The sequence below is a fragment of the Pinus tabuliformis genome, chromosome 8 (assembly GCF_031772625.1).
Source record: "Pinus tabuliformis cultivar Carrire ecotype Pingquan chromosome 8, CPIR1, whole genome shotgun sequence".
In the NCBI taxonomy this organism is placed as follows: domain Eukaryota; kingdom Viridiplantae; phylum Streptophyta; class Pinopsida; order Pinales; family Pinaceae; genus Pinus; species Pinus tabuliformis.
In genome coordinates this window covers 216,481,330-216,553,418 of record NC_142294.1, presented here as the reverse complement: position 1 = coordinate 216,553,418, position 72,089 = coordinate 216,481,330, and positions in this window count along the sequence as shown.

Sequence of the window (72,089 nt, the reverse complement as noted above, 5' to 3'; positions counted from 1 at the left end):
GGAAGTTCGATTATTACAAAACATCAATAAACATTTTAATCCAATTCTGCCATGTTTCTTCGTTATAGTTCTCTAGAGCCAGGGTTGTTGGATCACATGCCCATTCTCATGTATGCTGCCACATGCACCACGTCTAATGATCTGGTCGAACACAACAAAGTCTAGGGAAGCACACGACTCTTTCATCGCCAACAAGATTCGTCCCTAACATAGTCATCGCTTCTCTCGAATTCCCATAAAACCATGACCTCCCTTCACTTGAATGAGTAACTGTGGCTCACTATCGGTCTGTCGTAATATGCATTATCACAATGATCACAATATTCCATTACGTCCCTATATATGACACTCTAGACAAAATTCACAATCAATCAATTCCACTCGGCACTTCACCATAAGAGGACTATGCTTCACGAACACTCTAATACCAACTAGAAAGATCAGAAGACCAAAAATGAATGAAATCAGCAGTCCTCATTTGAGGAGTTGCTAATGCTTCCCACAATGTTGGCTTCCTTCATTGAATTAACAACAATCAATTACAACTTTACAAAGATGTATAAGACTAGGATAGTTAGAACTAATTCCTAATTATAGCAAACAACCAAACAACTATGCGTTTCTCAATTATTTTCAAGTTTAAATGCACTAAAATCTACAAATTTCTATAGCTCTATGCGAAATTTATAAATTTAAAACTTCTATCGTTGTGAGAATATATGTATTCAATTTTAAGTTCCACATTACCATTGCTTCTAGCCAAGGATTCCACAATATTCTCAAAAATAGAAAAGCATTTTTGCTCATCTCCCCATCCATATTTTGTAACTAGATGTAGTGTATTGTTGTTTTTTCTACAAGACTAAAAGCCATTGAAGTTGATGATATCAAACATAAGGGTGATTATGGATATTATAAAAATGGTTGTAATAACAATAACCTTACTGTGAAAAGTTACTGAAGCCTGATCTAGACTACAATTAGTCAAATCCTTAATGGGGGATCATTCAACTGTGGTAGTCTAGTATACACCATCCATGCTTATAATACCAACAAATAAACACTTTTCATAGTAGCCATTACTGCATCTTAATAACAATCACTCAATCCATTTTAACTAAACAAAATCCATAGCTCCACAAATACATCAATCTCATTTTCACTTCACAATTGTAGATTCACAAAGATTCAAAGAAAACATCAATATGTGAAGCATTACAGGTGAGTTCTGCCATTTTTTCCTTCCATAGTGCAAACATGGAAACAAGGCGTTTGGAAGTATCAAATAACAAGCGGCCAAGAAATTTGTCTGGGGAAATTGCATCCTGCGTTTCTCAAAAAAGTAGTGTAATTCCATATGGATTTGAAACCTGGCAGAGGTGATAACATTCCAGTGAGCCAACCACCTCCTCATCCCACAAGGAGATTGCGATTAAATATTTTTCACTTTTTCTCTGAGAGTGAGACAAAACTTAAGGGTTGAGTTGTTTTTTTCATTTATAGGCAAGCACGTCATGGGTTAACTTAGTTAAGCCTAGGGTTTTTTATCTTCTTTGTGTCAAAAGACCAATTCTATAGTGAGGGGATGTGTAATTATTTCCCTTGTCAACTTCAAGGTGATTTTTAAAATAAAAATAAAATATTATTTAAATAAAAATGCTAAATTGCCTATCATAAAAAAATAATAAATATACATGTTTTGTTAGTTTTAATTATCTCACTATCATTGGCCATTCAATTTACATTACAACCTAATATAAAGGAGATGTAAAAATCTTTCATTCTCACTCTTAGCCATAATTAAAATATTCTGATATCCATATAAAATAACATACTTTACAACCTAATATAAAAGACGATGTAAAAATATTTCATTCTCACTCTTAGCCATAATTAAAATATCTTGATATCCATATAAAATAACATACTTTTTTAACAAATTGAGAGAGATAAAGCAATTAAAAATAAAAATAAAAGTGTTGTTTTCCTCTTTTGAGTTCTAAAGATATATATTTTCTATATTTTGAAAAGGTTTTAATGTATAAATTAAGTAAATTATTTGCATATGAATGCACAATAATTTATTTTAATTGAAAGAGAAGAAAAACTACTTCCGAATAAGAATATGTTGCATTTAAAATAATAAAAATTAAAAATTAATGTACATCATAAATAAATAAATAAATCAATATGCAAGGTTAGATAATATTAACTTGTATTTAAAAATATATTATTAACAGAAAAACATTTCATTGTGTACAATGTAGTTTATAAATAAAATATTTCACTATCCATATTAAGTAAAGATATATATATATATATATATATATATATATATATATATATATATATAAACTCTTATTTTTAAAACATTTCAAATAATTTCATTATTTTAGATTTTATTTTTTTGTCACACATATTTTTCTCATTAATTTTGTCTAAATTATAGAAAAGATGAGTTGGAATTGCATCATTAAGTTGTGTAGAATTACACAATCCAAGCATCTGAGGTGATTTTGAAACTATTAACATATTTCATCTTCTCAGTGAGTTCTACATCTATAATTATGGGAAGTGAGGCTAGGGAAATATTACAGTTGTTGGAAATAATATTGAGAGGGGGCCCGGGGGTGAATCAATATTAGCAAGTCAACAATTTTTCATTTCCATAGTCAGATTCATATACGCTACGTCAGTTAATGGAACATGCATGTATACGCAACTGTGTTTAAGGCAACTAGCGTATAACCTGCAAACTTATGATTCAGTTAATTCATCATATGTTGATCTTTAATCAGTGCATCAAAACCATATAAACAGTAACTAGGTGCAGTAAAAACATAATAGACAATCACACACATGAAAACAAGATATAAGGTGGAAACCCAATGTGGGTGAGAACCACCTACTGCAATCATCTCTATCTTCTTTTTAAATTAGAAACTTCTTTTTACAATTTTTGTACTGATGCAGTCTTATACTAGTACGCAGGCTTCTACCTACAAAAGGCTACAACCTTCTCTTTTCTTCCAGGGACCACGTTTCATAAATTTTCAGACTGGATCCATCAGTAACATCATTCAATCATCAAATATATTTGCATCAACCAATATTTCTTTGCACCAACCACAAGTGAATCAATCAATCACTTTTCAGAATGTTATAACCAGAAAACAGTAACCAAAACCCAAGCCAGAACCTAGAACACTGCAATAGCAAACAGAAGCAGCTAAAACATATTTTATGAGATATACGCTACTTCCATGTGTTGAACCTGCATGCATACACTCTTTTCTCAAGGCGAACCTGTGTATAGATCTGCAAATCAAACTTAAGATGTATACATTGTTTTGATATGCAGAACCAGTGTGTATATGCCTCTTTTATAAAGTGAACCTGCGTACAGATCTGTAAATGATGATTTAAACATTACAACAATTCTAGACTTCAGTTATATCTATATCATCATATTTAGAGACTAAAACATGCGCGAGTTATTCAGATAAATGACCAAACCACATAAAGATACTTCACTTCAAGCCTTAAGATCTTGATCCATTCATTAGATCTTATCCTTCATCAAGCACTAAGGTTCACCCTTGGTTCAGATCCAGCTATGCACCATAACCCAATAACCTGTATGTTAGATCTTGCTCTTCATCATATATTCAATACTTGAGTGCCTTTGCCTAATGATATTCTCCTCCTTTTATAGTCTTAGGCCTTACTCAATACCATGGACCAAAACCTCTTAGGACCAATACCTTGGACCAAATACCTCAGAGAATATATCTTGGATCAATACCATGGATCAAAATACCATGGACCAAAATACCATGGACCAAATACCTTGGACCAAAACTTAGTTTTCCAAGATATACGCGCCTTTCATTTTGTGAAATTGCGTGTGTACGTATATGCTCCTTTTGGTCTATTAACCTGCGTGTATATGCTACTTTGTCATGGTGAACCTGCGTATACCACTCTTTTCTCGTCCTGTGAAGTTTGGTCTGAACTCTGTGCTGTTAACCTACTGAACTATCATCTGTCATCTGAGTGAGTTGACATCAAGGACAACACCTGTGTCATAGTGCCAAATAATGCCAACAATCTTCCCCTTTGGACTTGATGTCAACCCCAAGTCACTCTCCCGCTTTGCCATCAAGAGCAAAGGGTTATGCTCCCCCTAAGTACATGCTGAATTCTCTGATACGGTGAAGTGTGTTGATTGAGCTCCATGATCAAGTCCATTCTCCCCCTGAGTATAAGCAAGTTCTGCAAAAAGATGTTCCAAAAGAAGAACATGACTCTATACATACATCATAAATGAACTTCCTATCACCAATGACTCATACATACATCCTTCTCCCAAACAAGTGGGGATATATCAAGTTTGACTCATCCATCCAACCAAGTGTGGATATACCAATTGTTTATACATGTCAAAACAAGAACATTACATCATCCATCACATGCATAGTGAGCTAACAAAATAGGTCATTTCATCACCTTTGCATTAAAATATAGACATGACATATATAACAGAGACCAAATATCTGAAGCAAGACCATGATAGTCATCCGCAACTATCAACAACATCTATTAGTCAACATCCAGATCAAGAACCATGTTCTCCACCTGAACTTGTTCCACCTGAATAAAAAACAACTCTGTGAATATGTACCAAGATCTTCTAAGATAATGCCAACAATGCCTTAGTAGAAGCATATGCTCCCCATGAACCTATGCCAGATGATCACTGTTAGATCTGATCATTTCATATAATATAAGAGTTATCAAGGCATCATCATCAATCAGATATACATCAAGTTATCAACAATTTATTAGAGACAACATATTTCCACATGTCGTCCACAGACTGTAACCATCATCTAGTAGAGCAGATGATTCACTGAACCATATCAGACCCCTTTCTTCCTGTGATTGGCCCACTATTTTCCTCAAACCACATATACGCGACTATATCCACGGATACTAGCAATGTACACGACGATGATTCATGAAACTCGCGTATAACCACCTTTTTCTGAAACATGGAAGTTTTAACAGCAGGATAATGCATCAACTACTCCCAGCTTCTGTCTGCGATATTCAAATGTCTCTCTGGGTAGTGGTTTGGTGAAGATATCAGTAACCTGTTCTTTGGAGGGAACATACTCCAATTTGACCTTTTGTTCAAGCACTTTTTCACATAGAAAATGATATTTGATGGGTATGTGGTTGGTCTTGGAATGCATGACTGGATTTTTTGAAATACTGATGGCACTTGTATTATCACATAGAATGGAGATGGGTGGAGTCAATGTGATATGAATGTCTTGCAATGTTTGCATCATCCAAAGGAGTTGTGTGCAGCAAGTTGCATCAGCAACATATTCTGCTTCAGTTTTAGATAATGTAATTGAACTTTGTTTCTTGTTGAACCAAGAAACTAATTTGGAACCCATATAGAATGCACCACCACTAGTGTTTTTTTTGTCATCAACGATTCTTGCCCAATCTGCATATCTATATGCATGTAGTGTAAGATCTGTATCTCTAGGATACCATAAGCCAAAATTCTTTGTTCCTTGAAGATATTTGAAAATCATTTTGACTGCCTGAAGGTGTGATTCCTTTGGATTTTCTTGGAATCTTCCAACTATTCCTATTGCATGCATGATGTCTGGTAGGGTAACTATTAGATAAAGCAAACGGCCAATCATGGATCTGTAAGTTGGTTGATGTACTGTTGTTGATTCATAATTTGAGTTGAGACTGCATCCTGTGACCATTGGGGTACATACTAGTTTAGAATCTTCCATGCCGTATTTTTTCAAGATCTGTTTGAGATATTTGGTTTGTGACAGAAAAATACCATATTTATTTTGTTGAACTTATAGACTAAGAAAATATGTAAGCTCACCAAGTAGGGACATTTCAAATTCTTGCTACATTACTGAAGCAAAATTCCAACTCATGGCCTCTTCATTTCTACCAAAAATGATATCATCAACATACACAACAAGTATTGGCAATTTATTATTATCAATCTTTGTATATAGATTGTTATTAGCTGACCCTTTTGAAAACCCTTGTTGATGGAGATATTTGTGAAGATAGTAATACTAGGCCCTTGGAGCTTGTTTTAGTCGATAGAGAGCCTTTCTGAGTCTTCATATAAGTTTTGCATCATTTCCAAGAATGAAATCGTCTGGTTGCTCAATATAGACATCTTTTTCTAAGTCTCCATTAAGAAAGGAATATTTTACATCCATTTAGTATACTTTGAATCTCTGAAAACTAGAAAGAGAAAGGAACATTCTTATAGCTTCAAGTCTAGCAACAGGTGCAAAAATTTCTTCAAAATCTATACCTTCTTGTTGAGCATATCCTTTACAAACAATTATGGCCTTGTTTCTAATAACTTCTCCATTTTCATTCAGCTTGTTTTTGAATATCCATTTAGTTCCTATGATATTCTTATCATGAAGCCTAGGAACTAATTCCCAAGTATTATTCTTTTCAATTTTCTCAAGTTCTTCATTCATGGCTTTGACCCAACATTCATCTTTGCATGCTTCATTTACATTTTGAGGTTCGGTGGAGGAAAGCAATGTTGGATAGCTTGAAGCTTCTGTAATAGATCTTCTTGTCTGCACACTTGCCTCTTTCTGTCCCAAAATTTGAGTCTCTAAATGATTTTTCTAAACATACCTATACAGAGTCTTTTCTTCTATCGTCATTTCTTGTTTTGGTGCTTCATTGGTTTCTTCTTCAGAATTCATCTGATTTTATGTGGAGGGATAATCCTCATCTTCTTCAAAATCTTCGGTTTTTATTTTTTTTCGATTTTTGCATGCTTCATGAACCCCAACATCAATACTTTCAATAATTTTCCCAAATCGTTTATTATAACATTTATATCCCTTACTTTGGGAAGAGTAACCAAGGAGAATACCTTCATCTGATCTCGGTTCAAACTTACCAAGTTTTTCATTAGTCCTTTTGATGTAACATTTTCTTCCAAAAACTTTGAATTATTTTACAATAGGAGTCTTACCATACCAAAGTTCATGTGGAGTTTGTGTGTTGTTTACCCGAACACTTGTTTTGTTGAGAATAGTGACGGCAGCGAATGCAGCTTCACCCCAGAAGGTTGCAGGAGTTCCAGACTCATCTAGCATAGCACAAGCCATTTGTTGAACAGTTCTGTTCATCCTTTCTACCACTCCATTTTGCTGAGGAGTCATTGCTGTGGAGAATTTCCTTTTTATTCCATGTTCTTCACAAAAGTCAAATAATTCATCCGAGGTAAATTCCCCTCCTCAATTAAATATGAGGCATTTGATTTTGCGATCTGATTCATTCTCAACCAAATCTTTGAAGGATTTTAATTTTTCAAATGCTTCATCTTTATGTTTTTGAAGTCCTATCCAACACATTCTAGAAAAAACATCAATGAAAAATGTAAAGTATACTTCTCCATGAGGTGAATTTTTCCTTGATGGTCCACATAAATCAGTATCAACAAGTTCAAGAGGCTTACTAGCTGATCCTTCCTTTTCAGGGAAGTGCGACCTAGTTTGCTTACCAAATTGACATGATTTCCATATTGTATTTTCTAGAATGCTGATATCAGGAAGATCACAAATAGCCTGGAATCTGCATGCTTTCCTTATTTGAGAGAAGCTTAGATGCCCCAATCTTCTGTGCCATAGCTAGTGTTCATCATTTTTGCTTAGATAGCACTGTTGTTGTCCTCCCTTGAGTATGTATAAGTTATTTGGAGTTCTTATACCTTTGATCATGGTTTCACCTATGTCAAGCTCATGAAAAACACATCCATTTGATCGAAATACTACTTCATTTCCTTTGTCGCACATTTGACTGACACTCAACAGGTTATGCTTTAGACCATCAACATACATAACATTCCTAGCTTTGACTTTTTCTTTTAATAGAACAGAGCCTTTACCTTTTATGACAGCAGGAGTGTCATTTCCAAATGAGACTTTCTTTTCCTTTTCTGAGGCATTATATGACTGAAGTTTTTCTTTGTCACCTGTCATGTGTTTTGAGCATCCACTGTCGATGTACCACTAATTTTATTATCCTTCTACATACAAGGCTATACCACATCTTTTTGTTTGCAGTTCTTTCTTTCCCCATATTTTGGGACTTAATGAAGTTTTCTCCTTCTGAGATGATTGCCAAAATTTACTCCTGCATTCAGATTCTTCATGACCAAAGTTGTTGCAAATAGAGCATTCTATTTCATTTTTAAGAAGAGAAAAGTTATTGTGGGTCTGTTTCATGATCCCTGTCTCATTCCTTTGATTTTGTGCTTCTCTAGTCATGATGTTCTTGTAAGCAACATATTGAGCAGCTTTGTGTCCAAAGTTATGACATGAAAAACATTGGTCATCAAAGAAGTTCCTGCGATTATCGAATCTACTCACCTGGTGATTGTAGTTTTTATTGATATTCATTCTCGAAGAAGATTGAGTATGATTTACCTGAGGTTTGTTGTAGCTTCTGTTCATCCTTGAAGTAAATTGAGCGTAATTTACCTGGTGATCTGCTTTATGCCTTTGCTGACAATTGTCAAACTGTTCACTGCTCTTTGCTGCATCAAGATAGCTTTTAGTGGAGGTTGACGACTTCTGTGCTTGAGATGCTTCTTCAGTATATCCAAGACCTATCTTTATCAGAGGAGAACACTACACTTTGATAATTTCATTTAATGTTTATGATCCTTTAGCAAATCTAAGATTGAGAGCTTTTGTTTTCTCAACCTTTCTTAGACCCACAATTTCACATTCTAGTTTTTCATTGTGTTTTTCTCTTTCAGCAAATTGGAATGTCAAAGTATCTATAATCATATTCTTTTCTTCTAAATAGATTTTTAGTTTAGATATTTCTTCATAAAGATCATCTTCATCTAAAACATCCAAGAAATCATCATCTTCAAAAGCCATCAGAAGTCTATAGTCATTACTATTTTCATCTTCATCACTAATTGATAAGCCATCACTATCTTCATGAGTATAGTAGCCCTTCTTACTTACACTTTGTTTTCTATTCCATTTTGTCGATTCCTTACCTCTATCAGTTTTATCTTTATGAGGACATTTGGCATCATAATGACCGACTCTTCCACAAGAAAAAAATTTGAAAGGCAGTTTACCTCTGAATCTTCCGGAACCCCGTTGAAGGTTCTTCACAAAGTTTGCTTCTTCCCCTCCTTCTAAAATATGTCCTGATTCATTGACTTCTTATCTTCCTAAAGCTTTAAATGTGACTTCTCTCATATCTGATGGACCTCCCTTTCTCATATCGAAAGCAGTTAAGATTTCGTGCAGCTGTGTCATAGTAATAGTCTGAAGATCTTGCTTTTTTCTATGGCAGATACTTTTGATTCATACTTAGCAGACAAGGATCTTAAAACCTTTTCAACTAAAGTAACTTCCTTTATCTCTTCACCCAAATTATTCATACAATTAACAATCTCATCTATACATAAGAAGTAACTAGCTATACTTTCATCATTGTGCATTTTGAGAGTTTCATATTGAATTCTGAGAGTTTACAATTTTGCATGTTTTACCTGAGAGTCTCCTTCATAGCTTAGAACGATTTTGTCCCATATTTCTTTGGCGGATTTTAGCTACATAACTTTGACAAATTTTGATTGTGACAGACTTCCCAATAATGTAGTGACAACCTTGGAATTTGTTTCATATTGCTTTTTGCTTGCTATATCTATAGGAATTGCTGAAGGAAATGTATATCCTCCTTTCATGATTTCCGAGACATTTGTTCCAAGAGATTTAAGATAGGTTGTGGTTCTTACCTTCCAATAAATGAATTTGCTTCCATCAATGATTGGAGGTCTGATGGATCCCTCTCTTTCTTGATTACTCATGATGATGGATATTCCTTCTAGCGATCAATCTTCTTCTGAAGGACTTGCTCTGATACCAATTGTTGGAAATAATATTGAGAGGGGAGGGGTGAATCAGTATTAGAAAGTCAACAATTTTTCATTCCCATAGTCGGATTCATAAACGCTATGTCAGTTAATGGAACATGCGTGTATACGCAACTATGTTTAAGGCAACTAGCGTATAACCTGCAAACTTATGATTCAATTAATTCATCATATGTTGATCTTTAATTAGTGCATCAGAACCATATAAATAGTAACCAGGTTTAGTAAAAACTGAACAGACAATCACACACATGAACACAAGATATAAGGTGGAAACCCAATGTGGGTGAAAACCACATGTTGCAATCATCTCTATCTTCTTTTTAAATTAGAAACTTCTTCTTACAATTTTTGTACTGGTGTAGTCTTATAGAGTACGCAGGCTTCTACCTGCAGAAGGCTACAACCTTCTCTCATTCTCCAGCTTCTCCTAGAAGGGAGCTACAACCCCCTAGCTCTTGTACTAGCTGATATGTTTACTAGTACGTAGGTGCCAGCCTACAGAAGGCTACAACATTCTCTTTTCTTCTAGGGACCACGTTTCATAAATTTTCAAACTTGATCCATGAATAACATCATTCAATCATCAAATATATCTGCATCAACCAATCTTCCTTTGCACCAACCACAACTGAATCAATCAATAAATTTTCAGAATGCTGTAACCAGAATACAATAACTAGAACCCAAGCCAAAACACAGAACACTGCAATAACAGAAGCAGCTAAAACATATTTTATGAGATATACACTACTTCAATGTGTTGAACCTACGTGCATACGATATTTTCTCAAGGCAAACCTACGTATAGATCTGCAAATCAAATTTAAGATGTGTACCCTATTTTGATATGCAGAACCAGTGTGTGTACATGTCTTTTCTGAAGTGAACCTGCATACAGGTCTGTAAATGATGATTTAAACATTACAACAATTCCAAACTTCAATTATACCCAGATCATCATATTTATAGACTACAACATGCGCGAGTTATTCAGATAAATGATCAAACCACATAAAGATACTTCACTTCAAGCCTTAAGATCTTGATCCATTCATTAGATCTTATCCTTCATTGAGCACTAAGGTTCACCCTTGGTTCAGATCCAACTATGCACCATAACCCAATAACCTGTATGTTAGATCTTTCTCTTCATCAGATATTCAATACTTGAGTGCCTTTGCATAATGATCTTCTCCTCCTTTTATAGTCTTACGCCTTACCGTATCCATCTGCTACTGCTGCTGTGTGGAGGAACCCTTCATGTGGGTCATGGATGTGGCAATGATCTTCCCCTTACTTTGGTAGTGAACCAGAAAGAAAATTAATTTCCTAGTCTTGGAGATGAGCTTGCTGCATTTCTTAGCAGTGATCAAAGAGATGGTGGTAGGTGGGGCTACCTCCGGTACCCTTTATAATAAATTACACAAAGAAATAATGATAGCACGAGGCGTTGAATCATACAAAACAAGTCGCCTCCACAAGTACGTTGGTCTAATAATACATCACAAACATCCAGAGGTGCAACATCACACAATATCTTGTCTGTGAAGGGTTTGATGTTGTAGGGAAGGTGGCACTGCTAGCGAACTCGGAGATCTTGTCCTTGGTGAAGCCACCTGATACTGTACAACTGTGGGTGTGGTGTAGTTGGTACGGCCAACCACTACACGACCCCTGCTGAAATGATGTTCTTTTGGCTCCCAATGTCAACAATGAATTGCAATGATGAACCTTTCACCACATTTGTGAGTGGAAAAGTCACTCCCCCTCCTCTGGATCTTTGGGCTCATTCTTCTAGATCTTGGTGGTGGAAACTGGTGAGCACCAGTATTGCAACAATAATGCTACAACTCCTAGGGCTTCCTACTTTACTTTTATCAATCCAGTAGTTCGTAACAAACTTGGAAGCGATGGTGTTGTATGCACAAGTACTAGTTCATAATGCAGGTTGTCACTTGGTCAGCTGGCACAAGATCACTAGGAGCTTAACCCAACTTCTATGAATTCTTAGAAGAAGATTTTAACTATGATGAAAGAAATCTAACTCTACAGAGGCTATTCTATTTGCAGAAAGAGAAAAAAGGCTGAAATGTAAAAGCAAACCCTAATTTACCCACTAACCCTACTTTTGCAGGAAATGAGATGAAAACTGATGAAATGAGTGCCATTGACTACTGAAAAGGTAAATTGCATCTATTTAAGCTACTTCTGAAAATAAATGAGAAGAAAACATCTTTTTGTGCTTTTGAGTGTTTTTATGTGAGATTATTATGCTTGTGATTTATCTAGTTGTGAATGTGCAGAGGTTTGGTGGTGAAGGAAGATGGAGTTGGCTTTTGTAGAGGTGGTGGAAGGTGTGGAGAGGTCTTAAGAAGCCCCTAGTACCCTCTTGAAGACTTCCATTGCAATCGGATTTCGAAAAACCACTTATAGCGAGTTCTATAGGAGGTTGCAAGCGATCTATAGGAAGATCTACAGGAGGAGGCCGAGAGCTATTTTTGGAGGTTTGAAGGTGGAAAAATGATGGGAGAGGGTAACTAAAGACCAGATGAAGGTGTTGAGGTGTCTGGAACTGGTCAAGGAAGATTAAGAAAGAACAGGATGGTTGGATTTTTTCAAATGGCAATAAAGAAGCTTATGGAGAAAAACGCAGAAATTAGGGTAGATTGGCAAAATGTTGCGAATGACTTGGGAAATCTATGAGAAGTGAGCTAGTGCTAGCCGTTTCATGGATGTATGGTGAGCTGAGGTTTCCTGCAAGAGATCTGCACATCTACTTACAAAAACTGATCAAAGAAAGAACTAACTATGCCATGAAACTAGAGATTTCTCTAGCTTGACCTAATTTCTGACCTACAAACAGAAAATGTTGAACAGTAACCTTTGAACAAAAAAGCATGTGGAGAATCTATGGTAAAATAATAGGAAATGATCTAGGCAACTAAATTTGAAGCAATATCAATCTTTCCAAATGAAAGTATCACACTAGCAGTTGCATGGAAGAGAAAAAACTGTGTTTTTGGTGGCAGCAGTAGTGCCTTGACCTTAAATCATAGTCCTAGGAAAGGAGAAAGGAGATCAGAGCCTACTGTTAGCCTTTTTGAATCTTATTATGTCACTACAGTAACCTACTTGAGCAACTGAAACAAAAACAGCTATGAAAACCATCAAAATCAACCTAATCTAACAAAGTAAAATCAATCTATGTAACAGAAATTAAGTCATGAACTAAAGCAAAAACATATAAGTACAAGGCAAGAGGTGTTGGGTAGCTTGGGTTAGGCCCTAACCAAAGAGCTTCATCCCCCTGAAAGAGATCAGTGCTGGCTCAAAAATTGTTTCAGCTCCATTATCAAAAATAGAAGTCACATTACATAAACTGTCCTCAAAAAGGAACTCGAAAATAAGCTGGGCAAGTGTTGCACAAAAGTGCGAAAATTCTACTAATGACTAGCTAAAATCAAACTAAAAAAACTGAACACCTAAGCCTTGCTATTTATACAACTTGTGCCTCCAACAGCTCTCCTAAAATCAAGGAGCTCAACTTCCCAAAACTACAGATAAACAACAATCCTTCTTTACTTGCTCTGGTCTTTTTCTTCTTTGTTTTAGGTTCTTCCTTCTCATATTCTGTTTTGATTTCCACCTCTGTTTCATGTTCTTCTTTCTCTATTTTGGTTGTTTCCTCTTTTTCTGTTTCCTCCTCATCTTCCCCTGCCATATTTCTAAAAATCTCCCAGGCTATGGGTATTGTGAAGGTGTGGAGGGCCTCTTCCACGAGCAGTTTAATCAGCCCATGGTGAGCCAATTGGTCTGGAACTCCTGCCTTCAATTTACTGCTGGAATCTATTAGGGATTGGAGGAGAAAATAAGGAATACTGAGTTTTTGGGGTGCAAGAAGATCCATGCCATATCTTAACTAATGCAAAAGTCTGAAATGGTACCCATAAACTATGTTATACCTTCCTTCACAAGAGATGTGCTTGATAATCTGATAGCTAACCTCATCGCAGGAGCAAGGTATGCTTGTTCTCTTGATGCCATTTTTTTTCTCTACATGATGCTCATCTGGCTGGAAGAAGGTTTTCTTAGCAACTTGACCCAGTGGTTTTTCTTCCTTGCTCTAGGGTAGTCCAAGTGGGAGACTAGTAACTCTGCTGATGAATTCTGGGGTGATTTCTATAGTGAGACCCATGAGACTGATAGTGGCGTGAGTTTTTGAATGAGGTGTCAAAGACAAGGTAAATTTCTCTCTTACTTCTTCATCATACCCATGAAGCTTTTCAAAGAAGGGCATCCAATTTTCTCTAATAAAGAGGGTTACCACCTCCGGGTGTTCATGTAGCCTGGTTGAGTTCAGAGGTTCCTTCCTCATACATCCCCTGGTCATGATGTTTAGAGTCTTTTAGAATATCTCAGGTGAAGAGGGAGACAAAAATGTTCAAAAACCAGGAAATAGAGAAAAAATTGTGTTTTTCTTTAAGAAATAGGTAGATTTTTTTTATTTTTTTTTATGCAATTACTCTTCTTTTCCGGCTTAATCCTTCTATAAAATTGCATCACTCCTTGTATATGTGAAAACCAGGGTGAAGAAGAGACAATACTTCAGAAAAATAGAATAGATGAAAACTGTGTTTTTCTTAAGAAGCAAGTAAAATTCTTTGAATGCAATTCCTCTCCCTTTTCAGGTTCCATTCTATCTTACAACCACATCACCCCTTGTATATATGGAAATGCAATGTGGGTTTGCACCGAGCCTACCTCTTTGAGCCCAAATTTGGATGAGAATCCCGCTTTTCCTTCTGTAAGACTGCACACTGGTCCTCCTGTAGAACTATTAGAGCTTCCTGTAGAATGTTGATAGCAGAAAAATGGCTAAAAATGATAGCGGATGATGATTTCGAGGTTATGGTGGTGGTATAGAGCTTACTACAGCTAAGTGGACGAGGATGAAATGGAAGAAAAGGTGGTGAAGGAGTTTCGAGGAGGCATACTTATGTTTTCTTTGAGATATTTCCGCTGATGGTGAGCTGGCAAAAATGTGCGTGGGCATTATTTGGACTGTTGGTCCCTACTGTAGTGTCATCATGAAACCTTATGCTTTCTGTCCACAATCACCTCCCATCATTTGCGTTGGAGTTTAAACAACCACCACTACCTGTTTTCATATTCTCAGGAGTTTACTGGACACACATGTAGTGTGAACTCCGGCTAAGCGTTGTTTTAACTAGACGAGGGTGGCCAGTTAGCTAGCCACCCATCTAGTTTAATCACAACCATCTCATTTGTCCATGCAGTTTTTAAACTATACCCATGCAACAGAGGAACGAGTTTAGTCACTTACCTGTTAGTCGAGAATTGCGTGTTGCCGTGCTATTGCATGCTTAGGCTTTGGTGTTCTATCCATGGATTTCTGCTGCTGGCACCTATGGCTTTTGGATTGGTCTCTCAACTTCCTTGTAAAGGTGATCTTCAATCAGGATCTTTCTCCTTGCGTGTTCTACACATCTGTGGCTGCACCGATTCTGCTTCTGGAGCTTGATTTTTAAGCGTATCAGCTGCTATGCTTGGTTGTTGTCTGATGTGTGGCTGTTTTTCTTGTGTAGGCATCCTATGGCTGGATCTAAGCTACATGAGTCTGCTTCAACATTTAGATTTGCATGCTCATGCTGCTGACGCTAGAATCCATATCTCCCAAACGATACACTGGATTGACCTGAAATTTTCTGAGCATGTTTCCATCATCATTATGCACCTCCCATAGAAAAATTGTGATCAATCGATGCATGGATTTCGAGAAACATTGAAAATGGCTGAAGGTGATGGAGGCCAATTTCTTGGAAACCGTGCACTGGAATTGGCTGAAATTGCATGGGCATGTTACTATCACCCATATGCATCTTCCCATGAAATAGGTTTTTAAATCAATGCACGGATATGGAGAAAATGCAAAAATGGCTGAAGGTGATGGAGGTTGATTTCTTAGAAACCGTGCACTGGAATTGGCTGAAATTGCTTGGGCATGTTTCCATCATCCCTATACAACTCTCCATGAAACAATTTTTTAAATGGATGCACTGTTTTCAAGTTAGGGAAAAAAAAATCCCTGCCCTATGTATTTTTGTATCAGAGCATCCTGCAGTTTTTGGACAGTAAGAAAAATGAGCTTGGGGTGTGATGCAAGCTTGGAAATGATGGTAGAGAGTTTTGAATACTGCAGGAGGATTTATAAACCCTTTATGAAGCTTCCCTATTCCCTAAACTGCTTTTAAAATCCATTTCTAGCTCTCTGTAATTTCTACAGGAGCCTCTTGTAGAAAACACAATTTTCAGAAAAGAAGCACAGTGAGGTGGAAAGAATGTCAAGAATGATGGAGAAGGGTGAGGGAAGGTAGAATAGGTGTTTTTATTGGTTTAAGAGCTTTCTTGGAACTTGCTGCTGCTTCCTAAATTTCTCTTGCAGACCTGCAATACAACTAGAAATTCATTTTTTTTTCTTTTCTTTTTTCGAAAACAACTAGGGAGCCTCAAGGAGGTTTTCACCCTAATTGCCTACCCTGGGCACCTCCAAGGAAGGTTTTCACCAAGGGATATTATTCTCTTTTTCTTTCTCTTCTTTCCAACCCATTGACCACCTCATGGAGGTTTTGACCTTAGATTTTTAATTTTTTTCCTCCTATTTTTCATTTTTCTTTTTTTTCTTTTTTCTCTACCCTTCCCTACTTGAAAAAAAAAATCATTTTCAAGTATAAGAATACTTCCAATGGAGCCATGTGCACATTGAGATGATAGAGAAAATGATGTGGAGGCTTGAAATGCATGCTTTGACAGGTATCTGGATTTCAGAGACCAAATGATTTGACTTTTAAGGGATCAAGCATAGTTGAGGAAGAGAGTATTGATGCAACTTAATGACTATCTGGAACCAGATTTGAATATAGTTGTGATGTCCCTGGTCCTTTTGCTGATATGGATCATTCTTCATGTCACCTTCTACCATGACCTTCACATCTTCCTCCTTTTGCTGATTTTTCTCTTAGATACATGGAGGATTTGATGGTAACCATGAGGGAGCTCTCTCGATCTCTGATTTTGATGTCCTCTCTTCATAAAGTGTAGCCAATGGTTCTTTGATCTTCTCTTTTGCATCTTCTTCTGTTGGATGTGGTCCTTCAATGATATCAATATAATCTCTTTTTTGCAATACTCTTCCTAAGCTATGGTGAATATCATTGATCTCAAGACCAGTTGTTTGGAAGTGTTGCACCTCAGAATTGTAATTAGGCTGAGCTACTCCAATGTGTGGGTTTGGAAATGATGGTTCCCAACTATATACTTGTTGGGCCTGTTTGTTGTTTATGTACGGTTGAGCAAGCATTTGGGTTTGCCTTAGTGGAGCAGGAGGTGATGGTTGCGGTTGAGTAGGTGGTGGACGCAAAACAGCAGAAGGAGTGTTGTACTGGGGCCTCCACCCCTGATAAGGTGTATTCCACTGAGGCCATGGCTAAGCATAGGAGTGAAATGAATGAGTAGCTGGTTGAACATGATATTGAGGAGGATATGACCAAAGAGGGGGTGTGAACCAGGAAGGATGAGCAGGGGGACCCCAAGAAGGTATGAATGTGACTTGGCTAGGGTTGTAGTATGCCTGAGATGTCCCTTGCATCCCCTACTAGTATGGTCTAGGTCCATGCAACCTATTTTGGTTTATGTAATAGATCTGTTTAGTGCCTCCTTCGGCCCCTTGGTATACAGCTTTAAGTCCAAGCAAGGAGGAGCACTTGTCTGTAGAATGATTTTCTTCATAGATTGAACAAACCTCTATAGAGTTCAATGGGCATTCATTCCTAGGATGCCTCCTGGTGCATCTAGGGCAAAAAATGGCCAAAGACCTCTCTACTTCCTCTTGTTTTCTTTTGATTTGAATGGCAATAATCTGCCGCATCTCACTCTTGAAGTCTTCCCACATGTTCCCAATTTCACCTTTAATGGATGAGTTGGAAGAAAAGGTACTGCTCCCAACATTTTTGTTTTCAGCCATTGGCTCCAGAGGGATGTTTTCTTCTTCTTCTTCCCCTATAGGTTCTTCAAATATGTCTGACCGTTACCTAAGGGTGTTTCTTGATTGCAGCCACCGCAGAAGAGAGAAGGTTGGCTATGTGAAGCAGTGGGGGTGTTGGGCAAACATTTTTTTTGAATTATCTCTACTCCTACAAGACATGAAATGAAATCTTTTTGGGTGGTTTTTGTTTTTTTCTACATGTACCTGCAAAACTTAAATTGATTGACCAACCAAATTGCAACTAACTGAAATGAACTTGCTGAAATGAAATCGCAGAATTGAAATGAAAGAAAGGAAATGACTAATCTATTTTTGCTGAAATGCAAATTGTAGAATTGAAATGAAAGTAGGAAATGAATAATCTATGTTTTCTGAAATGGAAATTGCAGAATTGAAATGAAAGCAGGAAATACCTAATCTACGTTTGCTGAATGGAAATTTCAGAATTGAAATGAAACAACTACTCTACTTTTGCTGAAATAAAGTACTTAGCAAAATGTTGCAGTAGAAAATAGAAGAAAAGCAGTAATCACAAAATACTTTGACGCTTCCCTGCCAACAACGCTAAAAAGATGGTGAGCAATAGTATTGCAGCAATAATGCTGCAACTCCTGGGGCTTCCTACTTTACTTTTATCAACCCAGTAGTTCATAACAAACTTGGAAGCGACGATGTTGTATGCACAAGTACTAGTTCTTACTGCAGGCTATCACTTGGACAGCTGGCGCAAGATCACTAGGAGCTTAAGCCAACTTCTATGAATTCCAAAAAGAAGCTTTTAACTCTGATGAAAGAAAACTAACTCTACAGAGGCTATTCTATTTGCAGAAAGAGAAAGAAGACTGGAATGTAAAAGAAAACCCTAATTTACCCATTGACCCTATTTTGTAGGAAAAGAGATGAAAACTGATGAAATCAATGCCATTGACTACTAAAAAGGTAAATTGCATCTATTCAAGCTACTTCTAAAGAGAAATGAGAAGAAAACATCTTTTTGTGCTTTTGAGTGTTTTTATGTGAGATTATTATGCTTGTGATTTATCTGGTTGTGGTTGTGCAGAGGTTTGGTGGCGAAGGAAGATGGAGTTGGCTTTTGCAGAGGTGGAGGAAGGTGTGGAGAGGTCCTACGAAGCCCCTAGTACCCTTATAAAGACATCCATTACAATCATATTTCGAAAAAATGCTTACAGGGAGTTCTATAGGAGGCTGCAGGGGATCTACAAGAGGATCTACAGGAGGAGGCCGAGAGCTATTTTTGGAGGTTTGAAGGTGGAAAAATGATGGGAAAGGGTAACTGAAGGCTAGATGAAGGTGTTGAGGTGTCTGGAGCTGGTCAAGGAAGATCAATAAAGAACAAGATGGTTGGATTTGTTCAAATGGCAAGAAATAAGCTTATGGAGAAAAACGCAGAAATTGGGGAAGATTGGTGAAATGTTGCGAATGACTTGGGAAATCTATGAGAAGTGAGCTGGTGCTAGCTATTTTATGAATGTATGGTTGTCGAGCAGTAAAAAGGGTCTTTTTCACCTCTATTTACCCTACATTAATTGTCAATCCAAGTACGATTTGTTATCTCAAAGAATGTACTCAGTCTGAGGCGGTCATTTGTCAGAGCAATGCTAGTAGTATAGTGCTTTAAATACAAGAGTAAATGGATGCTTGAAATAAAAATCTATTTTCAAAAAGAAACTTTAGCACTCTGATATCTAAATCATTCACTTAGAAAACTAGAGCAAATTATTAGTCAAGGTTGCAATAATAATAACTCATCCCTTTGTAAACTGATGTAATTGAGAAGCAATTTAAGGAAAATATCATTAACCTAGGAACTAGACAACAACTGTCAATGTTCACTATAGTTTTAGATCATTATATGCATATCAAAGCAATGATAATTCAAATGACAAGAAATGGAGTAGTGACTGATCTGTTTAACTCAATCAAACAACAAAGCTTTAACCTATGAAAATGAAGCAGTAATTGCAATCTTCACTTAGAAATGATTTGAACATCAAACGGAAATGGGACAACAAACTAAAGGAAGCTATGAAATATTGGAAAACAACTTAAACCAAATATAAATGCACAACAAACCAAATAAAATGTTACATGCAACACTTTTTTGTTAAAGGAACAATAATTTGGGTTTCAGCATAACAATAGTTAATCCCAGTTGTGAAGAAACAACAATTGCGATCACAGTGGAAGAACAGTCCCAATGAACAACAATCACACTTGGAAGTAAATCGTAGATAAATAGACAGTAATATCGATTATAAATACACAGCACTGTTACTATGTAATCGAACAGTAATGGTAATCTATTAAGGAATAGCAATGTTATACAATAATATCAGTTTGTCAAAGGAACAACAATAAAATATAACTTCAGAACGAGTAGCATAACATTCCTGTGTAGAGAATAACCTTACTGTTCAAATGAGAGTCAAAATATAACAGAGCTAATACATGAAATAAGGAACAATAGATTACTGAACAAAGTTAATAAGAGAAATCAAACCACACACGACTTGAAATCGAGAATTTATGGTACAGGAAGCAAGTGATCGACCAGGGCCGGGCCCGGGATGCACTGCTTATAGTTACTCCAGAATCAAAGATGGAACAACAACAGAATTTATATATTAAGCATCAAAATAGAGTTACAGGAATCACTCTTTTAAAGAGAGTCGATGATCAAAGTTTCAAGTACAATAGTGAATTTGATAAAAACAATAGTAGGTCGTCCCTTGGGCTAGCAATGCTGCCCCTTCTTATAGCAGCCGAGCAGAGATATCAATGATACAGAGAATCATTAAGGTGGATTCACCATACTGTTAGCTCTTAGTTATCTTCTCATTCTCTTGTGCTGATTTGGTATCTCCTCTTCCTTTTCTTGGTTTATATTCTCAAATTTGGATCGCCTTATTTGGATGCGGTTACCTGTCAAAGGGACAACAGTTGACTGCATCTTGTCATTTCCTTTAGAATGGTGATTTTCCATTTTCCTCTTATTCTGCATAGAAAAGGGTAATTATTAGTCATCTTACGTTTCACACAAATCTTTTAGATTTTATCATAATCTCTCATCATATACCTATTTCATAATGTAAAGAAGTTATGAATTTAAAGAAATGATGACAAAATAAGTGGTGATTACATACCTTCTCTAGTGCTCAACACACCCCCCTTCTTACCCTTTTTCATGCCCTCATGAAAACATTGTAATTGACGTGAAAGCCAGTGAGGGAATAGGCTAGAGAAGGGATCTCGTGAGGTGGTCTACAACCATGATGCCTAGCTACGTGTTCAAAAAGATGTCCACCAACACTGGAACGCTTAGTGCAGTTCCCGAAACTCTTCCAAAAATGGTAAGAAGCTGAAGTCTTCTACTAGAGGAAGTGCTCCTATTGTTTTGAAGAGGGAAACCTTCAACCAATAAATGCAGGTCTCACCCTGCATAAAAGGGAGAAATTCAACCTGAAAAGGGAAGTCTCAACCTGTGATGGTTTAAGGATGACCAACAACTCTGGAATGCTTAATGCAATTCCTAGAACTCTTCCAAAACTAGCAAGAAGTTGAAGTCTTCTACTAGAGGAAGTGTCCTCAATTTTTTTCCTGGAATTCTTCTGAAACTGACAAGAAGATGAAGTCTTTTGCTAGACGAAGTGTCCCAGATTACCAACTGAAGGCATGTTCATGGGCATCTTTGTTTCTGGCTAGAACTATGAAACTGGTGTGGTAGGTTGTGGCTCAGGCTCACTTGATGTGACTTTGAAGCTTGTAGATGACCATGATTTCCCCCCCTGTCAGATACAAGGTGAGATGATGGAGAAAACTCAACTGCAAGACTATTCAATACTCTGGAACAAGTTCTGACATGTGTTTGGAATATCTTCTTGGCTATTAATACCCATTGCCAAGAAGCGATCCATCCAAGATGAATCTGTGTTTTTGCAGGACGTTTGTTTCTGAAGCATCTGTGTGAAGAATGGCTAGTTTTATGACAATACTTACATGGATGAAGATCAAAACAGTGATCTTTCAAATGGCCAACTCGGTCACAGTGTTGGCATTTCACAATCTATTGTTGTTGTTGTTGTTGTGGAAGAGGAGCAGAATCTGGAACAGCTGGAGGTGAACTGTCATAAGGAGCAGTTGAACTGTCATGAATGAATCCAGCACTCTGAAACTCAATGGGTTTTGAATAGTCTGGAATATGAAAGGACAACTCTTGTCATATCCAAGACTGGTTCTCTGCTTGTTATGGACAAGCTATTCCCAAGGTCTAATGATGGGCTTGGGAAGTGCAGACTGAGTTTCTACATCTACATGTACAACTGTTTCTTTATTGGGTACTAAATCTGAATGAACTGTAACATTATTGACTCGTTGTTTATGGGACTCTGTTTCAATCTTCTGAGCAGAAACAGGTTTAGAATGATGACTCCACTGCTGTAATTATTCCTACTGTAGCTTTGTCTCAAGCTACAAAAACTCAATATTCTCATGTGCATTTTGGAGACAAATTTTAATATTGGAAAGAGAGTTTTTGTTGATCTTAACCATCTCATCAACAGTGGAAAGTATTAAATTATTCAGTAGTTGCAATACATCATCTATTCTATCCATTTCAAACCAATATAATCAGAGAAGTGATGTTATCTTCAGCTACAAATTGGTCTATAAAATGATAAATAATTGCAACTATTAGATGAGTAGCAGGATACCAATATCACCAAGTCACTGTAGCAGACAGCATAGTACCAATTTCAATGTAGCAAATGACTTGCTTCTTTAATGTACTTCTCAAATTATTCAAACTACTCACACTGTGAAAAAGAGAGTCAATATTTGACTTTCTTTGCAAATGAAATTTGTTAACAGTCTTAGTAGAGCCTGGTTTGTGTCATTAAGATACTAAATACAATCAATTGCAAGGAATCTATATCGAACCTTGCAAATTGATTTCTCATCGCTGAACTAAAGCCTCAAAAGAATCAAGTATCTTCACCCAGTGTTAGAATCGGGAAAATTCTGAAATGATCAACAATGTATCTTTAACAAAGTGATTCGTCAAGCCCCTTTCTGGAAGGTCAAAACTCAATAATTCTTCAAATTTAACATTTGTTCGCAAAGTAATGGAATCATTGGTTTCAAATCCTCAACTAGCAATGGCCCCTGGATTTGTCCCCTTCACAAATGCAACACAAGGAATACAATTTAGATGCAAATCACCTATGGATATAATGAGTATTTCAGTGTCCAATTTGACTTCTTAATAAATTTGGCCCAGGCAATATATTTGGAACACAAACTCGCCCTTGACACCTTGAGATTTCAGAGCATAACTAAATCTGAAAACACAACTCAAACCTCAGGTAATTTGACAAATAATACATCCCTTATTGTTTGATCATAAACCCTGTGATATGTAATTCAAACTTCAGATCTGGAAAATTAGATGAAGAACTGTTTTTAGCCATAACATACTTGTTCCTTCATTTAATATTACTCTGAAATTACAAAATATAGCAGAGCTTTAACATTTTGATGAGGGAAACCTGGTGTAATTTCTCCACAAAGATCTTAGCCTTTGACAGTTAGATGGAGCCAAGAATAAACAATTTTATGTTTGCTATGTTCAGCCCTTTTTCGTTGGTGTAAACACTAGCAAGAAACCCAACCTCTTCACTGTTGTAGCAGCTCCCACACACTGATGCTCTGTGTGACTCGGCCTTCCTAATGGAAGAAATATATATCTGAAAAAATATGCAGAGCACTTGAGAAAGCAGAATTGACTTCCACACTCATTGAAGTTTCTGTTCAATTCTTTAAACACTGTGTATATAATGCAAACTGTTCCACCACTTCAAATGAGCCATACGTATCACAACACAAGTCACGAACTTTCGATTCATTTCAGCTCCCAGAGCAATGTATCACAACACAGGTCACGACTTTTTGAGCACCGTATCATATATATATATATATATAAAAGGAGAGCACCAAGAGTACTGCATTATGGAGAACACCAAATTATACAAGCACATGTTCAAGGAAGTTGAGGCATATCAATGTAATCTTCAACATCGCACAACGCACAACAAGAACATAGTTTTAAAAAAAGGGTTAACGCAGGTCCAAACACAACCTATCACGCTTAGTCTCCACACCAGTCTTCAAATACGCCAACGCAACAAATCACACAGCGTATTCCGCAAAATTAATATTATTCAACCAAAAAGGGTGCAGAGGATTATTGATAGGCGCAACTCTCAACATTGCATAAAAATATGAACCGATTTTTTTTTTGTTTAGGAGTTCAACACGCAGGAGCGGCAGAAAATACGGAGGCTTTCAAGCAATAACCTATCAAGCATCTCCCCTCATGTCACACCATTTCCGCAGGCCCTCATTGAAAAACTATATATGTATTAACAGTAATTGTAATAGTGAAATACAACTTGAGCCGAGCTTCATAATCATTTTCTTTAACCATTACAGAAATTCGTAGACGTCAATCATTTATAATTCATGTCCTTTTAATAACTTCATCAGATCTGAGATGGTAGATTCCATCAATGGAGATTACCAAGAAAATGTGACCTATGTGGAATTCCCATGGCTTTGCTCGCTTTTAGAGAAAGCCCTTTGAATTACCTTAAGGATGCTACTATTCGAATATGAATCTACAAATTCCAGATCGTGCGAATGAGACGAATCAAATAGCCATGCGGACATACTCAATAGAGCAATGTTGTTTTCCACCGGAGCAACGTTCTTCAATGTGACAACAGTCTTTTCCTCCATCATTCAATGGAGCAGTGTGTTTACACAAGATATTAGACTTGAAAGAAAAGGTCAGATGATTGATAGGCAGGTAATGGCAGCATATTGTACGGAGTAGGCTTTTTATGGAGCAATGCTTTTAAATGGAGCATTTATGGACATAGAGCGCAGGTAATGTTAGATAGAGATCAGGTAACACAGAAGAGAGTCTTAAATTAGCCAGAGTCAAGTGTAGCATATACAGTGCCAGAGGTCAGGTAGAAGAGGCATCAGATTTCTGGCAGACAATGAATTAATGGAGCGTTTCAAGTAATGGGCAGAACTGACATATATATAGAGACCACAAAACAAGTGGCTCAAATTTGAGCAGGACCAACAATTGCCTGCTCTGATACCATGTTAGACACACATGGGCAACAAGAACAATATGAAAGATAAAGCATGATAATACAATTTTATTAACAAGAGACATATATTTATAGTACATTATGTGACCATTGGGTTCCGCATCCCAAGGTCTCTTGGGCTCCTTTTGTCCATTCGGATTCGACACTAACGCATTGAGGATTAGGTGTCCAACAGCCTTCTCTCAAAATAATGTCACCATAGATACCCAAGCAGTTAGTAGCTAGTTTAAAGTTCTCATAATTAAATGGTTCCCTATTTTGGATGTTCAGATTAGAAGTCTGATATCGGAATTTGGCAGCTATGATGGCAAGGTCTTTGATGGAAAAGAAGTATTCTATCCCTTGCCGATTGATTGCTATGTGAATAGGTCCCAATGCCTCAATCACGCTCGGAGTTCTCATTAGGTTCCTATGTTTATTCCATAACTACAGTGGGTCTCTAGGTTTAGCTCTTACCCATAAGTCTAATCCATTCTCTTGTCTTTGAAAGTCATTGTGGGCTTTGAGCCACTTTATTTGATTAACACCAAAAGAAATAAATGCCTGCAATTGGACATCACCCACAAAAGGGCTAGGATTCTGCTCTGTTTCTCCATATGATACAGGATTGTGCAAATAAAATTCACATAATAATCTCTGAACCTTCACCCCATAATGCTTACAACAGTTTATGAAGTCATCAATCGTTTTTATTTCTATAGGCACTCCTGCTTTAACAACTTTAATTTTCAATTGTAAATATCTTTCCATTAAAAACAAAGCATAGTTCCTAGCAGGCACCCTACATGCTAGCACGTCAGTATATAGAGAGCATAAGGTATCCATTTGTTCGATGACTATGTCTAGTCTATCAGTTACCTTTGTGACTCTTTCTTCTGCTTTTCGCCCTCCTTCAAAGGCCTAAGTTTCTGACGAATGAATTGCTTTCAGCTGCTGTTGCAATTTCTCATATTTTTCTCGACGGACAGTCTGCTCTGTGATTTTCTCTATTGTTTGTTGGGCTTGTGCCAAATATTTTCGCAGAGTTGCTGTCCTTGGGTCATTTTCCAACATAATAGTTGTAGGCAGGAGATCTACTTGGGTCTTCTTATCACAACGTCTGATTTTATGGTCCGATTTTCCTTAGAGGATGGTGCCTCTGTCTGGATTTCCTTATCATAGGTCGATACGTTCTTTGTTTGTACTTCGACATGGACAACAGCCGGATGTTGTTCCTTTTGGTTTTGAATGGTAGGCTGGACTTGATTCCTCTTAATCTTTTTCTTAACGGGTTTGGCCGGGGCGGTTGCATGCTTTACCACAAAGGTCCTTTTTGCTTTCTTCTCCATTTTTAAAACCCTTATTTGTTGTCGAAGTTGCATGATCACGTTAATCAGTCTTTGCTGTTCCTTTCACAATATTTTAATTTCCTCTATTTTCTTGGAAGGAATAGTCGTTCATTTACTTGGGCCTAGGCTTTGTGTCTCCAATATTATATCTTCGCCTTGACCAATTTCCTGGTTTTCTTCTTGGGGTGCTTCTTCAGTGTTCTGTTGATCGGGTTGTTTAGGGGTAGAAACCCTAGCTTGTTCTGTTGTCTCCTCGGTAACTTCTTCTTCTACCCCTTTCCTCTGGTGTATTTTGACTAGGAATAGATTGTTCCTCTTCTTCATCTTCGTCACGTTTCTCCCCAGATACACTCTCATCATGGGCAGAGTGATCCTCTTCTTCCTCTTCTTCATCACACAGTTCTTCGAATGCACTTTTATCATGAAAAGAGTGCTCCTGCGGTCCTTCTTCCTCATCACATAGTTCCTCGAATGCACTTTTGTCATGAGTATAGTGCTCCTTCGGTCCTTCTTCGGTGTGGAGGTTAAGTGGGCTGAGGGGTTGAGCATATTCACCCATATTGGCCAGAATCTGGGCCAATTCATCTTCTTGCAGCGGGTTTTGCAGTGGACTTCCACTGCGTTGCTCTGTTTCCTCTTCCTCCTAACCAGATTGCTTAGTCTCTTCCTCTGGTGCTCCTTCATCATTTTCCTCCAATTCTTTTTCATTCTCCCCTCCTTCCAATTTTGGGGGTTGCTCATCTCCTGAATCATCTATTTCCATTGGTTGACTAATGTTCCCTGGGAATTTCCCAACCTCCCTCTGATCCATTCCAATCTAATAGTTTTCTTCGTTTCAGTGGTATGTTCGATGTACTGGCAACATGTTTTCATTTTGGGGCTAGCAAAGCCAGTCCCTCATCTATCGTGAAAATCAGTTCTTCCCAACTACTCTGCTATTGAGCAAGGTTGTAGCTAACTATCAGTCGTATTAACCCGTGGTGGCTTACTAGTGACTCTACATCGTGAGATTTCTTCATGCTTTGAGCAACATCGTGTAATAAAGAATTTAAAAACACAGACAAATTCACAATGCATTTTTTCTTTAACACAACTAAAAGTTTAAGATGGCGTGATCTTACCACATCTTTCATGTCGTCACAAGTGATGTAGCTCTGGATAATTCTCGCCAATTCTTCCCACGACTCTCCCAAGGCTACCGGTAAAACTCCCTTTCCTTTTACAGTCAAGTTCTGTCGTTCATCCTGGAAGATTTTCATGGCATCTCGTAGTCTCACCTTTTTTAGAGTCCACACAGGTCCAGTGGCTGGTAGTCCCGAAACATTTACAATTATGTGATCAGTGATTGCTATCTATCTCCCTCTCACCGTGGAGTGATGTTCTTGAAAGTTCTATAAAAATTCAATTGCCACCGTCTCGTTGGATTGTTGTAGATGGTTGAGATAAGCTATCCACCCTGCTCTCACTAGGGTCTCTCGTGCAAATCAAAGACCATCAACACCTGTGGCTCTCTGCGAATTGATCTTCCTCCCATTCTTAGGACACTGTAAAAAAAAATAGAGACGGTAATGGAATAGCAGGTTGTTCAAACTATTAGCAAACACAAAGAAGATGACGAAACAACAAGCTATTCGAATTTCGAATTTACTACTAATTGTTACAGAGAAGAACACGGAAATAGCTTTGAAATAGCAAGCCATGCAAATTGGGAAACAAAATACCATTAAGCTTTGCTATTCCTGAGTCATAATTCTTCGAATGATAAGATGGCATGTATGCTAGCAAATTTTGAGGTCACCTGCGCCCCCCTTACAATGTGATAGGTTGTCCTAGGCCATCGAATGAAGGAGCAACGTGCTAAACTGCCATAGCACAGAGTCATAAAGGAACAGTGCATACGGAAATGCCATGTTTACAATGACAAGCAGATTTCCGAAATCGAGGTGTATAATAGAATCACCTAATAAATAAGAAAATGTCGTGATATGATGTGGGAATTGGAGGATAGGATTGTTGATGTGCATAAAAGGTCCTATGTGATCATTATCGACTTTTACCATCATAATTGATTGTAATTGATTTTCATGTATCAAAGGTTCGGAGGAGTTATATACATAATCTCATTTGAACCATTTATAAGGATATAAGAATAAGGGTTTCATAATTCGTATTGGTGTATAAAAAAATATGACTTCAATACCATCAACAGAGCTCTGTTGCCCACAGGTGTCCATAACCTTGACAGAGTTGTTTATTTCACCCTTGGAAGCATAATCCTTTGTATATGCCTAGGAAAGTGTTGTGGAATGTCAGAATGGAGGCCATTATGCTGGCTTGGTAACCAGATAAATCATAATGCCATTCACCAGGAAGGAGTGAAAGGTGGGCAGGCCAGCTCATGATGAGACCTCCTATTCCAAAGACTTGTTATTTTTTCTGATGTGCCTCTTGGATCATGTCCCTGGTGTGGTGGCCATAGTGGGAATGCCACTTCACTTTCTTCCTTATGATCATGGTAGGCTAGATCTTGATGAAACCCCCTATCCTTCATTTGACAAACCATGTTAGCAATCTTATAAATATTTTCTTATTTTTTTATTTTATATAGCACTTTCCCTATTTATATACAGAGGTTGGTTCAACACTCCTTAAGAGTAGGGATGGTGGAAGAAGTCTTAACATCTCAATAGAAAAATATGCCCTTATTATTATTCATTAATAATGATCAAAGAGAATTATGGGGATTTAGGAAGAACCATCATGATAAAATTAATCAATCATATCAGTATTAGCAGAATAATGGCAGCAAGGTGATCAATAGTTGTGTCCTTCCCTCTTTTCTCTTATCAATTCAAAGTAATTTCTTGTAAAGATAACGATTTTTATGTAATTTGCTAATTTCAGTATCCTCTAGTTTTTGTATTTGTTGCATAAATGTATAGTTTTGATTTAAATGAGCATGACTCAATAAATGATCTAAATGGTGAAACACATAAAGAAGAAAATACACTCTAAAAATGTTGTTCTAAAGATAAAACAGCTATTGTGCAAAAAACGCAAGCAAAAAGAAAAAATATGATGTTCATTGAAAGGAACAGCAGTTGTCCCTTAATTGGAACAACAAAGAATACAAGTGCAAACAAAAAAATGTGAAAATGTTGTTCCTTCGGAAAGGAACAACGAAAAAATGAAAGTGTAGTTCCTTCAGAAAGGAACAAAAGAAAAATGAAAGTGTTTTTCCTTCGGAAATGAACAACAAGAAATGAAAGTGTTGTTCCTTCGAAAAGGAATAGCAGAAAACAAAAGTGTTGTTCCTTCGAAAAGGAACATCAGGAAATGAAAGTGTTGTTCCTTCGGAAAGGAACAACAAAAATGTAGAAGTGTCATTCCTTCGGAAAGGAATAGCAGAAAATGAAAGTGTTGTTCCTTCGGAAAGGAACAACAAAAATGCAGAAGTGTTGTTCCTTCGGAAAGGAACAACAAAACGTAAAAGTGTTGTTCCTTCGGAAAGGAACAACAAAAAGGTAGAAGTGTTGTTCCTTCAGAAAGGAACAACAAGACATGAAAGTGTTGTTCCTTCGAAAAGGAACAGCAAAACGGAGGACTGTTGTTCCTTCCGAAAGGAACAACAGGATGCAAAAAATGTTGTTCCTTCGGAAAGGAAGAGAAAATGGCAAAAGTGTCGTTCCTTCAGAAAGGAACAACAAATGGAGAAAGTGCTATTCCTTCAGAAGGGAACAGCAGAATGCAAAAGTGTTGTTCCTTTAGAAAGGAACAACGAAATAGTGGAACTATTGTTCCTTTGAAAAGGAATAGTTGAATGCAAGAAGCGTTGTTCCTTCAAAAAGGAGTAGAAAAGCCATGAATTCTATGCCTTCAGAAAGGAACAACAAAATGTAGAAGTGTTGTTCCTTCGAAAAGGAACAACAGAATGCAAAAATTGCAGAAATGCAGAAATGTGTACAGAAAACAAAAGAAAAGAATTACGTAAAAAATTTAAAAGCAATCTTATTACTTAATGAACCAAAGTTGAGGAAGAGTTCAATTCCTCAGCCAGAATTTGCATGTCGGAGTCTTCTCGGTGTTGTTGGTAGAAGGATTCTCGAGTGAGTGGTTTGCGGTACAATCGAACTTGATGGCCATTTTCCTTCAAGGTATGTCGAGATCCATTGATGGTGGTTAAAGTAATGGTGCCATTATCATGTGCCTTCTGGATTTCGTATGGTCCTAGCTAGCGAGTCTAAAGTTTCCCTAGAAAATCCTGAAACCTGGAGTCGTATAGGAGCGCCCAATCTCCTTCACAAAATACTTTCTTTTTGATGAGGATGTCATGCCATTTGGCTCTCTATTGTTGGATTAATGCAGTATGTTGAAGAGAAGAGAGCCTAATTTCATCCAACTCATTGATCTGATGTAGTCTATTAATCTGGGCCTCGTTTAAATCTAGACCGACTTCTTGTGTTGTTCTCAAGGTCTGTATTTTGAATTCTATTGGAAAGATGGGTTCTTTTCCAAATACTAGCTAATATGGTAAATAACTAGTAGTGTTTCTCCATGTTGTTCTATATGCCCACAAGGTTTCTAGAAATCTTGTAGCCCAATCGCATCTATGTGACGTAATGGTTTTTGCTAGTATTTCTTCTATTACTTTATTCGTGCTTTCTACTTGGCCATTCACATGTGGGTGGTATGGAGTAGTAACTTTATACTGAATATGATAGTTTTTTAGTGTTGCAAAAATTTTATTACCAGCAAACTGTTAGCTACCTATACCAATAGGTTTCATATTTCATGATTGGCTATGAAAGGACCAAATATGCTCTGCTTTGATGACTCAAAGATCACATATTTCCAAGAGAATCCACTCTATGCTTATAGCTTGGTATGGACTTAAAATTTTGATGGATGGTCCAACAGTCTAATCTGGATCATTCCATGGTTTAAATTTGCAGTTGTAGATTAGAGAAGAAAGTCTGTCCAAACTGTTTAATTTTGGCAGACAAGTAGTCGAGGTAGAGAAGAAAAGGCTCCCAACAGCTTAATCTGGGACCTTGGAAGAAATAAGGGTAGAAGTAGATAGAAAAAACAAAAGAAAAAGCCAAAGAAAAGAAAAGGCAAGTAAGGGTTTGCAAGTCCAAATGCACCCTCCAAGAAGAAATAAAAAATGCTAGGCAAGTAGCTGGGTAAGTAGTTGGGGTTGCAGAAAGATTATCTTTATCATTGCAGATGAGTTAACTGTGTTTACCAAAGCAAAGTCAATCAATTGACAAGGTGTTCATCTTCATCAAGTTGCAGCAGGGAGCATGACTAACCTCCCTCCTTCCCCCTTCCATTTCATTACTAACATCCCCTCATCAACTGAGATTCATGGAAGAAGATTATGGTTTCATGGTGGTTCTTGTTCATTCAAAAGCCACATTTCTTGTGTAAAAATCTTTTCATTTTGATCTACTCTTTAAACCAAGTGTTTCACAAACAAACTCAGTGTTTTCTCCCTTTATTCACCCCCCATCCATATTAACTCTAACTTTACTATATAAATCCCTATATCACCTTTCCCTTACTAATATTAAACACCATGGTGTATAAACCCCAAATTTTGTATAAATACCCCTCCCCTTGGCATTATAGCCAATAAGTCCTATGTCAGGGATCAAAGTGACATCTGGCCACTTGGATGAACCTATACCTCATCTTCCCCCTTGCTTCAAGTCATTCCACTCATTAAACCATTATTTGCAAAGAAAAACCCTATACAAGCCCCTTTTTGCCCATAAACCCCTTTGAAATCATAAAAAATCCAAAAAACCCACTTCTACCGCTTAAACCAAAGTCTCGACACATATACTTGTTTTTCCAAAATACATTAAAAACCTTACTAAAGCACTATACCTCGATGATCCTCCGCCTAAGCGCGCATCCGGAAAAATAACTATTAAATAATGTCGCACCTTTTGCCATATCCACAGTGCATGTCATCGCCCCGACAGCCGTCCGATCGGATCTTGAGAATCCAACGGCTCTTATCACATCGGAGCGGCTCCGACGCCCGCCGTTTAAACGCCATATCTACCGATCACATCACTCCCCCGACAGCCGTTGGATCGAGCCCTCCAGATCCGACGGTCATCGTTGATATCGAAGCGGGTCTCACATCCGACGGATATCGTCCGATGTCCGTAAAATGGTTACGTCACTCGGTAGCCACGCATCCTCGCCACAGCTCGTCGGAGGTACGTCTCACAGATTTCCCCCCGTACCATAAGCGGTGCGATATGAAACCGCTGGATGTTTCCGGTTTCGGTTATTCCGCTTATGCTATGTCACCTCCACATCATCCCACATCACTGCCACCATGCCGTCACGTCAAACCTTGTGCCCGACCGTCTGCCGACCTGTCCTGCCACTTCACCATCCCCGTGGACCAATCAGAGCCCGCCACCTCACCTATGACGTCAGCCTGCCCTGACCCCACCTATGACATCATGCTGACGTCAGCAGAAAAACGCGCCAAAAGTCCAAAAAACCAATAATATGGTGAAATTTCGTGTTTTTTCACATTTTTCTCACAAAAGACATTGTTGCTTCTGCATGCGATTTTCACGCCCAAAGTCCACCAACCTGCAGAACCTGACCAGGAGACCGGAGGAGCGCCATTTCCACAGTCATCCGTGACCATTGCCTAATCCTCACCAGGTATTTTCCGCTATAAATCCTTCACGTACCTGCTTTATCTGTTATGTCCCTCGAAAGAGCTTAGAACAGAGAAAACTCTTGAATTCACCGGCAGAAATACCTGCACCTGCCCCTTTGAAGTTGTGAACTCGAACACTACTAGCCGAGCCTTGTTTACCTGCATTTTCATTGAAAAAACCAAGCTCTGTCTGCGCAATCGCGGCAGACAAACTTCAAACCGAATTTAAATACTGAGAGAGACAGAGTGAGGCCAAACATTTGTCCTAGTTGCACTACAAATAGTATTTCAATTGTTATTTACTAGAACCACTCTCTGTTCCTGATAAATTCACCTCCCTAAAAAAGAGGCATTCCTCTGTACTGTCCTGCTCAATTAAAACCACTTTGCACTTAATTCAAAATCCTCTTGTGCAATGGACACACCTGTAGTACTAAATGTTCAGCCTCTGAATTCCCCTCAAAAGTACTTGAAATGGCAAACCTTGGCAGATATGGATTACCAAATTACAGAAGAAAAGCTTATGAGCAGCAAATTCCACATTCATCTGTTGAAAGAGTTGAAAGCCAAGCATGAAAATGGGACAGATATATTGGGCTTATGGGACTCTTTCCTCCCTATTTTCAAGCTCCCTCAGGTCAATCAGTTCCCTAAACTAATCCACCTGTGTGCTGAACAATATGATGTTTCTCAGAGGGCTGTTGTTGACCCATCTGGTTCAGTACTTTTTTATGTTACCCCTCAAGCTATCAGAGACATGCTTTGCTTCAACCCTCAGAAGAAGTTGGTCCCTTTGTCACTAGTGAACCTGATAAAACAAGGGGATAAACTGACAGATGCTCAAATCATCAAATTTAATCAATTATACATTAAATCTGACATGGTGATGTACCCTCCAATTCTTCATGTATATCTCAATGAGCTGGGCAGAGACCTTGCAGATATGATTTCTCCCATCTTGGGATATAGTTCAATTGAGCATATTGATGCAACCGTGCTGGTAATGATGCTTATGTTTGCTCCTGGCAAGTCACCAATCTGTTATGACTATGCCACCTACATATCAGACAAGATTCATGAGCAATTGATGAATTTGAGGAGAGATAGGATGTTCAGATACACCTCCTACATTTACCATTTGATCTTGTACCATCAACATGAGAAATTTCATTTTTCAATCAAAAGAATGGATGCCCAAGGCAATCCCAGATCAGTGGTCTATTGGTCTTCTGTCTTCCACATTAGACCTGAGTCTCCATACACTTACTGTGAATTCATGGATTTGTTCATCCATCCAGCTATGGCAATGCTGATGAGTTCACCTCCTCCGAGACTCACTGATGACATGCAGAGAATTCTTCAGCTGTCCAAAGCTTACAGCATTGGGGATTGGTACTTCTACCAAAACCACACTATCATCAGGATATATGGGTGTGATCTACCTCCATTCAAATTACCTAAGTATGTGCCTATGAGGCTATTTTCCCTAGAGTACTTTAGGCAATTTGGCAGAGTTGATGTGCTTCACTTTTCAGGGAAAGGAAAAAAAGCACAGTTGAAGGTGAACAACCAACTTGGCCATTTTATCTATAACGAGAGGGAGCAAGGATGGAGGGAAGCAGAGAGAATGCTTGAGGCCCTTGGCCTGCAAACCAGTTTCCTATGGGCTCCCTATGACCCTAATCATTTCATATCTATGAGGAGGCTCAAATATAAGTTATCTGCCTATGATCACCATAGTATCCCTCACATTGAAAAATATGCAAACCAAGACAAATGGAGGAGAGGGACCGAGAGCCCATTTCACAAGAAGAGCTAAATAAGAGGGCACTAAGGAATCTAAGGAAGATGGCTGACCTTGAACTTTGTTCACAGGTATTCACACTTCCAAGCACACAAGCGGGAGCAGCTGCATCCTCCTCAACTGCCACACAACAAACTACCAAGGCCACTGAAAATATATCTAGCAAAGGCAAAGAAAAGGAAATGGAGACAGAGCAACCACATCAAGAGAAGGAGCAGTCACCTCCAGTGACTCAAGAGCAGGCAGATAAAGAAAGGCAGCAGCAGGCAGAGCAACAACAGCAACAAGGATGCAGCAAGAAGAAGGGCAACATGACAGACAGCAGCCCTTACGGCAGGAAAGAGTAATTGATACTCCAACTTCCACTGAGCAACAGGCTCAGAACATAGTGCCTCCTAGACCAGAAGTCACCACTGATGCCTCGGTCCTCCAAACTCCACAGAAGGAGGACTTAAGCAGAAAAAGGGATAGAGAGACTCCTCTGACTTCATCTATCAACCAGGGATAGAAAATACAAAGATTGAATGACTTCTCGGAGGATGACATAGCAATAAGACAAGCATTGGGCATGGGCCCACCCAGCAGAGAAGCTTCAGCAAGTTCCTTCCAGCAGGAACAGGACAGGACTATGGGAGGGGAGGTCAGCTCCTCCAGCCAGCAAAAAGAAGGACAAGTAAACATCAAACAACAATTTATAGACATCAAAAGGAGGAGTGATCCTATCAAAATACAGCTGTACAATCATCTGCTAAACATGGCTCCTACCAATCAGCAAAGACTCATGTCTGCCTTTGATGTAAGTGAAGGAAAAATGATCATGAGTCATTTTATGCCCACAGCACTGCATCCCCAATCTGCCTCAGATTACCTCAGGACCAACCTGGAGGTCCTGGCCAAAGACATACACCCAATGGACAAAATTGAACTGCACAAGCAGACTGGTGAGATGGTGTATGCCTCCTTGGCAGATGAAACATTAGAAAATTACAAACTAAAGAGCAGCCTTAATGCCACAACCTCTCAACTATAATTGGAGAAGGCATCATCCCAGGCGAAGGACAACAGAATAAGGTCCCTGGAAGACATAATCATTGAAATTGGGCATGATCCCAAAGATATTTCAGGAATACAGGAAATCTTGAAGTTGAGGGATGCTGACATGGCTGCCTTGAGGAAGCAAATCAAACTCCCAGCTACCATTCACCCTCAGACAGATGAGGTAGCCCAACAAAGGCATGAGCAGGATACTACAGATTTGTTGATTTCCATTTACAAACAGCTTGTTCAAGCACAAGAGAAATTGGGAGAATCAGAGGCTGCAAAGGCAGCATTACAGGCATCTCTGAAACAGAGAGAAGAAGGGCAGACTTCCCAGCCTCCTCCTCAGATCATAAATCTTGAGGAAACTGCTCCTATCACTGCTCCTCCTCCTCAACAGACTGAACAGACAGCAACATCTACTTCAGCAGCGCCAACAACTACAGAGCAGGCCCAAAGCCTGGATATGCAAAAGCTGAAGAATGAAATCCAAATCCTGGAAGCTCAAATGACAGAGTTAAAAGAGACCAGGGAAAAGTTATCCAAAATCAATGATAGGTATGATAAATCCAAACAAACTGTGGCAGAGAAGGACAGGGAGGTGAAAGCCCTCAAAAACAGAATAAAAGAGCTAGAGAATGAGCTCAAGTTAGATAAAGTGGTGGCTGAACTTAAAATAGTGTTGTGGGCTAACATTGGTCAATCTATCAATGAGCAATGGCAATATATTGAAACTATCCATGAGCAACTAGAGCTCATCCCAAAGGCACAGAGGGAGGTTCACAGATCAAGAGCTTTATTGAGCAATATGCCTGAAGTGGCCACCAGAATGATCAATGTACTTAACCATAAAACAAGTTCTCAGTTAGCTACCATGGGAATTACAAACAGAACTGAGACTATCCAAATGGTCAAAAGGGTTCTCACACTGAGAAACTTAGTGCAGACATTGGAAAGAAGAACCCAGGATATGCAGACTGAGGCGAACAGGTTTTTGGAAAAGTTTCAGGTGTTAGAAAGCAGAGGACTCCCTGGCTTACTGAACAGCGCAGGGAGATTGTTCACACATGACCAGTATGCCAAAAGGGTCAACACATTTGCCACTAGTCAGATCAATGAGAAGCCCAGCACCTCAGAGGAAACAGGGCCAGCCACAGGACAGACTCTCTATAACAGAGTAGAGAATCTATTTTTTATAATGAATGGGATCAATCACCTGTTTGGGGTGGCTCCCAATTTCTTCAAGTATACAGAGGCAGAGGAGACAATGGATGCCATTCTCAGGCATCAAATTCCTACGCAAGACTGGTGGACAAATGCAATACAGAAGATTTTGTAGACAGGGAGCCACTCACCAATTTTTGTTTCTTAAAAAATATCAGTTGTCATGCAGAGCACAGTTTAAAAAAATCAGCATGCATCGTGGATTAAAGCTGAGCCAACTCAGCAGATGTATCGGCCAACAAAGCAGAAATAGAAAAGTACAGGTGGCAGGGCCGAGAAAATACAGCGCAGCAAGAAATAAGGACACATTATTCAGCATTAAAGCAAAGCGGCTCAACCGACTCAATGACCTCCAAAGGTCAAATTATCCTCTGACAGACATAAAGAGCATTTATGCTGCATTCAAAGTTGTAATAACTTCTTTACTACCTTCTGTACGAATTTATGAAGATATTTTCTCTCTCAGATGACTCAATGCCTGAGATATTTTGTATAAGCATTCCTATAAAGTCCCCTTCGCATGAGCTTGCAAGGGTTGTTGTTGATTTCTCCTGAAGAAGTTCTTATGCTGTAATCCTTTCAGAAGTTAATAAAGAAAGTGATGGAATTTCTCGGATTTCTGAAGTGTTGAATGCGTCCTGGTGTCTGTTGGAAACTGCTGGATTCCTGTGTATTTCATCATACAATAAGTCTCTGTAACTCTCTCTGTTATGTATTTTGTTTGTTAAATCCATATGTTATCTAACTCTAAATATTTAGCAACAAGGAAAAAGAATAACTTTCAGGATTTATTCAATGAATACCCTGAGTTCAATCTGTGTTGTTAATAAATGTTTTCTTCAGATGCAATCTTGATAAGTGTAATTCTTAACTGCTGCACTTTCAGAATACATCTTTCACAGTGACCTTTGTCACAGGAATTCAAGTTTGCTCCTGGGCAGCGTGTTTCACTTTCACCTCACCAACTTAATAGAAAATTCTTAATTGCTTTCTGTTGGTTGACATACATCACCATTTTAGCTAAATTTGTTTGTCCGAAATACAAAATTGGCCCTGCAGTTTGAGCACCACCAATCCTTCATTTCTAAGCATTTCACAACTCCAGACTCCATTGCCCAATGATATTTACTCTCTAAACACTATATCATAAGACCTGAAAGAAATCCTTCAACCAAAACATAAACCAAAACCTGAGCATAATAGCTAGCCTAAAACACCATCATAACAGAGACAAATCATAAAGAGAGAGCCCTCTCTGATTACAGTTTGGCTAGAAACTGTGATCCAAAGATTGGTTAGTGGTTACCCCGGCCGTATTCCCTTGGGAGTCATAGGGAACAACCTGGGTGTTAACATAATTGGCGACTCCACTGGGGAGTGCTTGAGATTTTTTAATTACTATATATCTTCCATAAGCTACTATCAAGCCTGAAATAAGTCAAGAGGCCTTTAATCTGTTTCTGTATCACATTAACAGTTTTAGGGAGGAGCTTGTTTAGGGAATCTTCATCTTAGCTCTGAGGATATATAGCCATTCCAAAATCTTCATCCAGTCCTTCAAATATAAAAATTTCCCATAAAATCCTAAAAATAGTTCGAAACTGGCTCCTAAGAAAAATCCACGGCATGCTAGGGCAAATCCTGACCCAAATCCACCTATCATTGTCAATAATCCAAATACCATCCCAAGAAACATTAGGAGGCAGCAAAAGCAGGAGCAGCCTGCTGATGTGACTTCAGAGCCAGATCATCCTAGCCTTATACCCACTCCATGCAAGGTCCTTTTCCGGTCTACCCCTAGTTCCCCTAGCTCACCATCCACATCTCAAAGTCCCCCTCTCATATCTTCATCCACTACACATATCCCCTTGACCAACCTTCTAGGTTCACCCCTACTTGTTACCCCTGTGATACCCACTGTTCCTATTATCCCAGCTGCCCCTGTTAATCCTCTAAATCCTGTAAATATGGCTAACAGATATGCACCCTTGCAGATACCAGCTAATGCTGCAGCTCTACCCCAAGATTACCAAACCAAAATTTCATATTTTGACTCCAATGGCCCTCTGACAGCTGCCCAGCATGCCAAAAGGATGCAAGACCATTTCGAGACCTATGAAATAGATGATGACAGTGTCAGAATGAGGATGTTTGTTCAAAGCCTAACTGGGGATGTAAGAACTTGGTTTAGATCCCTGAATGCAAACTCCATTACAACTCCTGCTGAACTGTATCAAGCCTTTACTAGTAGATGGGAGAAGAAGAAAGATCCTCTGCACATACTTGGGGAATATGACACTATCAAACGAGGCCCCCAGGAGACTGTTTTGGAGTATTGTGCAAGATTTAACAATGTATATAACTCAATTCCACAGAATTTAAGGCCTCCTCCTGATTTAGCCTTGTACAAATTCCCTGATGGTTTTGACCCTGACATGGCCTATCAGTTGAAGGAAAGAGACTGTCAATCCCTTGAAGAGGCCCAAAGGGTTGCTGTCACAGTAGAAGCCAACCTAATTGCCAAAAGAAACAGGGCAAGGTTGGAAAAGAGGACTGTTTTCAAAGAGGAACCCTCTGCCTTTGATCAAAAGCTTGATGCCATACTAAATGGAATGAAAAGATTAGGTGATAGAGTGGAATCGGTTGAAAGAAAGTCATCATGGGAAGCAACACAAAACAACCCTCCTAGGAATCCAAACTTTAGGAGAACTCAAAACCCAGGCATTGGCAAAACCAGTGCTGAACAAGAAATAAGACCCCCTTTCCAAGAAAATTATGCAGAAGCTTCCACTTCAGCGGAGCCCAATGAAGATCCTGAGATTAATTTAATAGGTCTAGATGGTGAAAGTCAAGTTTTCTTAACAAAAGAAGACCATGAGGATGAGGAAATCAAACTGTTCCAAACTAAATCAGGGGAATCCTTTGACTTTAAACAAGGCTATGACACTGCTATTTATGAAGTCCATAAACAATACAAGCTAAGGAGCAGAACTGTGAATGTTAACCAGCCTGAAAAGAAAAAGGATAATCAGCAGCCTGAAAGAGTTATAGTCACACAACCTAATGACAAACTAAATTCACCGACAGAAGAAGTGATTGTTGAAGAAATCACTGAGCCACTGTCCTTAAGACAACAGTCTCTGGACACTTCATCTTCTCATCCTAATTTAAATGTTACTCCTCAGGAGATGAGTAAAAAGGATAAATCTCAAAGTCAAGATAAAAATCTAGAAGGAGATTTAATGAACAAGGAAAGGACTGTCACCTATAACCCCAAGACCCAATCTGAAAAACCTTTTGATCTTGAAACAGAAATTGGCAAAATAAAAATAGTTATTCCTCTCTTGGAATTAGCCAAGCATGACATCTATAAATTGCAAATCAAAAGGTCCCTTCAACTCACTAGCAACAAAGATGATGTCAATGTGCTGGATGACACCCCAGAACTCCTGTTCGGCCCAGAAGTGGATGGAAAAACAGTAGTCACAGGGGTACTGCCTTTCTATGTCAGTTTACATATTCATGACAAAATATTACATAATGCAATGTTTGACTCAGGTGCCTCTCACAATCTCATGCCAAAAGCAGTCATGGAGAGATTGAATTTAGACATAACAAGACCATACAAGGATCTGTTTTCCTTTGACTCCAGCCAAGTCAAGTGTCTAGGTCTCATAAAGGACTTATGTGTGTCTATAGTTCAATACCCAAACAAGACAATCCTAATGGATGTGGTAGTTGCTGATATCCCACCTAAGTATGGGATGCTGTTATCAAGATCATGGGGGGCCAAACTCCAAGGTTCCCTACAATTAGACATGTCATATGCCACCATCTCTGTGTTTGGGCAACCAAAAAGACTGTACAGAGAAACACTAATGAATTACATGGTCAGCAGTGGAGAAAAACCTCAAAATTTTCCTATATATGCTGTCCATTCAGACATAGACTCATACATTCTCTTCAATGACACCACTACTCCCTCAAAAGGTGAGGTTGAAACCAAGATATTCATACAAGAGGAAGATGCAAATGAAAGTAGTATCACTCATGAAACAACAGTCAATCAAACATTAGATAATGCTGCTGCCTTAGTTGTCAAAAAAATCCAATCAAACAAGGAGACTGTCCTAGACGACAAGCTAGAGAAAAAACCACAACTGCTACTTACATTACCAGCCCATGAACAGATCATAAAATCTCCTTCCCAACAAGATATACTATGGTTCCTTGAATTTGATGGCTCAGTCAACAAATTAGGGGCAAGAGCTAGAGTTTGGGTACACAATAAAGAAAATAGTCATGCAGAAGGCAGAGCCTATAGATTGAATTTCAGATGTACTAATAACATGGCAGAATATGAGGCTCTTTTACTAGGACTCAAGTTGGTAAAATTCTTACAAGCTGACAGGGTTTCAATCATGGGTGATTCAGATTTAGTTATCCAACAAGTGAAAGGAAACTTTGTCACCAATGACAAAAGACTAAGGACTTACAGGTCTGCTATTGCTGAGGTACTAAACTTCTTCTCTGAATTCCAAATTACTAAAATTCCCAGAACCCAAAATCTACATGCTCATAGTTTAGCCACCTTTGCAAGTACCTGCAAGTTGCCCTTTGAGCCCCACCATTGTTTTACAGCTGAGGTAAAACACAGACCCTCCATTCCAAACAACATTAATGATTGGCAAGTATTTGAGGATGACAAGCAAATAAACCATTTTTTAACTCTGCAGCAAGAATTTGCAGGACTAAATATAGACAATGAGACAACAAGTCAATCACAAATACTTGAGACAGCAAGTCAATCACAAATACTTGAGACAACAAGTCAATCACAAATATTTGATGGAGCAAGTCCATCACAAATACAGTTTCAACAGACTGCTCAGCCAATATCACCTAGAACTGCAAAACAAATGCTGAATCCAACTATTTTCAATATAGAAAACATCCAGCAAATTCAACAAGTTGACTGGGAAGAGGGAGTGTCCAAAGCTGAAACTGAAATCATTGAGCTAAAAGACAATTTTCTACCAACAGGCCTAACCCCACTAGAGGACATCTTTGATTCAAATGATATTCCCAGAAAACCAAAAATGCAGCCCCTGAATGCAGCCATTGAAGAATGCAACATAGGTACAATTGACAAACCCAAGATAATTAAATTATCTGCTTCCTTACCTCCTGACCAAAAGCCAAAATACATTGACCTCTTCAAAGAGTTCCAGGATGTTTTTGCATGGAGCTATGAGGACCTAAAGTCCTATGACACCTCTGTAATCCAACACACTATCCCTCTCAAACCAGATCAAAAGCCCTTTAAACAAAAACTGAGGAGAATCAATCCTATGCTTCTCCCAACAATGGAACAAGAGGTACAAAAAATGTTCAAAGCAGGCATCATAGCACCAATCAGATTCTCTGAATGGATCTCCAACCTAGTCCCTACAAGAAAGAAGACTGGTGAAATTAGGTTGTGTGTGGACTTAAGGAATCTAAACCAAGTATCCTTAAAAGACAACTACCCCTTACCCAAGATGGATCACATTCTTCAAAGGGTGGTAGGGGCCTCAAGGATCTCATTACTGGATGGATTTTCAGGTTTCAACCAGATCTTAGTTCACCCTGATGATCAGGACAAAACAACATTTACAACCCCATGGGGAACTTTCAAATATGTAAAGATGCCTTTTGGATTGAAAAATGCAGGGGCAACATTTCAAAGAGCAATGGACATTGCTTTTGCAAAGGAAATTCATGACTTTTTAGTCATTTATCTAGATGACCTAACACCTTTCTCAAAATCAGACCAAGAACATATAAAACATCTGAGACAGATCTTCCTAAAATGCAGAAAATATGGAATCTCCTTGAATCCTAAGAAGTCCCTCTTTGGTTTAGAAGAAGGCAAGCTCTTAGGACACATCATCTCAAAAGATGGCATTAGAATTGACCCAGATAGGATACAAGCTATCCTGCAAATGCCTCACCCAAGGAATGTCAAAGAATTACAAGGATTCTTGGGAAAAATCAATTTCTTAAGAAGGTTTATCCCAAACCTAGCAGAGCTAATCAGATTATTAAATAACATGCTGAAAAAGGATTCAAAAGTGAAGTGGATTGTTGAAGCCAATCAAGCATTTGAAGGTATAAAATTGGCCCTTACCCAAACCCTAGTCTTGACCAATCCTCAGTTTGACAGAGAATTTATCATTTTCTCTTTTGCCTCCCAACATACTATTGCTGCTGTTCTATTACAAAAAGATGACCAAGGAAATGAGAAGCCAATTGCTTTCTTTAGCAAAGCTCTCAGAGATGCACCTTTGAAGTATCAAATCATGGAAAAACAAGCTTATGCTTTGGTCAAATCAATCAAGGATTTTAGGATTTATATCCTATATTCCCATGTCATAGCATATGTGCCAAGTCCTATTGTAAAAGACATACTCACTCAAGAAAACCTAGAGGGCAGAAGAGGAAAATGGATTGCTAACATACTAGAATTTGACATTGAAATAAAACCTACAAAACAAATAAAAGGGCAAGGCTTGGCCAAATTAATGACATAAACAAATTTTCAAGCCTTAGACATCAATCAGCTGGACAGTGAAACAGAGCTGGCGACTCCAAAGATCAATATAGCCTTTGAACAATCCCCCTGGTATTCTGATATCTGTTATGTGTTACAAAACCTGTGTGCTCCCCCAGGACTGTCCAGAACTAAGTGTAGATTCTTAAAGATGAAAACATCAAGATTTTGTGTGATGGATGGCAATTTGCTTTGGAAAAACCATGAAGGTATATTGCTACATTGTTTAATTGAGAATGAAATTAACAATATCATGCAAGAGTTTCATGCAGGAGACTGTGGTGGACACTTGTACTGGAAGTCCACTGTGGATAAAATACTAAGGGTTGGGTACTACTGGCCCACCATGTTCTCTGATGTCAAGAAGTTCATCACATCATGTCATAAATGCCAAGTGTTTGAGGGAAAGAGACAACTGCTGCCACTTCCTTTAAGACCTATTGCAACAGAGAGACCTTTTCAACAATGGGGATTGGACTTCATTGGGGAAATTCATCCCTCGTCTTCAGGCCAACATAGATGGATCTTAACAGCCACAGACTACTTTACTAAGTGGATTGAAGCTGCCCCATGTAGACAAGCAAATGATTCAATAATCATTCAGTTCTTGGAGAACAACATACTGGCTAGATTTGGCTATCCTGACAAAATAATAACAGACAATGCTGCTGCTTTCAGATACAAGAAAATGGTGAACTTCTGCCACAAATTTCATATTACTTTGGGCCATTCTACTGCATACTATCCCCAAGGAAATGACCTTGCTGAATCATCAAACAAAAGCCTTGTAAACATTATAAAGAAGGTACTTGAAGAGAACAAAAAGAATTGGCATAAGAAGCTTGTGAATGCCATATGGGCAGATAGACTAACGACCAAGAGATCAATTGGGACCAGCCCATATGAGTTAGTTTATGGATTAGAGGCCAAATTCCCCTCATCACTAGGAGTGCCTGTTATGAAGCTTCTTCAAGAAAGCCAAGCTGAACCAAATGATATGCAAAGAAGGATAAATCAAATCATATGTCTGCAGCAAACCAGAGATCAAGTTTTCAGCAGAGTTCAGGTATTACAAGAAAAACTAAAGAAAGCCTTTGACAGAAGAACCAAAGCAGAAGATTTTAATATTGGTGATAAAGTCCTCAAGCGGGATGCAAGGAGAGAAGACAAAGGAAAACATGGAAAATTTGATTCCTTATGGAGAGGACCATTTGCTGTCCAAGCAGTGCAAGGAAACAATACTTACTTCCTCAAAAGTCTTAGTGAAACTGACTTGGATGAAGGTCCTATGAATGGCAGGATGCTGAAGCACTATTTCGAATACCACCCCTAAGTGCAGCATGAGCTTCCATTGTACATACCCAAATGTATATATTACTTTCTGTTAAATTGTAAAATGCAGTTTCTCAAGTGTTATTAGTTATCAGCAAAAGGTGAAAAGAATCAGAGGTCTACCAAGAAGAAAAGCACACAATTTGGGCACTTCAAAGCAGCAAACTACAAGATGGATAAGAGCAATCAAGGAGCAAGGCAATCTGACCTGCTGTTCTTGGTCTTTCAAAAGAAACACCATCCCCATGTGGAGCCACTGTTAGCTACCTATACCAATAGGTTTCATATTTCATGATTGGCTATGAAAGGACCAAATATGCTTTGCTTTGATGACTCAAAGATCACATATTTCCAAGAGAATCCAATCTATGCTTATAGCTTGGTATGGACTTAAAATTTTGATGGATGGTCCAATAGTCTAATCTGGATCATTCCATGGTTTAAATTTGCAGTTGTATATTAGAGAAGAAAGTCTGTCCATACTGTTTAATCTTGGCAGACAGGTAGTCCAGGTAGAGAAGAAAAGGCTCCCAACAGCTTAATCTGGGACCTTGGAAGAAATAAGGGTAGAAGTAGATAGAAAAAACAAAAGAAAATGCCAAAGAAAAGAAAAGGCAAGTAAGGGTCTGCAAGTCCAAATGCACCCTCCAAGAAGAAATAAAAAATGCTAGGCAAGTAGCTGGGTAAGTAGTTGGGGTTGCAGAAAGATTATCTTTATCATTGCAGATGAGTTAACTGTGTTTACCAAAGCAAAGTCAATCAATTGACAAGGTGTTCATCTTCATCAAGTTGCAGCAGGGAGCATGACTAACCTCCCTCCTTCCCCCTTCCATTTCATTACTAACATCCCCTCATCAGCTGAGATTCATGAAAGAAGATCATGGTTTCATGGTGGTTCTTGTTCATTCAAAACCCACATTTCTTGTGTAAAAATCTTTTCATTTTGATCTACTCTTTAAACCAAGTGTTTCACAAACAAACTCAGTGTTTTCTCCCTTTATTCACCCCCCATCCATATTAACTCTAACTTTACTATATAAATCCCTATATCACCTTTCCCTTACTAATATTAAACACCATGGTGTATAAACCCCAAATTTTGTATAAATACCCCTCCCCTTGGCATTATAGCTAATAAGTCCTATGTCAGGGATCAAAGTGACATCTGGCCACTTGGATGAACCTATACCTCATCTTCCCCCCTTGCTTCAAGTCATTCCACTCATTAAACCATTATTTGCAAAGAAAAACCCTATACAAGCCCCTTTTTTCCCATAAACCCCTTTGAAATCATAAAAAATCCAAAAAACCCACTTCTGCCGCTTAAACCAAAGTCTCGGCGCATATATTTGTTTTTTCAAAATACATTAAAAACCTTGCTAAAGCACTATACCTCGATGATCCTCCGCCTAAGCGCGCATCCCGAAAAATAACTATTAAATAATGCCGCACCTTTTGCCATATCCACAGTGCATGTCATCGCCCCGACAGCCGTCCGATCGGATCTTGAGCATCCAACGGCTCTTATCACATCGGAGCGGCTCCGACGCCTGTCATTTAAACGCCATATCTACCGATCACATCACTCCCCCGACAGCCGTTGGATCGAGCCCTCCAGATCCGACGGTCATCGTTGATATCGGAGCGGGTCTCACATCCGACGGATATCGTCCGATGTCCGTAAAAAGGTTACGTCACTCGGCAGCCACACGTCCTCGCCATAGCTCGTCGGAGGTACGTCTGATAGATTCCCCCCCGTACCATAAGCGGTACGATATGAAACCGCTGGCTGTTTCCGGTTTCGGTTATTCCGCTTATGCTACGTCACCTCCACATCATCCCACGTCACTGCCACCATGCCGTCACGTCAAACCTTGTGCCCGACCATCTGCCGACCTGTCCTGCCACTTCACCATCCCCGTGGACCAATCAGAGCCCGCCACCTCACCTATGATGTCAACCTGCCCTGACCCCACCTATGACATCATGCTGACGTCAGCAGAAAAACGCGCCAAAAGTCCAAAAAACCAATAATATGGTGAAATTTCGTGTTTTTTCACATTTTTCTCACAAAAGACATTGTTGCTTCTGCATGCGATTTCCACGTCCAAAGTCCACCAACCTGCAGAACCCGACCAGGAGACCGGAGGAGCACCATTTCCACAGTCATCCATGACCATTGCCTAATCCTCACCAGGTATTTTCCGCTATAAATCCTTCACGTACCTGCTTTATCTGTTATGTCCCTCAAAAGAGCTTAGAACAGAGAAAACTCTTGAATTCACCGGCAGAAATCCCTGCACCTGCCCCTTTGACAGTTGTGAACTCGAACACTACTAGCCGAGCCATGTTTACCTGCATTTTCATTGAAAAAACCAAGCTTTGTCTGCGCAATCGCGACAGACTCATTCAAACCGAATTTAACTACTGAGAGAGACAGAGTGAGGCCAAACATTTGTCCTAGTTGCACTACAAATAGTATTTCAATTGCTATTTACTAGAACCACTCTCTGTTCCTGATAAATTCACCTCCCTGAAAAAGAGGCATTCCTCTGTACTGTCCTGCTCAATTAAAACCACTTTGCACTTAATTCAAAATCCTCTTGTGCAATGGACACACCTGTAGTACTAAATGTTCAGCCTCTGAATGCCCCTCAAAAGAACTTGAAATGGCAAACCTTGGCAGATATGGATTACCAAATTACAGAAGAAAAGCTTATGAGCAGCAAATTCCACATTCATCTGTTGAAAGAGTTGAAAGCCAAGCATGAAAATGGGACAGATATATTGGGCTTATGGGACTCTTTCCTCCCTATTTTCAAGCTCACTCAGGTCAACCAGTTCCCTGAACTAATCCACCTGTGTGCTGAACAATATGATGTTTCTCAGAGGGCTGTTGTTGACCCATCTAGTTCAGTACTTTTTTATGTTACCCCTCAAGCTATCAGAGACATGCTTTGCTTCAACCCTTAGAAGAAGTTGGTCCCTTTGTCACTAGTGAACCTGATAAAACAAGGGGATAAACTGACAGATGCTCAAATCATCAAATTTAATCAATTATACATTAAATCTGACATGGTGATGCACCCTCCAATTCTTCATGTATATCTCAATGAGCTGGGCAGAGACCTTGCAGATATGATTTCTCCCATCTTGGGATATAGTTCAATTGAGCATATTGATGCAACCGTGCTGGTAATGATGCTTATGTTTGCTCCTGGCAAGTCACCAATCTGTTATGACTATGCCACCTACATATCAGACAAGATTCATGAGCAATTGATGAATTTGAGGAGAGATAGGATGTTCAGATACACCTCCTACATTTACCATTTGATCTTGTACCATCAACATGAGAAATTTCATTTTTCAATCAAAAGAATGGATGCCCAAGGCAATCCCAGATCAATGGTCTATTGGTCTTCTGTCTTCCACATTAGACCTGAGTCTCCATACACTGACTTTGAATTCATGGATTTGTTCATCCATCCAGCTATGGCAATGCTGATGAGCTCACCTCCTCCGAGACTCACTGATGACATGCAGAGAATTCTTCAGCTGTCCAAAGCTTACAGCATTGGGGATTGGTACTTCTACCAAAACCACACTGTCATCAGGATATATGGGTGTGATCTACCTCCATTCAAATTACCTAAGTATGTGCCTATGAGGCTATTTGCCCTAGAGTACTTTAGGCAATTTGGCAGAGTTGATGTGCTTCACTTTTCAGGGAAAGGAAAAAAAGCACAGTTGAAGGTGAAAAGCCAACTTGGCCATTTTATCTATAACGAGAGGGAGCAAGGATGGAGGGAAGCAGAGAGAATGCTTGAGGCCCTTGGCCTGCAAACCAGTTTCCTATGGGCTCCCTATGACCCTAATCATTTCATATCTATGAGGAGGCTCAAATATAAGTTATCTGCCTATGATCACCATAGTATCCCTCACATTGAAAAATATGCAAACCAAGACAAATGGAGGAGAGGGACCTTAGAAGAGCCCATGTCACAAGAAGAGCTAAATAAGAGGGCACTAAGGAATCTAAGGAAGATGGCTGACCTTGAACTTTATTCACAAGTATTCACACTTCCAAGCACACAAGCGGGAGCAGCTGCATCCTCCTCAACCGCCACACAGCAAACTACCAAGGCCACTGAAAATATATCCAGCAAAGGCAAAGAAAAGGAAATGGAGACAGAGCAACCACATCAAGAGAAGGAGCAGTCACCTCCAGTGACTCAAGAGCAGGCAGATAAAGAAAGGCAGCAGCAGGCAGAGCAACAACAACAACAAGGATTGTAGCAAGAAGAAGGACAACATGACAGACAGCAGCCCTTACAGCAGGAAAGAGTAATTGATACTCCAACTTCCACTGAGCAACAGGCTCAGAACATAGTGCCTCCTAGACCAGAAGTCACCACTGATGCCTCGGTCCTCCAAACTCCACAAAAGGAGGAATTAAGCAGAAAAAGGGATAGAGAGACTCCTCTGACTTCATCTATCAACCAGGGAGAGAAAAGACAAAGATTGAATGACTTCTCGGAGGATGACATAGCAATAAGACAAGCATTGGGCATGGGCCCACCCAGCAGAGAAGCTTCAGCAAGTTCCTTCCAGCAGGAACAGGACAGGACTATGGGAGGGGAGGTCAGCTCCTCCAGCCAACAAAAAGAAGGACAAGTAAACATCAAACAACAATTTATAGACATCAAAAGGAGGAGTGATCCTATCAAAATACAGCTGTACAATCCTCTGCTAAACATGGCTCCTACCAATCAGCAAAGACTCATGTCTGCCTTTGATGTAAGTGAAGGCAAAATGATCATGAGTCATTTTATGCCCACAACACTGCATCCCCAATCTGCCTCAGATTACCTCATGACCAACCTGGAGGTCTTGGCCAAAGACATACACCCAATGGACAAAATTGAACTGCACAAGCAGACTGGTGAGATGGTGTATGCCTCCTTGGTAGATGAAACATTAGAAAATTACAAACTAAATAGCAGCCTTAATGCCACAGCCTCTCAACTGGAATTGGAGAAGGCATCATCCCAGGCGAAGGACAACAGAATAAGGTCCCTGGAAGACATAATCATTGAAATTGGGCATGATCCCAAAGATATTTCACGAATACAGGAAATCTTGAAGTTGAGGGATGCTGACATGGCTGCCTTGAGGAAGAAAATCAAACTCCCAGCTACCATTCACCCTCAGACAGATGAGGTAGCCCAACAAAGGCATGAGCAGGATACTACAGATTTGTTGATTTCCATTTACAAACAGCTTGTTCAAGCACAAGAGAAATTGGGAGAATCAGAGGCTGCAAAGGAAGCATTACAGGCATCTCTGAAACAGAGAGAAGGGCAGACTTCCCAGCCTCCTCCTCAGATCATAAATCTTGAGGAAACTGCTCCTATCACTGCTCCTCCTCCTCAACAGACTGAACAGACAGCAACATCTACTTCAGCAGTGCCAACAACTACAGAGGAGGCCCAAAGCCTGGATATGCAAAAGCTGAAGAATGAAATCCAAATCCTGGAAGCTCAAATGACAGAGTTAAAAGAGACCAGGGAAAAGTTATCCAAAATCAATGATAGGTATGATAAATCCAAACAAATTGTGGCAGAGAAGGACAGGGAGGTGAAAGCCCTCAAAAACAGAATAAAAGAGCTAGAGAATGAGCTCAAGTTAGATAAAGTGGTGGCTGAACTTAAAATAGTGTTGTGGGCTAACATTGGTCAATCTATCAATGAGCAATGGCAATATATTGAAACTATCCATGAGCAACTAGAGCTCATCCCAAAGGCACAGAGGGAGGTTCACAGATCAAGAGCTTTATTGAGCAATATGCCTGAAGTGGCCACCAGAATGATCAATGTACTTAACCATAAAACAAGTTCTCAGTTAGCTACCATGGGAATTACAAACAGAACTGAGACTATCCAAATGGTCAAAAGGGTTCTCACACTGAGAAACTTAGTGCAGACATTGGAAAGAAGAACCCAGGATATGCAGACTGAAGTGAACAGGTTTTTGGAAAAGTTTCAGGTGTTAGAAAGCAGAGGACTCCCTGGCTTACTGAATAGCGCAGGGAGATTGTTCACACATGACCAGTATGCCAAAAGGGTCAACACATTTGCCACTAGTCAGATCAATGAGAAGCCCAGCACCTCAGAGGAAACACGGCCAGCCACAGGACAGACTCTCTATAACAGAGTAGAGAATCTATTTTTTATAATGAATGAGATCAATCACCTGTTTGGGGTGGCTCCCAATTTCTTCAAGTATACAGAGGCAGAGGAGACAATGGATGCCATTATCAGGCATCAACTCCCTATGCAAGACTGGTGGACAAATGCAATACAGAAGATTTTGTAGACAGGGAGCCACTCACCAATTTTTGTTTCTTAAAAAATATCAGTTGTCATGCAGAGCACAGTTTAACAAAATCAGCATGCATCGTGGATTAAAGCTAAGCCAACTCAGCAGATGTATCGGCCAACAAAGCAGAAATAGAAAACTACAGGTGGCAGGGCCGAGAAAATACAGCGCAGCAAGAAATAAAGACACATTATTCAGCATTAAAGCAAAGCGGCTCAACCGACTCAATGACCTCCAAAGGTCAAATTATCCTCTGACAGACATAAAGAGCATTTATGCTGCATTCAAAGTTCTAATAACTTCTTTTCTACCTTCTGTACGAATTTATGAGGATATTTTCTCTCTCAGATGACTCAATGCCTGAGATATTTTGTATAAGCATTCCTATAAAGTCCCCTTCACATGAGCTTGCAAGGGTTGTTGTTGATTTCTCCTGAAGAAGTTCTTATGCTGTAATCATTTCAGAAGTTAATAAAGAAAGTGATGGAATTTCTCAGATTTCTGAAGTGTTGAATGCGTCCTGGTGTCTGTTGGAAACTGCTGGATTCCTGTGTATTTCATCATACAATAAGTCTCTGTAACTCTCTCTGTTATGTATTTTGTTTGTTAAATCCATATGTTATCTAACTCTAAATATTTAGCAACAAGGAAAAAGAATAACTTTCAGGATTTATTCAATGAATACCCTGAGTTCAATCTGTGTTGTTAATAAGTGTTTTCTTCAGATGCAATCTTGATAAGTGTAATTCTTAACTGCTGCACTTTCAGAATACATCTTTCATAGTGACCTTTGTCACAGGAATTCAAGTTTGCTCCTGTGCAGCGTGTTTCACTTTCACCTCACCAACTTAATAGAAAATTCTTAATTGCTTTCTGTTGGTTGACATACATCACCATTTTAGCTAAATTTGTTTGTCCGAAATACAAAATTGGCCCTGCAGTTTGAGCACCACCAATCCTTCATTTCTAAGCATTTCACAACTCCAGACTCCATTGCCCAATGATATTTACTCTCTAAACACTATATCATAAGACCTGAAAGAAATCCTTCAACCAAAACATAAACCAAAACCTGAGCATAATAGCTAGCCTAAAACACCATCATAACAGAGACAAATCATAAAGAGAGAGCCCTCTCTGATTACAGTTTGGCTAGAAACTATGATCCAAAGATTGGTTAGTGGTTACCCCGGCCGTATTCCCTTGGGAGTCATAGGGAACAACCTGGGTGTTAACACAAACTATGGTCCTCTATCCATGATTATGTCTCTTGGGAGGCCATATCACACAAATATGTGGAACATGAACTGAATGACAGAATCCTCTATAGCTCTTAGCAATGCCTCTGCTTCAACCCATTTGGTGACATATTCTGTTGCTACCAAAATATATGTTTTCTAGTTTGATGATGGATTGATTGGACCAACAAAGTCAAGCACCCAATGTTCGAATGGTTTAATGACTAGCTATGGGTACAGAGGCATTTCGTCAGACTGTCCAGGGCATCCTTCTCTTTGGCAACTGTCACAATCTTGAACAAACTTATTTGCATATTTGAAGATTGTGGGCCAATAATACCCTGTTTACAAGACTTTGTGACCAATTCTTCGATTTGTGAAATTTCCACCACACGGTCCATCGTGACAGGCTTTCAAAATGTCAAAAATTTTCATCTTCACAGATGCATCTTCTGATGTTCATGTCCGCCCCTATATGGAATAGGTAGCCCCCCATCCAAGAAGATTAGGTACTACACTGGACAATCTACTTTCGTCCATTGGGAGTCAGATGTTTTGGTAACATTCCTACTGCTAAATAATTCGTAGCATCAACATACCAGGGTGTTTTGATAGTAACAGTGAACTAATTTTCATTTGGAAATTGATCTTCGACCGCTACTGCATCCACTGGTTTTGGCATTTGTGAGAGAAAGTCAGCTACAGGATTTTCTTTTCCAGGTCGGTCTTTTATTGTGATGTCAAATTCCTGCAATAAAATCTGTCATCTCGTTACTCTACCATTTTTTATTGGTTTATTTGCTAAATATTTTATGGCAGAGTGATATGTATATAAAACAATAGGATATCTAGTAATATAATGCCTAAATTTATTTACAGCATGAATCACAACTAAAAATTCTTTTTCAATAACGGTACAGTTCAACTCAATAGGAGAAAAATTCTTGCTAATATAATAAATTGTGTATGGTTTTTTGTCTTCTTCCTGCCCAAGGACTGCTCTAATAGTTGTGTCTGAAGCATCTAATGAAATTTGGAATTGTAGGTCCCAATTTGGACCTCTACGTACTGCGGCTATTGACATAAGCTTTTTCCGATCCTCCAAAGCACGGTCACATTTATCTGTCCAAACAAAGTCAACATTTCCTGTCAGTGCATATAGAGGTGCAGCAATGTGAGAAAAATGTTTTATAAATCTTCTATAATAACCAAAAAATCCAAGAAAACTGCATACCTCTGTCTGTGTGGTAGGAGTAGGTATTGACAAAATTATTTGAATTTTGGCCTGATCTACCTGTATTCTAGCTGCTGAGATATACTGACCTAGGATGAGTCCTTCAGTCATCATCATATAACATTTTTCATGGCTCAAGTAGAGCCTAGTGGCAATGCATCGTTGCAACACCCTTTCCAATGTGTCTAATTCTGGGTCGAAATCATCTTCGTATGGTGTAAAATCATCCATGTATACTTCGTGCCCTTCATTTATTAAATCTGAAAAGATGCTGAGGATAGCCCTTTGAAATGTGGTAGGGGCATTGCATAGGCCAAAGGGTGAAACACTATAGGCAAACATTCTCCAAGGAGAGGTAAAAGTAGTTTTTTCTTGGTCTTCAGGAGCAATCTGAATCTGATTGTATCCACTGAAGCCATCCAAGAAAGAAAATAATTTCTTTCCTACTAATGTATCTAATACCTGGTCAATGAATGGAATAAGAAAGTGGTCTTTTTGTGTTTCTTTATTTAGTTCTCTATAATTTACACAAATCTTGCACTTTCCATTCTTCTTCGACATCACTACAAGCGGAGAGACCCATTTGCTATCAAAGATAGGATAAATAAAGTTTACATCTAAAAGTTTTTGTAGTTCAGCTTCACAATTTCTTTTAGATGAGGGTGAAGTCTCCTTTGGGGTTGGCGAACAGGTCTTGCATCCTTTTCTGTGTAAATGTGTTGCATACATAAATAGGGGTCGATTCATTTCATGTCCGGATAATCCCATGCAAATTCTTCCTTGTATTTTCTCAGTAGTCGGATTAGCTTCTCTTCTTCTTTGGGAGTCAGGTTACTATTAATGTTTAAAGTTTTTCCTAGCTCAATCTCTACAGTTTTGCTATTTGACAGAGAGGTAGTAGGTATTGTTTCATCATGACTGCCTTTGAGAGGATCTTCTTCTAATTCATTATCAAATGCTGCCTCTATCATGTGACATTGTATGTGGGATCTAGATTCAGCTTGGTTAATAAAGTTGTTAATAACATCATCCTCTATTTGATCTTTGAAATCAAGGGCATCTTCTATGGTTAATGGGGATCTAATGTTTTCGGTAAGGTATGATACAAGATGTTTGTTAGTTTTTATTATCATGACACTTGGTTGGGCGGGAGGGTATAGGGCTAGATTCTTGATGTTACTCCCTCTAGTTATGGTCATATTGCCTTGTTAGTAGCCAATGTAAGCATCAGCAGTTGCAAGTCAAGGTCTGTCTAAAATCAACGGATGTCCATCAAGTCGCTTTTTGGGGTTTATTAGCAGAAAGTTGGCAGGATATTCCCAGAAATCAACAGATACCATGACATCATGTAATGTACCTTTTGGCCTAACCACTGATCGGTCAACCAGTTCTAATAAAGTAGAAGTCGGTTCTACTGATGTAATGCCTAGTTTTTGACAAGTGGTGGTTGTTAAAATATTAATTGCAACCCCTAAATCAACTAAGGAATTTGAAAAGGTTTGTCCATTGATTTGTACTGTCACTATTGGATTTCTTGGGTCTTCATACTTGACAGGTGTTTCTCTTCCTGATAACAGGTCAGATAAGGTGCCAACTACTTGGACTATTGGGTTATCTGTTATTCTCCTCCTTGTTTTTTTATACATATCTCTTTAATGGTCTTTGCATATATTGGGATATCTTGGATGGCTTGGAGGAGTGGGATTTTTATGTACAAATTCTTAAGTTCTCCCAGAATATCAAAATCAGGATGTTCTATAGGATGTGGTACAATTAATCATTCTAGGAATGGGAGAGAGGATGTGGTTGTTTGATTATGAGTCTGTTGTTTGATCACATCTTCTTCTTGTGATGGTTGTTCTATAGGTAACTGATTTTCAACTTGAATAGTTTTATCTCCCTCTGTTTCTATAATGCACCTAGACCTTAATTGAAGGTCATTGCACTCCCTTAGATTAGTTTCTAGTTCTGGAGTTTCAATTATTTGAATAGATTGAATCGTCTGTTATTTAGGTTTGGGTTGGGTTGGGCTGGGAGTTGCAGTCTTAAATTGGACTGGGGGTTTTGTTGTAATGCTGGCAATGTAGGTTGAGGAAGTGGAATGGTTCCTACTGGCTGATTCATCGGTCTTTTCCAGTTTGTCTACCAGGCTTGACTCTGTAAAGTAGGAGGGGATGGTTTTGTTTGATACGCATTATTTTGCCAATATGGTGGAGCATAGGGAAAATTTGGCCAATTAGATTGGCTTGTTTGGTTTGGACATGGAGAGGATGAAGGAAATGGTTGTTGTGACCAATTTGGGAAGGGGGGTTGATATTGCCACATTGTATTATATTGTTGAACATGATATTGCAGAGGCTGAAAAGAAGAAGCTGGATCGGGAAACATACCTGATTGTCGCGCTGCCATTGATGGTGCTGATTAAGTAGGTACACTGGTTCTGGTTCTTCTTCTGCTTCTTTGTATACTGCTTTCAAACTAGGAAGTGAGGGACAACTCTCTGTAGAGTGGTCTTTTGTACAAATGGCGCAAACTTGAACTGCATCTAATGGACACCCTTTGTGACTGTGTTTCTTTCTGTATCTAGGATAGAAGATTACCAGATTTTGCTCTGCCTTTGCTTGTTTCTGCTTTGCTTGCATAATATTGAGCTGTGTTGTCAGAGTCCCTAATATATCAGTTTTGAAATTCTCCAATAAATTTCCAATTCCTCCATGAGTTACTCCTTCTGCAGAGATCTTGTTGTCCCTTGTAAACTTGTCAAGATCTGCTAGTTTTAGTCTTGTGTTGCCTCTCGAACTCCTGATACATAAATCAATAATGTCAACAAAATTTTCTTGATAAATATGTCCTTTCCCCATAATATTTAGTGTTTCAATCCATTGTTCCTTCATACCTTTAATTAATGTTCTTTTTAATACATTATCAGGTAAGGGTGATGATGCATAAGGAGATCTTTGAAGACTATACTGAAAATGTTCAACATACTCTTCTAATGTTTCATTAGGTCTAGCTACCATCTAAAATATTTCATATTTTAACTCTTTAGACCTACAATAATCCTGATATTTCTTCAGAAAAGCACTTTTCATTTTATCGCAGTTATTTATAACACCTCCACCCAACCCCATAAACCATCTTAAAGCTACCCCTTTTAATGTAGAGGGAAATAATTTCAGCATTTGGGGATCAGTGGTATAGTCATAACCTCTGCATAGCACATCAAACTCAAATAAAAATGCAGCTGGATCTTCTAATGTAAGGCCATGAAATGTAGGGATGTGCTAGAGTGGAATGGCCTTGATGGGTGCATTGGCTGTAGTATCTACAATGGGATATTGCAGTGTGGAGGTTTGGGTGTTTGGCTGGTTCTACGCCATTTGGTCAAATATGTGCTAATAACCTTCTGGGATGTCTAGGAGGGTATTCCTAGGCTGATTAGAAGGAGCAGGAATGGCCTTAACAACACTTCCTTGATCTGGGATAATGAGAGTTCCTTGCTGAATCAATGTTTGGGGGGATTCTTCATTTTGGATGATCTTTACAGCACTTCCCTTATCTAGGCTACTTAATGGCTGAATTGTCCCAAGAGGAAATCTTGTTTCTTCAGTTTCCCTTATTTCTCCTCTTCCTTCGTAGAGGTTGCTAAGGTTCCATTCTTGTAATGATTTTGGGCTAGAATTCTCAATTTCTTGAAAATCTTGCTCCTAAATTTGTCTATGCACCTCATCTAAGGCTACAGATGGTGATCCTGTGGCCTAAAGGGAACTAGTAGGTTTTCTAGAAGAAACTTTTCTAGGTCCTACTGAAGGCTCAGATTCTGCTTTCTTAAGGATTTCGTCTGTAAAGGTTGATCGGCCAAGGGTTACCGGCCCCAAAGTTTTTTCAGGTTTGGATAGTGGTTTAGGAGTCTTTTCAGGCTTTTTCTACTTAGTCATGCACACAAATCAAATGCTAATTTCTACCCAAGACAACAACAAATCTGCAGGAAAGTGGGAAAGGGAGCAGGGCTGTTACATGCTCCATACACAAGTTCTTACCTTCCATTTTTAAAACCCAATTCTCTCCTAGCAAGTACTTACACTACTCTTAAAAGAAACAAATGGCTACACTCTTCCCCAGCAACAGTGCCAAAATGTCGAGCAATAAAAAGGGTATTTTTCACCTCTATTTACCCTACATTAATTGTCAATCCAGGTACAATTTGTTATCTCAAAGAGTGTACTCAGTCTAAGGCGACCATTTGTTAGTGTAATGCTAGTAGTATAGTGCTTTAAATACAAGAGTGAACGAATGCTTGGAATAAAAATCTATTTTCAAAAAGAAACTTTAGCACACTGAGATCTAAATCATTCACTTAGAAAACTACAGCAACTTATTAGTCAAGGGTGCAGTAATAATAACTCATCCCTTTGTAAACTGATGTAGTTGAGAAGCAATTTAAGGAAAAGATCATCAACCTGGGAACTAGACCACAACTGTCAATGTTCACTACAATTTCAGATCGTTCTGTGCATATTAAAGAAATGATAATTCAAATGACAGGAAATGGAACAGCAATTGATCTATTTAACTCAATTGAACAACAAAGCTTTAACCTTCAAAAATGAAGCAGTAATTGCAATCTTCACTCAAAAATGATTTGAACAGCAAATGGAAATGGGACAGAAAAATAAAGGAAGCTATGAAATATTGGACAGAAAATTAAACCAAATGTTAATGCACAACAAACCAAATCAAATGTTACACGCAACACTTTTCTGTTAAAGGAACAATAATCTAGGTTTCGACATAACAATGGTTAATCCCAATTGTGAAGAAACAACAATTGTGATCACAGTGTAACAGTAGTCCCAATGAACAACAATCACACATGGAAGTAAACCGTAGATAAATAGACAATAATACTGATTTATAAATACACAACACTATTACTCTGTAATCGAACAGTAATGGTAATCTGTTAAGGAACAACAATGTTATACAATAATATCAGTTTGTCAAAGGAACAACAATATGATATAACTTCAGAACGAGTAGCATAACATTCCTTTGCAGAGAATAACCTTACTATTCAAATGGGAGTTGAAATATAATAGAGCTAATACATGAAATAAGGAACAACAGATTACTGAACAAAGTAAATAAGAGAAATCAAACCACACATGACTTGAAATTGAGAATTGATGGTACAGGAAGCAAGTGATCCACCAGGGCCGGGCCCTTAGCCTCCAGGGATGCACTGCTTATAATTACTCTAGAATCAAAGATGGAACAACAATAGAATTTAAATATTAAGAATCAAACAGAGTTACAGGGATCGCTCTTTTAAAGAGAGTCGATGATCAAAGTTTCAAGTACAATAGTGAATTTCATAAAAACAACAGTAGTCCATCCCTTGGGCTAGCAATGCTGCCCCTTCTTATAGTAGCCGAGCGGAGATATCAATGATACAGAGAATCATTAAGGTAGAGATCCGTCAAGATCAAAGGATCCTAAGGGATTCGCCATACTGTTAGCTCTCAGTTATCTTCTTGTTCTCTTGCGGTGATTCGGTATCTCCTCTTCCTTTTCCTAGTTTATATGCTCAAATCTGGATCCCCTTGTTTGGATGCGGTTCCCTGTCAAAGGGACAATATTTGACTGCATCTTTCCATTTCCTTTAGAATGGTGATTTTCCATTTTCCTCTTTTTCTGCATAGAAAAGGGTAGTTATTAGTCATCTTACGTTGCACACAAATCTTCTAGATTTTATCATAATCTCTCATCATATGCCTATTTCATAATGTAAAGAAGTTATGAATTTAAATAAAGGATGACAAAATAATTGGTGATTACATACCTTCTCTAGTGCTCAACAATGGTGAGCTGAGGTGTACTGCAAGAGATCTTCACATCTACCTACAAAAACTAATCAAGGAAAGAACTAACTATGCCATGAAACCAGAGATTTCTCTAGCTTGACCTAATTTTTGACCTACAAATAGAAAATGTTGAACAGTAACCTTTGAACAGAAGAGCATGTAGAGAGATCTATGGTAAAAGAACAGGAAATGATCTAGGAAACTGAATTTGAACCAATATCAATCTTTCCAAATCAAAGTATCACACTAGCAGTTGCATGGAAGAGCAAAAACTGTGCTTTTGGGGGCAGCAGTAGTGCCTTGACCTCAAATCATAGTCCCAGGAAAGGAGAAAGGATATCATAGCCTAATTTTGACCTTTCTGAATCTTATTCTATCACTGCAGTAACCTACTTGAGCAACTAAAACAAAAACAACTATGCAAACCATCAAAAGCAACCTAATCTAAGAAAGTAAAATGAATCTATGTAACAGAAATTAACTCATGAACTAAAGAAAAAGCATATAAGTACAAGGCACGTGGTGTTGGGCAGCTTGGGTTGGGCCCTAACCCAAGAGCTTCAGCACTATGAAAGAGATCAGTGTTGGCTCAAAACCTATTTCATCTTCATTATCAAAAATAAAAGTCAGATTACATAAACTATCCTAAAAAAGGAACTCAAAATTAAGCTGAGCAAGTGCTGCTCAAAAGTGCAAAAATTATATTAATGACGGGCTAAAATACAACTAAAAAAACTGGGCACCTAAGCCCTGCTATTTATACAACTGGAGCCTCCAATAGCTCTCCTAAAATCAAGGAGGTCAGCTTCCCAAAACTGTAGATAAACAACAATCCTTCTTTACTTGCTCAGCTGCCCCTTGGATGTGCTAATGTGGTTGCCTGTGCTCCGAGTTTTTGATGGAGAATTCAAGGTAAGGGTTCATAAATGTAGGGGACACGCTCCTACAAATCCTCTCCCTTGTTCTTCCTTGAATTTGGCTACCAAATGCTCATTAAACCTTTGATTTTGTCTCAAAATTGACCAAAAATATGCATAAAGCACACATTAGACTTTTTGGCATAATGACTAACCCAATTCACTCTATTAGCATAAATATAATAAAAAATATGCAATAAACTAATGAGAATGGTGGATTAAGCTGAGTTAGGAGGCTAAATGAGCCCATATAGTTACCCATTTCTGGGGCTCATCAGAAACAGTGGTGTTAGGCTCCAAATCAATGATCTGCTTCCATTTTCCTTTCCCCTTGTCGGGCTCTGACTCACGGTTGGAACATGCATCTGATTTTGAAGCCTTCAAATCAGACATCAGTGACTGCTTGATCCGAGACTCGTGTTGTGAGTGGGTCTCTTATGGAACTCACACCACTTTCTTGTGTCCTTCTTTGACTTCGTGGTGTTGTTCTTTTCTTGCAGCTTTGATGGGTTGTCTTGGGTTTCCCTGTCTTGGCTTTGTCCTTGGTTCTGCAATTTGGGGAAGCCTTTCCCTTGCTTATTTGAGTACCAAATGTAGCTCAAAATCCTTGATACCCGACTGTGTGCAAAGGGTATTAAAAATTTTTGTGAACTCTGGCACATCTTCGTCCCTTCCCTGCCATAGCATGGTCCACTTTATGTATTTGTCCTCATAGCTATTGAAAGGGTTGTACTGCTCCTTAATGGCATCCTGAAAGGAATTATAAGTGGGTGGGGCTGAAAATAGTGAGCCCATACATTCATCATTCTACTCGCAGTAGGTTTCCCACCAGTCCTTGACGTGTGGGGCTGCTTTGAGAAGATTGAAAATAATCTTTTCTCGACTGGAAAAATCATGAACAAAAAAATGCCCTTCTAACAGATTTAACCATCTATCTATGGCATCTGTGTCTATCTGACCCTTGAATTTGGTGATTTCAAAATTAGTGTGTACCTTAAAGGGTGTGGTGTTTCTAGAGTAGTTGTTGGAAGCTGATGCGTCGCCTCTGGGTAGCCGTTGAAGGATCTGGGCAAAGTTGTTCATCATCGCGTTCCTTTGTTGCTCGAGGGCCTCTTCAAGCAAAATTTTGATAGGATCTCCTACCCCCTCATATTTCTTTTCATCTACCATGGGAGGTCATCGGGATTTGCGAGGCTGGTCTTGCAAAGGTTCGACCAGTTCAAGCCCTAACTCCTTATATCCCGACCTCATTGGGGACATGCAAAGAAAAACAGAGAAAGAGTAGAATGCTCTTATGCCACTGATTCAGATTTTAACAGGAACACAAAAAATTACAGATATAATCATTCATACAGAGATGCAATAGAAATAATACTTGATTTCAATATTGTAAAATACTACAATATGCTTACAAACAGAAATGGAAGTAAACTAGCTAGGGTGATGGTAGCTTAACTCTTAGAAGAGTTGTGGTAGCTACCTACCTCTAAAATGTGTTACAATGAGGCTGGAAGGCCTATTTATTATTGAGAAACAATGGAAAGCCCTATAAATCCAAAAACCTAACCATAGGAGATGAAACGCCAAACTATGGGCCCCATTTCGAGTAAATTGGTACATCAACTTCTCGGGGTCGTAACTTTGGCTTACGATCTCTGTTTGACATGCACAATAGCTCCTTAGAAAGATATATACGAGGACTACAACTTTAGGAAAAGATATATTGGACCATGGGCTCATGTTATTTCCAGCTTTCCCAAAAAACGTCATTTAGGGCCTCAAAACGACTTTGGAAGTTCAAGACCCGAAAAACTGCTAGAAATAGTAAATTGTGCTACAAATAAGGAAACCAAAAAAATGAAAGGGACAGTTGTGGGGGTCCTAGTGGGATAGGTGGGTGGCCACCAACATCCACCTAGGTCATTCCTTATCCCTTATGAAGCAATGGTCCCCATTGCATTGAGTTCCTCCATCTATTAAACTTGGTCCCTGGTGAGCTTTCCTCAAATCTCTGATGTGCCCAATAATGGTGGGAAGCATGGTAGAGGGTGGTCCACATTGAAAAATCGATGCAAGCAAAGGAATGGGGGAATTTTGTGCTCCAAAGCATTATTCCCCACAACGTTTCTACTGGTGTAAGGACCGTGTCGCTTCTTGTACTTGTCATTTTTCAGAATGGAGCAGTGATATATCTGCCTGTTGGGTAAAGGTGCTCTGGGAGTTGGATCGAGTCAATGTCTGACTTGACAATGCACCTGTACCCCTGTGGGTGAGGAGAATATTTTCATGTCTTCTTTCATAACTGTATCGATCTATTGCTACTATTGCGTGGAAGAACCCTTCACGGGGGTCATGGATGTGGCGACGATATTCCCCTTACTTTGGGAGCAAACCAGACAAAAAATGAATTTCCTAGTCTGGGAGATGAGCTTGCTGCATTTCTTAGCAGTGATCAAAGAGGTGGTGGTAGGTGGGGCTACCTCCTGTATCCTATATAATGAATTACCCAAAGAAATAATGATAGTGTGAGGCCTTAACTCATACACAACATGTCGCCTCCACAAGTATGGTTGGCCTGATAATACATCACAAACATCCAAAGATGCAACATCACATAATACCTTGTCTGTGAAGGGTTTGATGCTGTAGGGAGGGAGGCACTGCTGGTGAACTCAGAGGTCTTGTCCTTGGTGAAACCACCTAATATTGTACAGTTGTGGGTGTGGTGTAGTTGGTAGGCCCAACTGCTTCATGACCTCTGCTAAAATGAGGTTCTTTTGGCTCCCACTCTCAACAATGAATTGCAGCGGCGAACCATTCACCCACATTTGTGAGTGGAAAAGTGGCTCACCCTCCTTTGTATCTTCAGGCTCATTCTTTTGGATCTTGGTGGTGGCAAAGGTGGTAACGGTGGCATTGGGCTCTGCATCAATGATCTGCCCCCCTTTGCCATTCACCTTGTCGGGTTCTGACTCAGGGTCAGAACATGCATCTGATTCTAAAGCCTTCAACTCGGCCACCAACGACTGCTTTTTCGGACACTCATGTTTTGAGTGGTGCTCTTATGGAACTCGCACCACTTTCTTGTGTCTTTCCTTGACTGTGTGGTGTTGTTCTCTTCTAGCAACTTCAACAGGTTTTCTTGGGTTGCCCTATTTTGGCTTTTTGCTTGCTTCTATGATTTGGGGAAGCCCTTTCCTTGCTTTGGATTCACAGATCCAAAGTCTCGCTTCTTCTGTTTAAACCTTTGCTCAATTTTGACAGTGTATCGGTACACCGTGCCAAGCGAGGAGATGTTCAGTAACTCCATCTCATCCTAGATGTATCTGTGTAGGCAGCCACGATATTTGAGTACCAAATGCAGCTTAGAATCCTTGATACCCAATTCTGTGTAAAGGGTATGAAAAATGTTTATGAACTCTGGCACATCTTGGTCCCTTCCCTTCCACATTGTGGTCCACTTTATGTATTTTTCCTCATAGCTTTTGATAGGGTAGTATTGCTCCCCGGAAGGAATTCCAGGTGGGTGAAATTGAAAATAGTGAGCCCGTACTTTCATCCTTCTGCTTGCAGTAGGTTTCCCACCAGTCCTTGATGTGGGGGGCTGCTTTGAGAAGAGCAAAAATAATCTTTTCCCGACAGGAAAAATGATGAATAGAAAAATATTGTTCTAACAAATTCAACCATTTATCTATGACATTTGTGTCTATCTGACCCTTGAATATGGGGATTTCAAAATTAATTTGTACTTTAAAGGCTGTGACGTTTCTAGAGTTGTTGTTGGAAGTTGATGTGTCACCTCTGGGTAGCCGCTGGAGGATCTGGGAAATGTTGTCCATCATCGCATTCCCTTGTCACTCGAGGGACTCTTCGAGCAAGATTTTGATACAATTCCTGCCCCCTCATCTTTCTTTTCATCAACCATGGGAGGTCGTCAGGATTTGCGAGGCTAGTCTTGCAAAGGCTAGACTAGTACAAGCCCTAACTCCTTATATCCCAACCTCATTTGGGACATGCAAAGAAAAATAGAGAGAGTAGACTGCTCTAATACCACTGATATATATTTAAATAGGAATGCAAAAAATTACATATATAACCATTCATACAGAGATGCAGCAGAAATAATAATTCATTTCATTACTGTAAAATACTGAAATATGCTTACAAATAGAAATGGAAATAAACTAGCTAGGCTGATGGTAGCTTATGTCTGAGAAGAGATGCGGCGGCTAGTTGCGTCTGAACTATGTTACAATGAGGATCGAAGGCCTATTTATCATTGAGAAATAATGGAAAACCCTAAAATCCAAAAACCCAACCCTAGGATATGAAACACCAAACTATGGGCCCCGTTTCAGGTAAATTGGTACATCAACTTCCAGGGTCGTAACTTTGGCATACGATCTCTGTTTGACATGCACAATAGCTCCTTATAAATATCTATATGAGGACTACAAATTTCGGAAGAGAAACATCAATCCATAGATCCATGTTGCTCCCAGATTTCCAAAAAAGCATCGTTTAGGGCCTCAAAATGGCTTCGAAAGTTGAGGACCCGAAAAACTGCTAAAAGTAGTAAATTGTGCTACAAATATGGAAACTAAAAAACTGAAAGAGATAGTTGTGGGTGTCCAAGTGGGATAGGTGGGTGGCCACCGATATCCACCTGGAGCATTCCTCCCCCCGTAGGAAGCAATGGTCCCCATTGCATTAAGTTCCTCCATCTGCTGAACTTGGTCCCTAGTGAGTTGTTTTGCAATCTTTGATGTGTCCAGTAATGGTGGGAAGCATGGTAGAGGGTGGTCCACATTGAACACTCGGTGCAAGTGAATGAATGGGGGAATGATGTGCTCCAAAGTATTATTCCTCATAGCCTTGGTATTGGTGTAAGGACCATGTCGCTTCTTCTACTTGTCATTTTTCATAATGGAGCGGTGATATATTGGCCTGTTGGGTAGAGATGCTCTCGAAGTCAGATTGAGTGGCTGCCTTACTTGACAGTGCAACGGTACCCCTATGGGTGAGGTGAATATTTTCATGTGTTCTTTCATGACTGTATCCATCTGATGCTGCTATTGCATGGAGGATCCCTTTGCATGGGTCATGGATGTGGCGACGATCTTCCTGTTACTTTGGGAGTGAATGAGGCAGAAAATGAATTTCCTAGAATGGGAGATGAGCTTGCTGCATTTCTTAGCAGTGATCAAGGAGGTTGTGGTAGGTGAGGCTACCTCCAGTATCCTGTATAATGAATTACACAAAGAAATAATGACAGTGCAAGGCCTTGAATCATACACAACATGTGACCTCCACAAGTACGGTTGGCCTAATAATACATCACAAACATCTAGAGGTGAAACATCACACAATACCTCATCTGTGAAGGGTTTGATGCCGTAGGGAAGGCGACACTGCTGGTGAACTGAGAGATCTCATCCTTGGTGAAGCCACCCGATACTGTACGGTTACAAGTTTGATGTAGTCAGTAGGCCCAACTGCTTCACGACCTCTGCTCAAATGAGGTTCTTTTGGCTCCCACTGTCAACAATGAATTGCAGCGGCGAACCCTTCACCCACATTTGTGAGTGGAAAAGTTGCTCCCCCTCCTCTGGATCTTTCAGCTATTTCTTTTTGATCTTGGCAGTGGAAAAAGTGGTGTTAGGCTCTGCATCAATGATCTGCTTCCCTTTGCCATTCCCCTTGTCGGGTTCTGACTCAGGGTCAGAACATGCATTTGATTCTAAAGCCTTCAACTTGGCCACCAGAAACTACTTAGTATGACACTCACTTGTGTTGTGAGTGGGGCTCTTATGGAACTTGAACCACTTTCCTGTGTCCTTCTTTGACTTCGTGGTGTTGTTCTATTCTTGCAGCTTCAACGGGTTGTCTTGGGTTGCCCCGTCTTGGCTTTATCCTTGGTTATGTGATTTGGGGAAGCCTTTCCCTTGCTTTGGATTCATAGATCAGAGTATCGCTTCTTCTATTTCAACTTTTGCTTGATTTTGATAGCGTATCAGTATGACGTGCCGAGCGAGGAGATGTTCAGGAACTCCATCTCATCTTGGATGTATCTGTGTAGGTAGCTGTAGTATTTAAGTACCAAATGCATCTTAGAATCATTGATACCCAACTATGTGCGAAGGGTATGAAAAATGCTTGTGAACTCTGACACATCTTGGTCCCTTCCCTACCGCAGCGTGGTCCACTTTATGTATTTATCCTCATAGCTTTTGACAAGGTAGTAGTACTCCTTGATGGCATACCAAAAGAAATTTCAAATAGGTGTGGCTAAAAATAGTGAGCTCGCACTTTCATCCTTCTGCTTGTAGTAGGTTTCCCACCTGTCCTTGGCATGGGGGGCTACATTGAGAAGAGCGAAAATAATATTTTCCTCACTGGAAAAATCATGAACAGAAAAATACCCTTCTATCATATTTAACCATTTATCTATGGCATCTTCATCTATCTCACCCTCGAATATGGGGATTTCAAAATTAACTTGTACCTTAAAGGGTGTGTCATTTCCAGAGTAGCTATTGGAAGCCAATGCATCGCCTCTCAGTAGCCGCTAAAGGATCTGGTAAAAGCTATCCATCATCGTGTTCCTTTGTCACTCGAGGGCCTCTTCGAGCAACATTTTGATAGGATCTCCTACCCCCTCGTCTTTCTTTTCATCCGCCATGGGAGGCCGACAGAGTTTTCGAGGCTGATCTTGCAAAGGTTCGACCAGTTCAAGGCCTAACTCCTTATATCCCAACCTCGTTGGGGACATGCAAAGAAAAATAGAGGAAGAGCAGACCGCTCTGATACCACTGATCCAGGTTTAAATGGAACGCAACAAATTATAGATATAACCATTCATACATAGATGCATCAGAAATAATACTTCATTTCATTACTGTAAAATACTGAGATATGCTTATAAATAGAAATGGAAATAAACTAGCTAGGGCGATGGTAGCCTACCTCTTCGAAGAGATGTGGCAGCTACCTTCCTCTCAACTATGTTACAATGAGGCTCAAAGGCCTATTTATTGTTGAGAAACAATGGAAAACCCTAAACATCGAGAAACCTAACCCTAGGAGATGAAACACCAAACTATGGGCCCTGTTTCGGGTAAATTGGTACATAAAATTCCCGAGGTCGTAACTTTGGCATACAATCTCCATTTGATGTGCACAATAGCTCGTTAGAAATATCTAGATCTGAGGACTACAACTTTGGGAAGAGGTGATAGCAATATGATGGATACCCCAACTTCCTTTTTATGACTGACTGCAATATTGAATCCTTCAACATATTCCTCGCTCAATTGTCATTAAGTGATGGGTTTTCTCAGAAGTGCTTCAAACCTATAAACTTTACTAGAGTTATTCTTGAGTCTTTGGAGGTGGTTAGCTTTCCAAAGCACACAGATACAAGAAGACGAGAAACAATATGCCCGACTAATTTGAAGTTATCTCCCTGCGAATAGGGTGTTCCCATTCATAAACCTGACGACTAAATCTACTTCTTTCAAGTGAACAACTTTGGGACTTGCCATGAATTGTGAGACAATTCTAACACCATAACTATAAATTTCTTATTTAAATCTATACCCACTAGATTAGAATCTGCACAAGGAGAACTCCATTCTTGTTTCGAAAGAACCTGCAATCGACTTGTACCATGTTATTTAATTTTTTCTATATTTATTCGCATCCTTAGTCTGTGGCATAAAGATGCAATAGGCTACCTTGCATTTTATATACTAACAATCCTAAAAAATAATAAAGTATGCCCAAATCTATCATTTCAAATGATCTATGTAGCTCACCTTTTGGTTTTTCAATTATCGAAATTGTTACCTATATTGATGAGATCTTATACAATCGATACGACAATGACAATATATGCTAGAGTTTTATCTTTGTTTCTCTGAAGGGGTTTCTCCTTCAGTAGAGCAACAATACACTGCAGTTTCCATTTAGGGGAGAAGTGTACCCAATAGCAACATTGGTCTATGTGAATATGGGTTAAAGGCACATTAGACTCTATTTGTTGTTTTGAAGGTGTCTCTCCTTCAACAATACTTCATCTCAGTAGATCCTTTCAGTCTGCATCTTCAATAGATGCATGCAACCTTGGGATACATGTTGTAGATTATAGTTTTCGTATGAGGGTGTAGCAATGATGAACGAAGTGCATCAATTTTAGGCATCTTATGATTGTTGTATGCAAGAATATTTTTTTGTGTTTCTCAAACATAGATAGAGCCATATTTAGTATTATTTTATAGTTTGACTTAGATGCTCACTTTTCTTAATTTAGGTGTTTTTCTTAGTTCTGTTTTATGAACATATTTATCTTTAAGAAAAGTGCACAATAGAGAAGGGTTATATATTTTGAGTAGGGGACACACTTCTAGGTAGGAGGTACTCTATTCTAGGAATCTTTTTCCATGTAGGTTAGGTGCCTTATCTGAGAATCCCAAGTGTGGTGCTACTGTAGCAATAAGAAATTCATTTATTTTGAGTTCTTCATTAGTGCATTGATAGTATCTTATTTATTCGATGCAATGCCTCAATAGTGTATGATAAAATAAAAGTTAAGCTTGTCATAATATTTTGACTTACCCTCTTTTAGAGGGAAACTAGAGCATGTGTCAAGATTTCACATCACAATTGTGTCATGCAGAGTCTATATGGCACGAGTTTTGTGGATCTAAGCAGCCAGATACCTATTGGAATTCAAGAGGCAACAATACTACAAAGTGGGAAAGAGGTTTCACAGTTAAACTACCTTTCACATTATGGTTGGAGATGGTTTGTTGGCAAGATCTTGGATACCCCAACTTCCTTTTTATGACTGAGTGCAAGACTGAATCCTTCGACATATTCCTCGCTCAATTGTCACTAACTGATGGGTTTTCTCAGAAGTGCTCCACATCTATAAACTTTACCAGAGCTGTTATTGAGTCTTTGGATGTGGTTATCTTTTTAAAGAACACATGTAAAATAAGAGGAGAAATAATATGCCCGACTAATTCCAAGTTATCTTCCTGTGAATAGGGTTTCCCTTTCATAAACCCGGCGACTCGCTCTACTTCTTTCTAGTGAACAAATTTGGGACTTTTCATGAATTGCGGGACAATTTCAACCCCATAACTATCAGTTTCTTATTTAAAGTTATACCCACTAGATTAGAACCCACATAAGGATAATTACATTCTTATTTAAAAAGAACCTGCAATCGACTTATACCATGCTATTTAATATTTTATGTATTTCTTCGCATTCTTGGCCTATGACATAAAGACACAACAGGTTACGTTGCATTTTCTATTCTAACACTTCGAAACAATAATAAAGTATGCCAAAACCTATCATTTCAAATTATCTATGTAGCTCACATTTTGGTTTTTCAATTATCGAAGTTGTTACTTATATTGATGAGATCATCTACAACTCAGGCCAAAGTGACAATATCTGTTAGATTTTTATCCATGTTGTACTAAAGGTGTTTCTTCTTCAGAAGAAATACCATACATTGTAGTTTCCATTCAGCAGAGAAGTGTAAACAAGAGTAGCCTTGGTCTATGTGCAAATGGGTTGAATTCATAGTAGACTTTATCTGTTGTTTTGAAGGTGTTTCTCCTTCAACAGTACTTCATCTCAACAAATCCTTTCAATCTACACTTGCAGCAAATGCATACAACCTCGGGTTACGTGATATAGATTCTCGTTTTGAGAAGGAATTTACAGGGTAAGTTCCTTAGACAGAACACCAAAGGAAACCGCTCACAAACAGAACACAAATCAATACACCAGTATCCTTGACATGGTTAAAACCCTCAAAGAGGGAAATAGTCCACGTCCTGAGCCAACGCAACCACATCAGACAATTTATTAATAAAAGAATGAAAATTTACATAAGCTTCTCTCATGAACGGTTACCCTACAAATGACCCTCCATGCTCTTTAAATAGAGATCATGGACCAATCGGGTGTTGAGCCACAGATCAAGTGTCTGCAATACCGAGGAGAGAATGAACTGTCAGATCACTTCATGTCTAGAACATATCATGACCATCAGATTGTATGTTACAAAAGTACATAGTAAAGAAACACACTTTACCTAACTCTACACTAGACCAAGTTATACTTAACTATTTCCTATGGGTTGAAATATCCTAACATTTTGTTGTAAGGGTATAGCAATGATGAAAGAAGCGCATTGATTTTAGGCATATTATGGTTTTTGTATGCAAGCATGCTTGTCTAGTGTTTCCCAAACATATATAGAGTCACATTTAGTATACATATATAGCTTGACTTAGATGCTCACTTTTCTTAATTTAGGTGTTTTTCTTAGTACTATTTTATGCACATATTTATCTTTAAGAAAAGTGCACAATAGAGAAGGGTTATATATTTTGAGCAGGGGACACTCTTTTAGGTAGGAGGTACACTATTCTAGGGAGCTTTTGTCATGCATGTTAGGTGCTTTATCCTAGACAGAGTTCCAAGTCCCTACCTCCTTGACAAAGTCCTTGCCAGACAAGACACCGGTGGACAAAGTTCCAAGTCTCTAAATTTTCCAAAAACCCACTTGAGCCCAGCTATTTAGCCTAAAATCCTTTACATTCGAGTCATCTCTTAGTTTTGATTTCATAGAGAGAGTCGTCTCTGGTTTGGTAGGGCTAGCTACCAAACTAAAATTTTGGTCTGTCGCTACCTTTGCCGATCTCCTCATCAACTTGGGACATTGTGGAGGATAACTGAGGGCATGACAACTAGGGAGTGCCAAGGCATTCTAGTGAATGTAAGGTTCCCATGTCATGGAAAAATGTAATTCTAGTTGTTAAGTCATGACTGCCAAGGTGTGTTAGGGAATGTTAAGGCACGCTGACATGTGCCAGATAGTACGAACACATGTCAAACAAGATAAGATGTGCCAAGTGCTAAGGCATGCCAAGATGTACAAGGGTTCCAAGTCCCTGCCTCCTCTTCTTCCATATGTTATCCACTTATGGCATTTACTATGCAAAATTTGGTGCATTTGCTAGTTATAGGTCATTTATAGGTTATAAATGTCTTCAAAGATTCACTTCTAATTGAGTATTCAACTGAGCATATTGATTCTCTTATACATACCTATTTTTCCCTCCACCCACTTTTCATAACTTCAATAACCATTAGGTAG